The 72,089-nt window shown below is 44.4% G+C and overlaps 1 protein-coding gene across 2 annotated transcripts; it reads right to left on the bottom strand.

Annotated features, from left to right (window-relative positions):
* Positions 1–48,619: 48,619 nt before the first annotated feature.
* Positions 48,620–57,539, bottom strand: LOC125727957 (splicing factor U2AF 65 kDa subunit-like). 2 transcript variants are annotated; one of them, XM_049004957.1, is made up of 10 exons: positions 57,491–57,539; positions 55,351–55,525; positions 54,900–55,003; positions 54,500–54,651; positions 54,033–54,149; positions 53,807–53,945; positions 52,494–52,573; positions 49,424–49,546; positions 49,246–49,332; positions 48,620–49,060 (listed from the first exon to the last, which is right to left on the bottom strand). In XM_049004957.1, the coding sequence occupies exons 1-10, from the start codon at positions 57,537–57,539 to the stop codon at positions 48,683–48,685; spliced, it is 1,404 nt and encodes a 467-aa protein (XP_048860914.1). In that variant the 3' UTR covers positions 48,620–48,682. The 2 variants fall into 2 exon arrangements, with proteins under 2 accessions (XP_048860914.1, XP_048860913.1); XM_049004956.1 differs by having other exon boundaries at positions 48,620–49,059; positions 49,218–49,332.
* Between the last annotated feature and the right edge of the window lie 14,550 nt (positions 57,540–72,089).

The raw sequence follows: 72,089 nt of genomic DNA on the forward strand, positions 1-72,089 counted from the left end.
GACTGCTCAGATAAATAACGTCAAAAATAATTTTCTTTTGTTGCTTAAGATATTTGCACAGTCCTATACATTTTTTTATGTTATTTGTTTTAAAGAGGCTGCAATGTGTAACATTAACATCTCTATAAAGAGAAGGTTAGGCTTTTGGCTGAAGATTACTGACAGCAAGCAAAATGCAACAAATTGTATAATAATAATAATAATAACAACAAAAATAATAATAAATGATTTTTGTTTGTTTAGAAAAACATTTATGGAACAAAGCAGACAATAAGGTATCTTTGCTAATTTTATATTGAGAAACAACTCAACTGTCAAAAATATTTTACAGGGAATAATCTTACTGACATTATAATAAATCAAATATGAAAATAGCTGGAATCTCATTTACCTGTGATTATGACAAAGGTTCCATTCCCAAAGGTGACCTCATGAAGAAACACAGCAGCACAATAATACACTGCAGAATCTGACGGCTCCACGTTAGAAATAGTGAGGTTAAAACTCCCCTCTGCATTCAGTAAGGAGTAACGTTTTATGCTTTTATATTCCTTGTAAAATTCACCAGGTACGTAGAGAAGTGCTTTCGCCATGGGCTGGGGCTTCTGACCAGCAGCTTGCTTAAACCAAGCAACAGATGTTGTTTCTTCTGGATAGAAGCATGTCAGGTTCACACTGTCTCCAAGCTGAACCCTCGTCAGGTGACTGGGCTGAACAACATCTGTAGTCAGTGCAGTGTCTGCAAAAACAGAAAAACAAAAAAATCATAATCAAATAAGACATATAATAGTAATCTAAATAACTATTAACTATGATGAAGATTAAATGGCCAAATTCCAATGATAACATCATACCAGAAATGAAAATATTAAAATCCAAAAATAATTTATATTTTAGGGCCTTACTAATGAAAATGAGAAGACCAAAGAGTCTGAACATCTTCGTGGTTCCACTGTTTAGAATAAACTGCTCTGCTGCTAAGTGAGAGATCATGGTCGTGGTCGGGATGAAAGGGCAGGAAACAGAGAGGAAACACAGACACACATCAGGCTGATCTGATTGGGAACTTAAGTAACAGTGAAAAAGCATTCTAATGTGCACTTGCATGACGTTTATTAATTTACTCCTTAACATCCAGTTAAAATGAGAACAATTAGATAAACAGGAGCAGATACTGAGCATATAAAGTTCTTTGTACAGAGTGCTGAGACACTGTGGGAGAGCATTTGCTAATCATCTCTCTCAGACAAGCGCAGCACAGTATGAGTCTGTTATCAATCTGATATTAGACAGTCTCTCATACAGTAATAATAATTGATACTTTACTGGTCCCTGTGGAGAAATTGTTTTAATTTCTCCCTCAAATTGCTGTCTTTTTTTTTAGAGTAAACAGAGTAAGTTGTCTGCGAAGGGCGCATTTTTGCATTTAGAGCAACATTTTGATAAGTGATGTACATGAGAGTAAATGGTGAATCAGTTTATTTGCCACTCTACACATTACATTACATTACATCCATTATAAGGAACTGTACAGCGACATTGCAGTTCCTCAGTTGCTTTGATGGATTTCTGGAATCACCCTTAACATCTGCAAAACTGTAAGTGCATTTCCCAAAACAATTCATGCAAACAGCACCACACAGATGGACTGTCTACAAAAAAGTCATAGAGGCCACCAGCAGCCCGCATACCACACCGTAAGGCCATATGTTAGGATGCTCTCTATGGCAGAGCAGTAGGAGGCCACCAGCAGCCCGCATACCACACCGTAAGGCCGTATGTTAGGATGCTCTCTATGGCAGAGCAGTAGGAGGCCACCAGCAGCCCGCATACCACACCGTAAGGCCGTATGTTAGGATGCTCTCTATGGCAGAGCGGTAGGAGGCCACCAGCAGCCCGCATACCACACCCTAAGGCCGTATGTTAGGATGCTCTCTATGGCAGAGCGGTAGGAGGCCACCAGCAGCCCGCATACCACACCGTAAGGCCGTATGTTAGGATGCTCTCCATGGCAGAGCGGTAGGAGGCCACCAGCAGCCCGCAAACCAAACCGTAAGGCAGGATGTTAGCAGCCCGCACCCAGAATAATAAGCAAACTGTGCAGAATTTGGTTTTGTTATGGTGTTTGTGATTCAATATTAACGGTGCTTTTATTCTGAAAGATAATTTGTTGACATCAAGACACGTTGCAAAATGCTGCCTGTAAGCGCAGTTACACGGCTGTCTATAGAGGTAAAAATATAACTGTAGGCATGAAATAATGCCGCCTCTAAGCAAAGAGTTTAAGACATCGTGGCCTTGACGGCCTTTCGTAATATAACTCCACGTAAAGCAGCATTTTGCAGTGTGGTAACTAGTAATGGTAGTTTGTAAATCCTTTCATATCTTCCCACAATGCAGATAATTGACTGAGAACTGTGTGTCTGGTCAGACTGCACTGTGATGTGCTTAGTGAAGCTGCAGTTGTATTTTAGTGCATATAACCTGCTTTGGCAATGTAGTATTGCCACTGCTTTGCTATATTATCACTACTTTTTATCTTTTACTTAGTCTCGACCACAACTTGTAATTGACTGACAGCCACCAACATCCTATTAATCTTATTATTCTGAATTAAAAATTGGGTTATTAAATAAGAATAGCCTGCTCAAGCCCCCCTCCCTCCAGGCCAAGAATGTTTTTTTCTTTATGGCCCAATTCAAAATAATGTCATCTGCAGAAATACGGAGCACTTGTAATTTATCTGTATTTTAGATGGTAGATGATGGGCTGGGTGACGTCGTGGCTGGACGACTTGCAGTGTAGCTTGTTATCTGTGCATTCTGGGCAGGCTGCTGACTTCTGATTACTTTTGGCATTTGATTCGATGTTACGTCATTTCTATGTGTGTCGGTGCCCAGTATGAAGCTAATCGCTGCATTATAGGTATGAAAAGAAGACAGAATAGCAAAAATATTGAGGCAGAATTAATTCAACAAAGTATCAAAAATATTATTCAAGAAAATGAATCACCTCTTGAGACTATAGGCGCCTGTATTTGCACAAACGAGCCTCGTCAAAAAGAAATGCATTACTGTCGTGTTTAAATGAAATAGTAGTAAGTGTCACATTTGCGATATTTTACAGGAGGATGTTTATCTTAACTTTGACTGTAAAATATCATAATAAACAAGAAATATGAGTTTTTAGTCTGCTTAAACAAGACAACTGATGTTACAGCGAGCGGACGCTGCTGCCGCGCAGGAGAAGCGAAGCGACATTGCCTTTAAAATGAGAGATTACATTCCGTGGCAGGGGGACAGTTTACAGCACGACACCGGCATTAGGCAGCAGGATGGGTGGGTTAGGTGATCTCCCAGACTGAAAGGGATTCTGGGGACTCAGGGGACAGTGTCGCCCTGAGGGACTGAGGGCCACGTCAGAGGGGGCCTGATGTAGAGGGGCCCAGACAAGGGATGGCTGATGTAGAGGAGCCAGGTGTGGAGGTGCCACATATTGAGGAACCCTGGTGATCACACTACAGGGGGCCAAATGTTGGTGGGCCAAGAGGAAGTGGCTGGGGAGTAGAAAGCATAGATGTCTTGGAGGTGGGTAGACTACAGAGATTTATGCACCCCGGGATTCCCTCAAGTGCCTCTCAGATCTAGGATGGCCAATACTCGGTCCTCCCCAGGAGTGAGAGGAGGTAAACTGGTGCTCCCTCAGTCCTCTTCTCCTGCTCCCTCCAGAGAGCTGCAGCCCTCCTTTTGGTGATGCTGACATCGTCCCTGCACTTCCCGCTCACATGCTCTGCCATGCGGCAGCAGCCATGGCCCACAGAATGTATCTTTTTCTTTGATCTCTTGCTATTTTCCTGGCATATTTTTGTGTTTTGCTAACATGCATCATGGTACAGGAAACGTACCCCAGAGCAGGACTGTAGACTAAACCATTTTCAGGAAGGGTAGGTGTGCTTGGGGTGAAAAATAACTTTAAATTAATTGATGAGATATATTAATTTTATCTGTATTATTTTGAATAAATACAGCCCCCCCGCATATTTATGACTGACCCACAAACTCACACACTGTCCACGGATGAGAACAGCGCAGACCCTGCACAGTGAAGGTTGGCAACTCCTTCCAATTTTATAGCCCAAACCACAAGTAAAAGATACCCAAAATCAGACCCTTCATAAACTTTTCTATCTCCAAAAATACTCCATAATGCTGCTTAAAATTAAGCAATGCACGCACAAGTTAAAGCTCTTTTCTTTGTAATGAATGAGGAAAGAAATAGTTTTGGATAAAGAAATGAATTAGTCTTTTTTTTCATGTGAGCATCCTCCTGCAGCATTTAAATATGGAAAAGTGGCTGATGGATGGACCTGTATTAAATTTGGGTGGGCCTGAGTGAAGCTCATTACCCTACATTTTCTTATATAGGCTTAGATATTTACAACATGGTGACTGCAACAATAATACACCCATGACTGTGGTGTTCTACCTAAAGAGCACCACTAGAGGGAGCTCACACATTCTGTCGTACTTGCCACAGTAACAGCAGTGATGTGCAGGAACAGAGTTAGAAGCCGGTAATACATATAAAAAATGTAATTTCATTAATCTGAATGGGTGGGCCCAGCAGAGCTCACCCAGGCCTATCTATAGCTCTGCCTCTGCATCAGTCCATCTCTTTGCAGTCCAAATTGTACATCTACCAAACTGGACAGAAAATTTACAACCATTCTGTTTGGTGGTCAGATTTAAGGAATGTCACATTAGTAAATTCACGTTCTACATGAACATCTGAAATTGCCAGAGACAAAATCGGCAGTACAGGCAGACCAATGTCTTTGAAACTCCTTTTTCCTTCAGCACCCTCATACTGCAAAACCTCAGTCCAAAATTCTCCATGTTGGTCTTCTCTTTGAAACTGCAACAGGAGAGCTCTCTCCACTGGTTTTATAATTCACGAAGGGAACAGGAAAGGCCCTCTTTTGGTAGGCTGCCTACTGCAGGCTCTCTTACCCGGGGATGAGGCATCTCCAGCTTACTCAAGTGACTCTGGAAATTGCATATGATACTGTGTCTGGAAGCAGTCCATGCTGCGCTTAGGAATGACGTCTGTTTTGGTGTAGAATTGAATGTGGAATTTACTGTAAATACCTAGCAAAAAAAAAAAGCTGCCAGAAAGGTATTGCAAAATTGCTGTTAATCACTGTAAAACCCCCAGCTCCATGGGTGTCCCTACAGGTGGCTGCCCTTTGCTGCCAGGCTTGCTGTCACCTTTGTCTGTGCCCGTGTGTCAAGTAGAGCAAGATGGGGTAGGTGAAAAGAGAATTTCCGCAAGGAGAGTAACAAAGTATCTTCATTTCATTTAGAAAATAATTACAAAATGTCTTTTACAGGTTTTGTCGTATGTAAATTACAGCAACTATCTTTTTAAACAGAAAAATAAAAATTTACTGTAATCTGGTTTAAAAATTTATCTTGCATTTTACTCAAATTACAGAAGTTACCCTTTCAACTGGAATTGGCAATAAGTACTATTAATACTTCACAATACTGTATGTTGTTGTAGAATAGAAGTTAATTTTTATTTTTTACATTAGCAACTATGCAATCTATGCATATTGTTAAGTGGTTTAAATGAGACTATGAATAAAATGACAGCCTGAGACAGAGACCCACACAGAACAAACTCACATTAACAGGAAAGATGACATTAACATGAAAATTGTCACGGGTCGAGGTGAGCGATCGCGGGCAGAGCGGCGATCGTGCGGAAGGAGCAGGCAGGCAAGCGGGATAAGGGGAAAACGGGGTTTTAATCAAGAACGGGGATCTCACGCGAACAAACATCAATGAACATCAATGACGGACGCAGGACTCGGGTAAGACACGGACTGAAATACACAGGACTGATTGAAAATAATCAGACACAGCTGGGTACAATCCGTGAAACACACGTGGGTAGGCAGGGGGCGTGGCACACAGGAGGAGCCGACGGGCAGGGCATGACAAAAATGAGTTGCAACAAAGTCAAGTGTTTTTAAAACTGACCATATTCTAGATTAAAGGCTCAATCTGAAATCAGGACCTGAGACAGAAATCTATTAAGAACAACATGACATTAATGTTAGAATAATGTTATGATATTGTAATGAACGAATCTGGGCGTGGTCATTCGCTGCCATGTTAATGGGGAACACCGGTGATTAGGATTGGGGTGGGGGAGGGAGAGTTATAAAGAGGATGCCTATGTGGGAGGGGGGGGAAGAAAAGGTCTTTCTTTGGTCTTGTAGGGAAACTGGGGGAGTTGGAGTAGCTGTCAGTCTGTGGGAAAAGGAACCGTGGTGTGTCCGTCGCCGGTGGTAGACTGGCCGTGGATGAAGTTATAGTTAGTTATGGGGGGGGGATAATGCTTTTAGAAAGATAGCGGTTTAAAGGGCTGGCAGCGAAGTACAGCGGGGAGACGAACCCCGTGGACTGAGAGACCTCAACTTCTTTTCCCTGGAGAAAGCGGGGGGGGCCAGGTGTGCCTCTTTCCAGGGGAGTAACCGCTTTTAATGGTGTAATTTTGGAATGAATGAGCGTATGTTTGTGTATGAATTTTATCCCCGGATTGCGGTCGTGAGTAGGAGGGCGGGGTTAGAAGGTGCATCGGGAATGATTTGTTTGCTGTGTGTAAGGGTTTGCACGGGCGTTGTGATTTAAGCTTGCTGTGCTGTATATTTGGATTCTGAGTGGCGTGGGGGGAACTGTGGTTGTATCATTCCTAGTGAGATGAAGTTAGCCCTCGGGAAGGGGTTGTAATCCGGGGAATATTTAATAAAGATCTTCCTATATTTTGGTGTCCTTATTTGGTTGGACCTTCCCAGCCTCTTTAAATTAAAAAGGTGGTGGCAGCGAACTTCGACAAGTGCGCCCTGGTAGCCCACTTGTTACACAGGTGGCAGCGGTGGGATCCTGCAAAGGGGGAGGAGAGTGAAAAGAGAGAGAACAAGTTTTTTTTCGTGTCCTTTTCCCCTGTGTATTAAACGACTTGAATTTTTATCATGTCACAAAGTGAGCAGGCAGCGTCGGCATCCGCCAGTTCCACATTAGAGTTCCCTCAACTCGGACAGCGTGAGTTATCGGGAGTAAGTGCTATACGGGGCTGCCTCCGCAGGCTCGTATTACTTATGGGGCTTTAAAGGGGGCCATGCAGGGATGCATGGAACCCAGTGGGAGTACTGATTGGTATCGTGCAGAATTCTCATCTCGCATTCGTTTACCTCAAGAATCAGCTAGAGAATTTGGCACAGCGTTGCGAAGGCTTGTTATGCGAGCTTATCCACTGGTTGATTATGCTACTCAAGATATGTTGGCACGGGACCATTTTGTGGTTACTGTGGGGGCTGGAGATTTGCATATTCAGCTACGTAGTGCCAAACCCTCCACTTTGGAGGACGCCATCAGCCTTGCAACTGAAATTGAGTCTATTAGACGGTTGGAGGGACATGCTGGCCCCTCGGCGGTACGTGGTATAAGTGGATCAGGGTGGAATAAGGATCAGATGGAGACATTGTTGGGGGTGGTGGAGGGTTTGCGACAGGAGGTGCAGGCCCTGCGTGCAGAAGTGGTTACGTTAAAGGCCCGCAATAGTCCCCCTACTGCTGGTGAGAGCATAGTAGCTCCTTTGCAGTCATCCCGGGTAGCGGTGTCTGAGGCACTTCGGCCGGAGCGAATGGTGTGTTGGGAGTGTGGATGTGACAGACATCTAAAAAAGGATTGTCCCTATGTGTCGGGAAACTTTCGAGGGCGGGCACGGTAGGTCGTGTGCCCGCCCTGAAGCAGGAAGGCCCTGAGGTAGAAATTCCTCCAATGGCGAGTCTGTGTGGTCAAGGGCTATATATAGGTGCCCAGGTTGGGGGGGTTGAGGCATATTTATTGGTTGATACAGGGGCTCAGGTTTCAGTAGTGCCAAGGAGTTTTTGGGAGTCTGCCACAGGGGGGAGACCGGGGTTGGTGCCCTATGTTGGCGCTGTGGCTGTAGCGAATGGGGCTGAGCTTAAAATCTTGGGTAAATGGTGCACTGTGTGCCAATTTGAGTCTTTAGCCTTGGGGGTGGAATTTTTAGTGACTGATGGGGATATGCGAGATCTGTTGTTGGGGAATGACTTTTTAACCCAATATGGGGCAGTGATTGATTTAAAGGGGCAGAGTTGTCAGGTGATGGGGAAGATGGTGCCCCTAGTGGCACATGCCTCTAGTAAACAGCCCTGGATAGTGACCCTGAGTACTGATGTTATAGTCCCCCCACGGAGTGAGGTGGTCATTCCGGGAACAGTTAAAGTGGTGTCTGCCCACCCCTTAGTGGGGATGCTGGAACCTGCTCCATTATTAGCCAGCCGACATGATGTTTTGGTGGCACGGGTTGTTTGTCGTGTAACCCAAGGAGCTGTGCCTGTAAGAGTGATTAATGTGACCGAAGATGAGTGTAAACTCAAGCGGGGAATGAAGGTGGGTTCATTGGTCACAGACATCGAAGTGGGGCAGACAGCTGTCCTCACAGATGGTGGGGGGCCCGAGCAGTGCTGGACGGGTGAGGAACTTTTCCAACATCTAGGTCTGGATAAAAAGGGACTCAGTTTAGCAGAATCGTGTGCAGTCCAGGCGATGTTGCACCGACGAGCAGATGTTTTCAGCATGGGGCAGGCTGATTTGGGTAGAACGCAGCTGGCGATGCACACGGTTGACACTGGGGAGGCCCGGCCTATTAAAATGCCGGCTCGGCGAGTCCCTTTACATTTACAGAGAGAAGTGGATGACCAGATAAAGCAGATGTTGGAGGCGGATGTTATTCAGCCATCCCGTAGTCCATGGGCAGCGCCGATTGTACCTGTGCGAAAGAAGGATGGGGGCCTACGGCTCTGTGTTGATTATCGCCAGCTAAATGAGGTCACTCGTAAGGACGCCTATCCACTGCCGCGCATTGATGATGCGCTGGATAGTTTGTCTAATGCATCATGGTTCTCTACATTAGATCTTGCCAGTGAGTACTGGCAGGTAGAGATGCACCCGCGGGATAAACCCAAGACTGCATTTGTTACTAGGCAGGGCTTGTATGAATTTAACGTGCTTAGTTTTGGTTTATGTAATGCCCCCTCGACATTTCAGAGGTTGATGGATTTAGTCCTTGCTGACCTACAGTGGTCCACATGTTTGGTGTACCTTGATGATATTATTGTGTTTGGTCGATCATTCGAGGAACATCTTCAGCGATTGGATGAGGTATTGGGGAAGCTGCAGGGGGCAACTTTAAAAGTGAAACCAGCTAAGTGTGACCTGTTTGCTAAACAGGTACATTACTTAGGGCATGTTATCTCAGATGAGGGAATTACAGCTGACCCTGCAAAAATTAAGGCGGTCCAAGAATGGCCAGTACCTAGAAATCAAACTGAGGTGCGCAGTTTTGTGGGTTTAGCCTCGTATTATAGGAGGTTTATTAAAGGTTTTGCGGAGATTGCACGGCCCCTCCACCAGTTGACGGAGAAAGGGCGGAGATTTAAGTGGACTCCTGATTGTGATAAAGCTTTTTTAACCCTAAAAGCATGTTTAATTACATCCCCGGTGCTGGCTTACCCAGATCCAGGTAAACAGTTTGTGTTGGACACAGATGCCAGTGATGTGGGCATAGGCGCGGTGCTTTCTCAGACAACTGAGGGAGGTGAGAGAGTGGTAGCTTATGCCAGCCGGGCATTAACTAAGGCAGAGCGGAGGTATGCTACAACGAAGAAGGAGCTCCTAAGTATGGTCACCTTTATGAAGCATTTTCGACATTATCTCCTAGGGAGAGAATTTGTGTTGAGGACTGACCATAACTCACTGCGGTGGCTGAATAATTTCCAGGGCCTGGAGGGTCAACTAGCTCGGTGGATGGAACAATTGGCCAGTTTTCATTATACAATTGTACATAGGGTAGGCAGGTTGCATGTGAATGCGGATGTGTTATCGAGGTTACCATCTTTTGGTGAGCAGGTGGGAGACCCGCAAGTCTGTGTCCTCCAAACTGCAGCCCAGAGGCCGGAGGAAGCGAATAATGTTGATGAGCTGCAGGAAGCACAGCAGGGAGACAGTGACATCCAGTTAATGATTAGTCTGAAACAAGGTGGGGTTAGTCGGGCTGAAGCTGCAAAGCATCTATGTTTAGAGTGTTATTTACCTGTATGGGATGAATTAGTGGTCCATGATGGGGTGCTGGTGAGGCAGGTGGGAGATCTGAAAGGGGTTAGTGGGGAACCCCTGGTGCAGTTAGTAGTCCCTGGGAACATGGTGCCGTGTATTCTGTACTGGCTGCATAACACTATGACTGGGGGGCATTTGGGGATACAGAAGGTACAGGCTAAGGTCCGGGAACGTTTTTTTTGGCCAGGGTGGTCGGGGGACGTCCGTCGGTGGTGCAGGGAATGTAGGGAGTGTGCATCACGGAAGGAGACAGGTGTGGCCATACGAGCTCCATTAGTTTCCACAGTGACTGCACGCCCTTATGAAAGGGTGGCTTTGGACATATTGGGTCCTCTTCCAGAGACTGAGAGGGGAAATAAATACATTTTAGTGATTGGTGACTACTTTTCGAAGTGGACCGAAGCTTTTCCCCTAGGGAATCAAGAGGCAGTGACGGTAGCAAAGGTATTGGTGGAGGAATGGGTGTGTCGCTATGGCTGCCCTCGTAGTTTACATTCAGATCAGGGGAGAAATTTTGAGTCACTGGTATTTCAAGAATTGTGCCAACTACTAGAAATAAATAAGACTCGTACATCCCCATATTCACCACAGTCGGATGGCCTGGTTGAAAGGTTTAATCGTACTCTTGTAACAATGTTATCACTGTTTGTTAATCAGAATCAGTCGAATTGGGACACTTTGTTGCCCTTTGTGATGATGGCATATCGAAGCAGTGTACATGCCAGTACAGGATTTACCCCGTATAAAGTTTTGTTTGCCCGGGAAATGATTTTACCGGTGGATGTCATGTTGAATTTGGATCATGGTGAAAGATTAAAACCCATGTCAGAGTATGTGTCTAGTGTGTCTCAGACATTAGCGACTGTGGTGGAGGCTGTGAAAAAGCATCAGGGGGAGGCATCACATAGACAGAAACGGTGTTACGATTTTAGAGCACAGCCACAGTTCTATTCTGTGGGTGAGTTGGTATGGATGCGGGATAAGGCTAGAAGGAGGGGTGTTTGTCCTAAGTTACAGCGGCGGTTTAAGGGACCATTTAAGGTTAAAGAGAGGATCTCTGAGGTGCTGTATAGGGTGTGTCCAGAAAAAGGGGGGGGGGGACACTATCGTTCATGTCAACCGACTAAAACCTTGTGTGCCTTCCTCTTTTGAGGTGTCTCCATCTTCCAGGGGGTCTGGGCCTGTGTGGAAGGAGTGGAGGCGGCGAGGTAAAGGTCGTACAGGACCTCCAGAGGTTCATTCCCCGGCTAGTTGGATTTACCTCCAGTCTGGAACTCCCCAAGGAAGAGTCTCAGAGGAACAATCGGTAAAGGCTCCTGCGGCTGGTTCCCAGTTAGAAGATCCAGGAGCAACAGAGGATATTGCAGCATCAAGCTGTATGATGGAGCTGGAGAGTGAAGCCCGGGAAGAGTTGGCTGTGCAAGTGGGGTCTAGTGGCCCTACTGCTGTGATTGTGCAAGGGGATTTGGTTGACACAGGGGGTGGTCCTCGACCTCAGAGATGGCAACTGAGGCGAGAGAGACGGTTGCCTGTCTGGACCAAGGATTATGACATGCAGTGACTCGAGGACGAGTCCTCTCCGGTTGAAGGGGGGGATAGTGTAATGAACGAATCTGGGCGTGGTCATTCGCTGCCATGTTAATGGGGAACACCGGTGATTAGGATTGGGGTGGGGGAGGGAGAGTTATAAAGAGGATGCCTATGTGGGAGGGGGGGAAGAGAAAAGGTCTTTCTTTGGTCTTGTAGGGAAACTGGGGGAGTTGGAGTAGCTGTCAGTCTGTGGGAAAAGGAACCGTGGTGTGTCCGTCGCCGGTGGTAGACTGGCCGTGGATGAAGTTATAGTTAGTTATGGGGGGGGATAATGCTTTTAGAAAGATAGCGGTTTAAAGGGCTGGCAGCAAAGTACAGCGGGGAGACGAACCCCGTGGACTGAGAGACCTCAACTTCTTTTCCCTGGAGAAAGCGGGGGAGGCCAGGTGTGCCTCTTTCCAGGGGAGTAACCGCTTTTAATGGTGTAATTTTGGAATGAATGAGCGTATGTTTGTGTATGAATTTTATCCCCGGATTGCGGTCGTGAGTAGGAGGGCGGGGTTAGAAGGTGCATCGGGAATGATTTGTTTGCTGTGTGTAAGGGTTTGCACGGGCGTTGTGATTTAAGTTTGCTGTGCTGTATATTTGGATTCTGAGTGGCGTGGGGGGAACTGTGGTTGTATCATTCCTAGTGAGATGAAGTTAGCCCTCGGGAAGGGGTTGTAATCCGGGGAATATTTAATAAAGATCTTCCTATATTTTGGTGTCCTTATTTGGTTGGACCTTCCCAGCCTCTTTAAATTAAAAAGGTGGTGGCAGCGAACTTCGACAAGTGCGCCCTGGTAGCCCACTTGTTACAATATTTTTTGCTGGTCTGTGTTAATGTAATACAACAACTCTGTTCTAATAGCTCCCTGTTACTTTAATGCTGCATGTGTGTGTAATTTATAGCAAGTTAGGCAAGCTACAGATTCAACCATTAAACTGCATTTTCATTCCACATTTTTTGACAGTTCTGTCCAAAAACATATTCCACCAAATCAGCCGTAACAAATTCCAATAACTTCAACCTTCAAATGTATTAAAGTTGATCTTTTTCAGTGTGTTCCTAAATCTTACGGTATAAGCAAAAGGTATAAATAAAAGATTAAGAACAATTTCCATTCGAATAGTGGAGAAGAGTCCTCATCTTTTGTACATGTGTCATGCTCAGAGTCCATCAATCGCCTGAGGAGAGAGGAGATGTGAGGATTGACTGAGTTGTTCTTCTCAGGCATCGTCCCACTTCTTTGGTTTACAGTCTTCATGCTGCTGCTTGGATTGATTCCAATGAAACAGTTGAAACCGCAAAATCACATGAATAAAACTTACGCTGACCCTCACGGAAGCAGCCTGGTATCTGTTTCATACCTCACTTTACAACACACAGGACTTTTTTTTTAACAATTTAAAGGCACAAGTTATTTTACTTCATGGCCAACCCATGTTTGCTAGTTTAATGGCAGAAAAATTGTCAAAGCCAGGCGCCTGGTCCACAAGGGTTGTACTCAGTCACTGGTGTATTTAGGGTGTAAACATGCTATAAACTAATTTTTTCAAACAATTTCTTTAAGAGCTACATGCGCTTGCACCTTGGTGAATTGCTATTATAATGGTGGACTTGCCAGGTAGAAGAAAAGAATAGAGGTCTGCATTCCCGTGGAACCGATGGCAATAAAGTGCTATCAAAAGTTTCATTTTTGAATGTGGGAGCATGGGGGGGGGACAAGTGATATGTTTACAGGAAAAAAGAATTAAAACAAATGTATTTTTTTGTTATCAAACAATTATTTATTTGCATGAGTGAATAGAAAATTACATTAACTCCCTATAACGCCACATGTATCATATTTAAGACCTCTACGTCAGTAATACGATTATCCCTTTCCTCAAAAACCTGGTGTATATAATGATATACCTGTATTCTGCCCTCTGGTGGATGACCTATGTAGTTCAGATGGAAAACGTCTTTTTTTTTCAAGAATCACTGACGGCTGCAAACACGTTGTAGCCGGCAGGATTTTCATGGGATAAGAAGTCCTATTTTGGGAACAGTTACAGTAAGCGCAATGTAGCGAAAATTAATTATATTTCAAAATGAGTCTTTATTAGTGTGAACTAACTAATAATAACTTAATATATCATGAAATATTTTATAGAAAAACGTGCTGAAAATGTGTGTATCAAATATGATACTACGGGTATGAAAATGTATTATATTTGTCAGTGCATCAGGTGTTGTTTTAGTCAATTTCTTGATTAAATTTTATACCATAATACAAACAACAATTAATATATAACCGGTACGAGTAGCGACCATATAGCTGAAAAGGGGACCTTTATTTTGATACCCCGAGGGGATTTTTATGATGATATGGGGCGCGGTATTCCATCAGATTTATACCCGCATAATCTCGCGATTCGAATCGAAGTACTGTTTGGTCTTGGAGGTTTCTTGGGAAGAGGGAGTGCGGCAAGTAGCCTAGTCTTCCTCTGGATAAGGCGGACCACTCTTCGTGAAGTTTTGGGGCATTGATGGTGAGGGACGAACGTATTTGCCCAAAGGCACAAGGGGGTGAAGTCGTGTATCCAGAACAAGATTGTTTGCAAAGACAAGGTATGGGTTTTATCTTTTTCCTAACATAGTTAATTGCTATTGAGTCGGACATAGTTTTAATTATTGACTGACGCGATGGTAATATATAAAAGAGCGACCGGAGGTGAAAACCTGATCGGCTGGTGTGAGTGCGGGTCCTCTGGAGGTAGATAAACGCTTTTGCTGTGTGGGATACATGTTGGTTTTATGTTTATTATGAGGAATGGAGTGTGGGTTTTGTAATTTCTGTTTTGGCATTTGCAGGAAACCGCAACCTTTGGGGAAAGTTGTACCCACTGTTTCTCTTCCCCTCTTTTAGGGCGCAACGTATATACTGCCTTTGTAAAATTATCTGCGAACGATACACATGTATAACTCCGCTGAGACCGTGGACTTTCTCGGGTGACTCTGTCCGTACCCTCTAGCAGGCTGTCCCTGGGCTTATTAGTTGGAGCCTGGGACCAGTGCTCTGACGACCCCAGTGTGCGTATTGGAGTGGATTTGCTGTGCGCTGTCGGTATTGGTTTTTATTTTGTTCTGCAGTGAGGACTATTTTGTTGTTTTGAGTATATGGTATTTTGATTTGTTTAAACCAGGGGTGCTAATCGAGCAATAGGGTCCCAGCCTGCTGTGAGGATATCTCTGGCTGCCCAGTGGCGCGGGCCGGGGTTTTAAACTACCTACTGGGGGATATACTTCACCAGTGGAAACATCAACCAGGTCACCGGGAGTTATTGAACCCTCCCCTTTTTGTTGCGATTGTTAATAAAACCAATAAATACTTTTATGATCCAGCCCTAATCTCTCCTGTGTGCTCGCTTTGGATACCGCTTGATTAGGGGGGTACTCGCTCAAGGTCACAAATATAATACTCAATTTTAAGCTTGATTATTTCTTCCAGTATTCGTTTTGAGAATTTGACGTTTATGCTGTTTTGTCTTGTTTGTCTGTTTTGTCCATGCGGGGCGACGGAACACCAGCGACGTCCATTGTGTCCGTGTGATTCACTTTTACTCTCGCACCATGTTTTGTCTTGTTTATAAAGAATTACGGCAGGATAGCTGTGCAGAATCTTTATTGAATGACACGGAGTTTATGTTGTACTCCGTACAGGCAGGTAGAACTACTCCGACTGAGTCTCAGCGAGTATGCATAAACAGATCACGTGTGCATTAACCAATCAACATAAAGCTTCTATTTAACACGTACACATCATTTAAATAATCAATTCTGTGTCTAACAAATTATGCAATATTTTCTGCACGAATATTACACACTCTATGCAGGATTTTGTATTGTATTAACTGTAAACTGGAATTTCTAATCAGTTTATAGGTTTTTAAACATATCTTAGACCAGAAATTGTGGTCCCAGCTGACTGATAGATCTTCCACCCATGTTGCAATGAGTCATCCATTTTAGAAAGTGTCCTGTATATTTTAGACAGTAATTTGGGGGGTTTCAGATTAAGGAATTCTGCCACACTTTGCGGTATTTGTAATTTGATTTGATTAGACCTTATTTTTTTTTTTTACTATAGATTTAACTTGTTGATATTCTAAAAATCTATTCTTGCTAATCCCATATTGTTTAATATGTCAAAGGGAATAAAGTCTATTCCTTCAAATATATGTTCCAAGTATTTAATACCTTTACAACTCCAATCTGGGAAGTTTATCAATTATTGTTTAGTAGTACATCAGGGTTGTTCCAGATGGGAGTACGCTTGCATGGGATTAATGAAGACTCAGTCATTTTTAGAAACTCCCAGCACGCTGTCAGAAAAGAGCTGATACTGATGCTTTTGAAGCATTCCTGTCGTTTTGATGTTTGAGCTAATGAATGGTAGATCCGAAATCTCTATCTTATTGCATAGTGCCTGTTCTACGTCTGGCCAAGGCTCATCTAAGAGGGTATGTTTTAACCACCCTGAGATGTTTTGGAGCCTGTTGGCAAAGAAATAGTGGTGAAAGTTAGGCCGATCTAGTCCTCCTTTATCCTTAGTCCTTTGCAGTGTTTCTAAGCTAATACGTGGGGGTTCATCTGAATTCCTCTGGAAAGATAGCGGAGTCCAGAGATCTAAACCAGTCAGGTGATGTTTTGCTCGGGATCATTGCAAATAAATAATTAGTTCTTGGCAAAACCATCATTTTTATTGAGGCATCCCTTCCCATAAGTGATATGGGTAGGGACTTCCACCTAACCAGATCATCCGCTACTTTCTTTAAAAGTGGGAAATGGTCTAGTTTAGTTGAATCTGCCAGCCTAGGTGTAACATTAATTCCTAAATATTTAATATATCCAGACTACAGTGGAGAGGAAGAATTATTCTGGAAGGAGCAATTAATTGGAAGAACTGTAGATTTTAACCAGTTTATCGAATAACCTGAGACTCTTGAGAAAGAGTTTATTAATGTAATTACCTCAGAAAGAGTGGTTTGTGAATGCTGGAGAAAAAGTAACACATCATCCGCATAAAGTCTTACCTTATGTTCTACATTCCTGCATTTAATGCCTTTAATCACTGTAGCCTGTCTAATTGCTGCTGCTAGTGGTTCAATAAAAATCGCAAACAATGAGGGGGATAGAGGACATCCGTGGCTGGTGCCCCTCTTGAGACAGAAACTGGAGGATGTTTAGTCATTCGTCCTGACGCATGCTGTTGGTGAACTATATAATATTTTTAACCAGTTTATGAAAGAGTTTCTGAAACCAAATTTGCATAAAGCTGCAAATAAAAAATTCCAGTTACTGTAACTCTATCGAATGCTTTTTCTGCATTTAGAGACAGTATTGTAATTTGAAGGTTTTTATTGCATGAATAGTCTATGTCTAGATTAAGTAATCTACGTGTATTTGTTGATGAGTGCCTCCCTTATGAAACCAGTTTGGTCAGGATGAATTATGAGAGGGGTTAACTTCTCTATTCTTTTTGAGAGAGCTTTGCAGATTATTTTAAGGTCAACGTTTATAAGGGATATTGGACGATAGCTGGTAGATACTGTAGGATCTTTGCCTGGTTTTAGCAAGAGACTAATGTTTGCAGAATTCATATTTGGTGGTAGCCGACCATTTTCCCTGGTTTCTTGCAACATTCTGCAGAATGTTGATGCCAGAATTGTCCAGAATTCTTTATAGAATTCTGCTGGAAATCCATCTGGACCTGGAGCCGTTTTATTGGGCATACCGTTCAGGGCTTCCTGGAGTTCACCTGGTGTCAGCGGAGAATCCAGTGCCATCGCTTGATTGTCTGATAATTTCGGAAGGGTTATACTATCAAGAAACTGATCAATTTCGTCTTTAGATGGGTTTATCTGTGGTGAATATAAAGATTTGTAAAAGTCCCTGAAAGTGCTGTTTTTTCTGTCAGGGTCATATACTGTATCCCCATTTCAGTCTTTAACAGCACATATAGTTGTTTTTTTCCATATTTATTTTTAACTGATCGTATCTAGCCTCGCTTGTCTCCCGTGTCTCCCTTTCCCGAATAAACCCCGATTACCCCGATCCTGCTCGTCAGCCTGGTTTTCTGAACCACCGCCCGCACGATCGCCTGTCCACCCGAACCTTCCCGTGACACATGGTTTCTTCTAAGTCCTGGATACACTTGTTTTCTCTTTTTATGTGATGAGAATGAGATTATTTTACCTCTCATCACAGCTTTGCCTGCTTCCCAGAGAACAGATGCTGATGTTCCAGGCAGGTCATTATAGTCTAAATATAAAGCCCACTCTTTTTTTAAAATAGTTAATAAAATCTCCATCTTTAAGCAATGATGTATTAAATCTCCAGTTTCTACTTGGTGGAATGGCCTTCTTATTTATTAGGGTTAAAGATACAGGAGCATGATCGCTGACAGCTATAGGGTGTATCTCTGTGTCTGAAATGTCACTCAGCAGAGAGCTACTGACTAGGAAATAATCCAGATGAGAGTAAGAGTGATGGACATGTGAGAAGAAAGTATATTCCCTACGGGTGGGGTGAAGAGAACGCCATGCATCGCAAAGTCCATAGTCGCTCATGTGCTGTTTAACTATGTTTGTGGATTCCCAATTGCGCTGAGCAGCTGTACTGAGCCTGTCCATTTCTTTATTTAGTCCAAAGTTGAGGTCGCCCACAAGAACAAGTGCGCAGTCCTGGTGTTCAGAGAGTGCGGTAAAGAAAACGTGGAAGAATGAGGGGTTATCAACATTTGGACCATATATATTAACAATACATAACTTTTTGTTAAGTATAGATAATTTAATGATTATAAATCTACCCTGTGGATCTATAATTGTGTTGAGTACTGTGAAATTGACATTTTTATGTATTAGAATGGGGAGGCATGGTGATGCAGTGGTTAGCACTGTTGCTCCGGACCCCCTGCGGCCCAGTAGGATTAGCAGTTTGGAAAATGGATGGATGGATGGATATTTTTATTAATTTAATTTTGAGTATTATGGTGTTCCATGGGGGCGGCATGGTGGTGCAGTGGTTAGCACTGTTGCCTCACACCTGGGTGACCCAGGTTCGAGTCTCCGCCTGGGTCACGTGTGTGAAGTTTGAATGTTCTCCCCATGTCATCGTGGGGTTTCCTCCGGGTACTCCGGTTTCCCCCCAGTGTCCAAAAACATGCTGAGGCTAATTGGAGTTGCTAAATTGCCCTTAGGTGTGCGTGTGAGAGTGAATAGTGTGTGAGTGTGCCCTGCGATGGGCTGGCCCCCCATCCTGGGTTGTTCTCTGCCACTTGCCCATTGCTTCTGGGACAGGCTACGGACCCCCCACGACCCAGTAGGATAAGCGCTTTGAAAAATGGATGGGTGGATAGATGTATTAGAATTGCTACCCCTCTTTATTATAATAATAATAATAATAATAATAATAATAATAAATAAATAACTTAATTTCCCTACAGGGGATCAATAATCTTTACGCCTCCTCAACTTGCTCTTTGTGGAGTAAGTTGACCACGAAGGGCTGCCACTCATAGTGGCGCCCAGGGAGCTGGGGGTTAAGGGTCTTGCTCAAGGAGCCGCAGACGTGCTGAGGCTGGGTTCGAACCTGCGACCTTCTGATTACAAGGACACAGGCTTAGCCCACTGAGCCACACGCTGCCCCCTAGTGCCCACTTTGCCTAGAGTTATAGCAGGCTGAGAACACATTGGGAAACTCGGGTGTTTTAAGTTCATCCTTTGGCAGGTCTATGAGTCTCTTGTAATAAAACGTCTGCCTGTAGTTTAAGCTGGCTACCAGGGAGTGGTACTGGGGTCGCCGTACAGCTGCCCATCCACGTAGAGCTGGTCTACGGCGATGAGAGCTCGGGAACCCTTCTAAATAAAGTTGCGTCGGATTGGGAACAGAACTTTGCGTCGCTCCAGGATCTCTTTGGGGAACTGGTCGTTTACGACAAAGTCTGTTCCTTTCAGCTCCCAGCCGCGGCTCTTCACCTGCTCCTTCTGCTTAAAATATCCAAATTTAACCACAATAGGATACGGTCTCAGTGCACCAGGCCTCTTGGCTCCCAGCTGATGGACTCTCTCAAAGCAGATGTTTTTCAGTGTCCTCTGAAAGCTTCAGGTGGTTCTTGATAAAGGTTTTGACGGTAATTCTGGGATGCCTGAAAACACCAGGTTATTTCTCATGCTACAGGCCTGTAGATCGACGACAGTCTCTTTTATTTTTTTATTTTCTTCATTTAGATGGGTCACATTTTCAGTTAGAGACTTAACCGAGTCCCATAGTGAGGTGTTTTCAGCAGCGAGTGTTTCCACCTGCTGCTGGTTGAATTCCAAAGATTCCCTCGGGGATTTGAATTCCTGATGTAGAATCTCGACGAGAGCCAACCTCTCGTCGAAGCTGGACAATCGTTTGTCGATTGAATCCAGGATGTCGGCAAAGTCTTTACCAGTCGGCGATGCTGTGCCAGGGGAGTCTGCCGGGCAACTTCTTTTGGAGGATGGTGTCTCGCTTTTGGCTGGAGAAGATGCATCTGCGTTCTTCTTCATGACTATAATGTTGAAGTACCAGTCGATATATTCCACAAGAGATTCCAAATTCCCCTCGCTGTTCATTCAGATTTTCCGCCAAGTCTCCGGCGTCTGACGTCACCTACAGCATTTCCGCCTCTGACGTGCCCTCCAACGTACTCATACTTGTACTTGCAAGATCTCATTTCTGTATTACAGTAGCGTACATTGTCCTGGAGGATATGGGTGTGAGGCAAGGAACAACCCAGCATGGGCCACCAGCATATCGCAGGGCACAGATACCAGTCACACCTACAGGCAATTTGGTAACTCCAATTAGCCTCAGTATGTTTTTGGACTGGGGGGGGGGGGGGGGAAACCAGAGAACCTGGAGGAAACCCCACAACAACACAGGAAGAACATGCAAACTTTACACACATGGTGTTATGGCCGTGACTCAAACCCAGCTCCCAGAAGTGTGAGGCAATAGTGCTAACCATTGCACCACCATGCTGGACCATAAGTGGAAATCCAACAAGTGAAACTGATTTATTAGGGTTAAGCTAACAGACACCCAGAAAAATTAAAATGTAAATCACTGCAGTGCCGTGCAAACCTGTGTGAACAGCCAATCAGATCAGCCTGCTCTGTAGCATGTACCTCCCTGTTTCCGGTCCCTTTGTCAGTTTCTCACTGGCTGATTCAAAACAAGTGGAACCACTATGATGTTCAAACCCTTTGCTCTTCTCATTTTCATTAGTAAGCTCCTGATCACCGTAACCAGTCTGCATTTAAGACATTTTTCCCACACCCCATTCTCACAATAAGCTGATAATAATACTAATAATACTACTGTAATAATAGTATTACAGTAGACTTACTCAGCCAGATGGCAGTGGTCACATACTGATGAATGGTTGGGTAGCCAAGTGCTAGAAAGCTAGAAAGCAAATAAACTGATTCACCATTTACTCTCATGTACATCAATTAAAACTGTTTGCTCCAAGATAAAAGATGAAAAATACAAAAGTCATTTTTTCCGTCTAACCTCTGATTACTGCATGACATTTCTGATAATTGATGAGTAGAAGTCTGTTGTCAAATGTCTGTTGCTTGGTGGTAAGATGTTTCCAAAAGGAGAACCACAAAGAGCACAGTCATTTTCAAGGTTATTTCTCACTGGTCAGTGTGAAAGGCTGCAATCATTACTATAACGCCGGGCTCAGCACAGTGACTGCACCTGCGCTGCACTGTAGACCACAAGCCAGGCTGCAGACCATCAGCCCTGAAAGTTAAAACAGGACTCGTATGTGTGTCATGTGTTGTTTAATAAAAATTTACAGGACAGAACATAGTGGATTCAGTTTCCTTTGCTCTTACACTCCTAGTCCAAAGTGTGGCCACAACTGCTGTCAATGCATCTGTCTCTTTTTTCACTGTGTTATTCACCTTAATATCAAAAGGCTCCAAAGCAGTACAGTAATGCAGAACAAATAATGTAACTAACAAGGAAGTGGGGAGGTAATGGACAGAAGTGTTGGTTTTTGGTAACTCCACTCCTCTGACCTCCACTGTAATTTTAGGTTCCTTGGAACAATATTGTAAACCAGTCATCACACACCTAGGGGTTAAAGTCGACACCAACCTTAAGTTTGACACGCAGATAAGATCAGTTGTCAAGTCAAGCTTTTTACAATTGAGGCAGTTGGCCAAAATAAAGCCAATTCTTTCTAGGCAGCACTTTGAGACAGTAATCCACTCTTTTGTCGGTACTAGTTTGGACCACTGTAACGCCCTCTATGTTGGGATTAGAGGCTCCACTATTGTTCACCTCCAGAAGGTTAAAAATACTGCCGCACATGGAAATATGAGCATGTCTCCCCCATTTTAGACTCACTCCACTGGCTGCCTGTACATTTTAGGATTCATTTTAAAATTCTGTTATTTGCTTTTAAAGCCCTCAAGGGTCTTGCTCCACCTGACCTCTGTGAGCTGCTTCACCCTTACACCCCCACCTGCTCTCTCAGGTCAGCTGATCAGCTGCTCCTGATGGTTCCTAAGACTCAGCGTGAGCTTAGAGGGGATCGAGCTTTTGCATTCGCAGCTCCTAAAATGTGGAATGATTTGCCTTTTCACATTAGAGAGGCCTCTTCTCTTTAAATCTTTAAATCTCTTTTTAAAACTCATCTCTTCTCCTTGGACACCTTGTGAGATATTAACTTTAATAGTAAATTTTATTTCAATCTTAGCCTTTTCTTTATTAATATAAATTTTTATATATTCATAAATAATTATTAATATAATATTTTTATTTTATTAATGGCCATTTACTTACATTTAATGTTTTGGTTTTTATTAAATTTATTTTAATTAGTTTTTAAGTTTGTGAATATTTTTATTTATTCCTTTGTGCAGCACTTTGGTCGATAAGGTTGTTTAAAGTGCTTTTTAAATAAAGCTGGATTGGATTAGATTGGAAGATGGCTCAACAAATCTCTCTCCCAGTATGTAAAATTCGATAGAGGGGCGCAAGGTGACATTCTGTCAGGGGCCCAGAATTTTTAGCTACACCTCTGTGCTACTGTGTTTTTATTTTTACTCTAGCCATCAACAACTCTGGAGCTGCTATATTGCCACCTGGTGGTGAAGAGATCAGACAAAATATGTACACATGTAACCAACAGTGGGGCGGCATGGTGGTGCAGCGGTTAGCACTGTTGCCTCACACTTCTGGGACCCCGGTTTGAGTCTCTGCCTGGGTCACATGTGTGTGGAGTTTGCATGTTCTCTCTTGCTAAATTGGCCGTAGGAGTGCATGTGTGTGTGAATGGTGTGTGAATGTGCCCTCCGATGGGCTGGCCCCCCATCCTGGGTTGTTCCCTGCCTTGTGCCCATTGTTTGCAGGATAGGCTCCGGACCCCCCGCGACCCAGTAGGATAAACGGTTTGGACAATGGATGGATGGATGTATGAGGGTGAGTCACAATGACAACAGCTGCTCTGTTGACTTGGTCCCAGGAGTCGTCAGCGTTGGTCTGCCGGGGCCCCCGTCCTGTCTGTGGAAGCACCCCTCTTGTTGGCTGTTCTCTCTGCCTGGGCCCCCTCTCCTGCTGCCTCACCTTTGGGTTGAAGTGGCTCCCCATTGCCTCTGTAAAGCTCTTTGTGTATCTTAGAAAAGGGCTGTATACATGTAACATTCATTCATTTATTCGAGGTCCCAGCCAGAAGAGTGCAGTCCCACACTGTCCCAACAGCCTGAATCAGCTGGATGTTATAGGATTAAGACACTTCCTGCATTAGGCCATTTACCCTCAGTGTATTTCCACATACCCTGACAGGATGGATGACAATACTGTGGCCCTAATTTTCAATACACAGTTTTCACAGGAGTCTCACCCTCATCCACATTCTCTGCATTCCTTATCTCATGCTTTTTTGCCACCCGCATCTCCTCTGCCTGCTTTGTCTCATTTTCCCACAATTGAAACACCTTCCAATTTGTCTCCGTTTTAGTTCTACCACATTAATACCTGAGCAACCAGTCTGATCCTGTTCCTCTAATTTCAAACGCATCTGGCTTATCTGATTGGGACTGAAGCTGCTGTTTCTAGGAAAACCACATTCGTCCCACTGGGGCAGGTCTGACGCCGCGTCCTTCCCATATTTCTCCCATAATTGTTGTAGAGAATTTCAGCTGGAGATCTTTCCCAGAAGCAAGTCACTTCACTTTAGCACCTGTTATCAGTAAAAGTCAAGTCAAGTAGGTCTTTAATGTTATTTTTAACTTTACACAGTTGAGTATAGTACAGTTACAAAAGAAACTGTTTCCCTCGGACCAAGGTGCTACTTAAATTAACACAAGACTAACACATACCAACCTAGCAACATACTGTATGGTGCATAATGAGCAAAAACTGTGCAAACATTGCAGGACAGTGCAAAAAGAGAGGACAACTGACACCAACGAGCACAAACAGCACAGTAAACCCAATACTGATAAGGTGCAGTTTGGTTGTGCAATGAGGTAGCAATAAAAATAAATAAAAGTAACTGTAAACATGGCTACAATAAGATAAAAAAATAGTAGTTAAATAATAAAGTGTGTTAATGAGTGTATGTGTGTGTGGTATCAGATTAGTCCCTGAGAGTTCAGTAGTCTGACGGCATGGGGGATAAAGCTGTTTGAGTCTGGCTGTAAAGGCCCGAATGCTCCGGGACCTATTTCCAGAAGGCAGGAGGGTGAAACGATAATGTGAGGGGTGGGTGGGGTCATCCACAATGGTGGTGGCTTTGCGGATGCAGTGTGTGGTGTGAATATCCGTGATGGAGGGGAGAGATATGTTAGGGTTATCTTCTTCTGAAGATGCGCTGGAAACAAACCAGTCTCTGAACACAGAACAACACAGACAGCTGTGATGACGTTTTACTTGCTGCAAGGTGTAGGGAATCCACTTGCAGAGTCTCCGCAGTTTCAGCAAAATGATGGTTTATTGAACAGCAAAAATAATACAATGTAATACAGTGTAGAGACACACCGGGTACTGAAAGGCAGCTCAGACACAAATTGAAGACAGTTCTTCACCCCCCTTTATACCCAAAAAGGCCCTCCCCACCAAGGTGTTGTGTGTAGGTGTTGTGAGTGAATTTACATATAAAGAGTGACCCCCTGGAGTGTGAGGATCCTGAGACGGGGACAGGACAGAACAGGGTAGAGACTTTTATGATCATTGTAATTAAATTCTTATCACCTTATCTTATCCTTATCACCCTAGTGGTGCCAACTGGAACCCCCATTCTCTCCCTGGCTTCCCCCATGATCATAAATTCCTAACATTGTCTGCATTCAAATGATCAACCAAGAACCTTGGGGCATTTTTACCACTTTTCCTTACAAAGGGAAGCCCGGTCCTGACCTCGAGGTGTCAGCCTCTCAGTCGAACTCGGCCAACTTCGAAAAAGGAACTCCCCTCGCAGTGTCTTTTATTGAGGTACACAAACAGGATATGCAACTGACATTGAACATTGTTTGTCACCATATATGGGGTGGAAATATTCAAGCGACAGTTCTTGAGACGTGTTATTGCTCAATTAAGATCAAGCTGCGGCAGGGTGTTGTTTCCAAGCGTCTAGCAAAATGATAATAAAAAAAGTACATATTTCTCTAACAAGATACTCCAATGATTTTCTCACCTGTCATCACTATCTGTTGTAGGGACTTGCGATCTGAGGCGACATAGTTCCCAAAGCAGACTGTGATGCAGCTGCTCAGGGTGCTTTCAACAGTTCCCCAATAGAGTGTGAGGATGGGAGATGGGCTTTTCTGAGCTTCCGTGGAGAGTAGAGGTGCTGCTGTGCTTTCCTTACTATGGAGCTGATGTTGAAGGACCTGGTGAGATTCTCCGCCAGATGGACAACAAGGAATCTGGTACTCTCTACGATCTCCACAGATGAGCCATCGATGTGCAGCAGAGAGTGGTCACTCTGTGCTTTGTGTTCTTCTAAAGTCAACAACCATTTCTTTGGTCAACATTCAGAGACAGGTTGTTGGCTCTGCAGCAGTCCGATAGTCATCACACTTCCTCTTTGTATGCTGAGTCACCGTTTTTATTGACGAGACCCACAGTCTTGTCATCAACCTGATGTTGATGATGTGATTCGAAATGTGCATTGCTGCTCAGTTGTGAGTCATCGGAGTTAACAGCAGTGGGCTGAGCATAAAGTCCTGGGTTCCTGCTACAGCGTCCCACTCCTGTCCCTGACCCAGCTCCAGACTTTCCTGCCCTAGTCCCCGAGGAGGTCCCGGACAGTCCGACCACCGTGTGTGCCACGCCCCCTGATTATCCACGTGTGCTTCCCTGATCGTACCCAGCTGTGTCCGATTATTTTCAATCAGTCCTGTCTATTTGAGTCCATGTCTTACTAGAGTTCAGTGTCCGTCATTGAAGTCCGTCTGCGTGAGATGTTTCCTGCACCCCGTGTTCCTAATAAATCCCCGTATTTCCCCGTATCCTGCCTGCCTTGCCTGTTTCCTGCCCGTCCGCCGCTCCCGTTAAACGGCGATCGTGACACAAGGCACACGCACATCAACAAGTACCAATGCAGCAAACACAGATGAACAATTTAGGAGGAATACTAGTCAAAGGAAGGAAGAAAAGCAGCCCACCCTATCTCATGGTCACGGACACAAACATCAGGGAGTGTTATGAAGAAGACACCACACTTAGCACCATTGGTTTTACGCAGTGAATTACACCAGAGAGAGTTTTTACATTCTAGCTGTGTTACATAACATTCCTCAGCCTTCAGGTTTTTTCCACACAATGCAGGACACGCAGGGGTGCCAAACAAAACAGCGGAACTGCAGTGTAGCCAATTATTTGTTTCAGTAGTTTTAAGAAAACTAGAACATAAAATGTTTGTTTTACTTAGGTAAAAGTCCAGTTGAAACAGACTTTATTTTTAAAAAGTTAGATTGGCTTTAAGTGATGAAACATGTTACTTGTGTTAATATTGCTTAATGAAGTGTAGGTGACATAGAAGCATGCAGTTTGATGTTTGGGGGCTGTAGTTTTTAATGGGACTATTTGAATATGGAGTACTAGTGTTGTACTTTTTAAGGGTACAGCACACGAAAAAAATACAGAGTATTAAAAGTGCCTCTCTTTAAAGGAACTGAGTTATCTTAGTGTATTTTACATCACATACACTCTCGGTCCGCTGGGGGAGTCCATCCCGCTGTAGTTGGAGAATGCTGCCATCAGTCGCTCGGTGTAGCACTCGCAGGATTTACCAGGCTCCTGTTTAAACTGATGCATCATGCCCCAGTCCATGCGCAGGAGGACCAGTCTCTGAAGGGCTGTCGCATGGTGAGGTCTGTTCTGCCTGGGATCCAGCAGGTCACTGGCAATGTCCTTCAACTCCTTCATCTACAGTGTCAGATGAGCAAACCTCATCTCCCCCTTGAGGATTTGGACAAACCAACATAGGGGCAAGAATTTCTGCTACCTCGTCCTGCTGCCTGAGTGTTTCGCCACGGCACTTCTTCACCGAGAAGGAGGTAGAGTCGGGTGCTGAATGGTTATGATCCTCGTCTGCAGGGGGGAGAGGGGAAGGGGCAGGGGAACCACTTGCTACTCCTCCCTCGGCGGCATAAGGAGGAAGCTGCTGTTTGGGCAGCAATGCTTGGGCAGGAGCCACACAGTTTATTTCTGGGTATCTAATTAGCGGACACCATTAGGTCCCTTCAGGGGCTCCACAGACAAACTCATTGACATAATAGAATTGTCACAGAAAAATTCTTTGTCACATTCTCAGTCGACATGGACTGTGTGCTGTTTACATATTTTTGGCACAAACGAAATCTCATATGCATATTGACATATCTTTGGCACAAGTGGACCTCCATCACTTTAAAGAGGGTAAACTCTGATCAGGAAATTTACGACGTCAGAATAAACTGATTTTTAACAGAACAACAACAACAACAAATTTATTTTTATATAGCGCATTATCACAACATTACATTGTCTCAAAGCGCTTTACAGTATCCTCACCCAAAGCCCCCAGTGAGTAAGCCATAGGCGACAGTGGCAAGGAAAAACTCCCTAGAAGGAAGAAACCTTGAGAGGGACCAGACTCAAAGGGGAAGCCCATCCTCCAGGGGCCGGCAGGGATAGTCAAATAGAGAGAGGAGAGCAAGGAAGATAAGCCAATGCCGAAGCCGAGTCTTCTTCCAATTGCCAGGCAACCAGAGGTAAGGCAGCGGGTCATACATGGAAGATCAGAACGGCGAGCTGGATGCAGGGACGTCACTGGTGGTGGTCGGGTGTGCTGGATATCTTGATAGATTGAGGTCTCCAGGCATCACCCCCAGGAGGAGTAGGGGAAATAAAATGTACAATTAGGCATAGTAGAGGAGGCTATTGGCACAGTGCTAAAAGCTAGGTGAGTACAATATGAAGTGCAATCTGCAAGCTCCGGCAGATATGGCTATGGCAGCATCAGTAGGAGGGAGAGGCAAGTGGGAATGCCGGCATGGGGAGTCCCTGAAATGTCAGCACTCCAGTTCCACAAGAGATTGCAAAGCTAGAGTGACAGCACTGACAATCCAGTTCATCCAAAGCCAATGGCACCGATCCCCACCCAGCTCTACACCTCACACTACAGGTCTGCCTGGGAGTGAAGAGTTAGCTAGGGCTAGAACTAGTGTCCCTATACGCTAAACTAAACAGGTGTGTTTTTAGTCTGGACTTGAATATTGAGAGTGAACCTGAAACCCGCACATCCGGTGGAAGACCATTCCACAGCAGAGGAGCTTTGTAGGAGAAAGCTCTGCAGCCTGCCGTAGCTCTTTCTACCCTAGGCACTAACAGATATCCCATGGCTTGAGAGCGAAGCAAGCGTGGAGGGTTGTATGTGGTCAGCAGTTCACTAAGGTATTCTGGTGCAAGGCCATTTAGTGCTTTATAAGTTAATAGCAGTATTTTATAGTCAATTCGAGACTATAGAAGTTATCAGAAGTAACTGACATGCCCTAATAAGGAAATGCATACAATCAGAATACAATATCTGTGGTTTTTAACAGTGGTAACAATCTGATAATGAAAGGAATCAGATCAACATTTCTATAGCATGTAACAGAGCTTGCTCCCCTCCAGAACTCATTGTTCCAGTAGTTATCTGAAATCATCTGCAGGAGCTATTCTTTTATTTGTATATTAAGCGTAATTATTCATGAATATTATTGATGATGTTTATTTGTTCAATGTTTTTATTTATTCGTATTTATTGTTTATAATATAATGTTATATATATATATATATATATATATATATATATATATATATATATATATATATATATATATAGTATTGTAATAGGGGTGGCATGGTGGTGCAGTGGTTAGCACTGTTGCCTCACACCTCTGGGACCTGGGTTCGAGTCTCCGCCTGGGTCACATGTGTGTGGAGTTTGCATGTTCTCCCCGTGTCGTCGTGGGGTTTCCTCCGGGTACTCCGGTTTCCCCCCACAGTCCAAAAACATGCTGAGGCTAATTGGAATCACTGAATTGCCCATAGGTGTGCATGTGTGAGTGAATGGTGTGTGAGTGTGCCCTGCGATGGGCTGGCCCCCCATCCTGGGTTGTTCCCTGCCTCGTGCCCATTGCTTCCGGGATAGGCTCCGGACCCCCCGCGACCCAGTAGGATAAGCGGTTTGGAAAATGGATGGATGGATGGATGGATGGATGGATGGATAGTATTGTAATACTTGAAACGAGAGGTACTGCCTGCCTTAGTGATCTTTACTATTGTGTAAGTGTATTCCCACCTGTAGGGGGCAGCAATGGTTGTTATTAGAGGTGCTGAGATTACGCGGCTCAGGGCTGAAGGTGCAAAGTGAAACAGTCATTGACCGTATTTGCCGTGTGTGATGGTGTCTGCATATCGACCCTTTCGAGCCAAACAAACCAGTTCAAAGTACTGTGCGTTAATATATCATATGAATAAATCCACTCAAGAACTAAACTCAATATCGTATCCTCATCATTCAACGCGTCCGACTTTTCCACCTCTTACCACAAGGCAGTGGATTACATGGGGAAATTACAAACAAGGAGAATTTAATCTGTTTTTCCTCTACATTGTCGTTATTCAGAATATTACAGACTATGAACAAAAACGGACAATGTAAGAAAATAAAAAAATGTGTATGAAAGCTAGAGTATTTTTGCAGTGGTGAACACTAGCTGGTTTATGTACTAGCTCACACTCAAGAAACAGCATAAATGCTACTCATACACAGTTGGGGGGCAGGGGTCAGTCCTTGTGCCTGTAATGAGAAGGTCACCAGTTGAAACTAACCCAGCCACAGCACGTCTGTGGGTCCTTGAGCAAGGCCCTTAACCCCCAGCTCCCTGGGCGCCCCAACAGGCAGCTGCACTTCGCGGACAATTTACTCCACAAAGAGTAAGTTGAGGGAGACATAAAAAACAATTTCCCCACAGGGATTAATAAAGTCCATCCATCTATGGAATATTATTTAGCACTATCTAACGTAGAATATAAGAATTATGATTTTATAAAAAGTATGCCAAATATCCATGATATAATCATTACAATGTAAACATTGTAATGTAATCAACACAATGGAACCAACTGAGTATGTATTTGCACCTTTTGTTAGTCTAAGTTTCTGTTAGCTACTTTATGTTAGTCATGAATCTATGAATATTCACTTTTATTAGCGTATATTTCATCATTATGTAAAAGGACAAATATATTATCAACCTTTTAGTGAGACAATGTGTAAACGGCTGAAAATACCAAGGTTTACTACTGAAGGAAGGGATTCACCTGAGTTCACCAGAAGTTCATGGCTGAGTATTTTTAAAAAACCAAGTGGAGCTGCTCGCGCCACTATTATGTTCAACCGGGAGACCAAACGGTAAAAGAAATGACTATCAAACTTATCACCTAGAGGTGAACATAAATCTATACAAATATCACCTGCATGCACATTACTTCTTTTACAATAACCAACTCCTGATCCATACTGTTAGTCGTGAAAAAAATAACTATTGTGTACATAGAGGCCCTGTGTAAAAAGATAACTGCCAAGGAAAAGATCAAAAACATTTATTTCAAGGATTCAAAGTTTTTATGGTCATGTACAGTGTACAGTGCAGTTCTTATTTGATTAACTTGAATGTCTTCACAGACAAGACGATTAAACAAATAAAGCAGCGCAACATTATAGTAACTAACAACAAACAAACAAAGTTCACGAGTACTATTACAGTATTCATATCATTTATTTAAATTTAATTTTACCAAGTAAATTAATTGAAAAGCAGTTACCACCGCTTTACCTGCTTCTCGGGAGAAATAGCAGATATACAAACGTCATGTATGTAACTAAAATCTTAAGCCAATAAGGGCAAAGTTGTGTCGTAATGCCCACGCTCGCCTCTCCTGCTCCTGTTTCTCTCCCTCTTTTCTCCACTTTCCCCGTTGTAACACCCTCGCTTTCACTAGCTCGCGTCCTGCCTCGTCTTTCAGACCGCTATGCTCCTTTACCTTACGCCATAAAAGTGCTCCTAATGATTGCCTATCCTCCGGTTTGTATCCTGCACATTTCACTGCAATCCCCATACGCTTCCACGCATCTGCCGTCTCTCTCTCTCGGCCCTTTTCCTGAGCTGTTTTTCCCACTGCTATTTTTAACAGCTGTATCTGTTCACACAGAGGCTTCCACCGCCCGCGCACTGGTGGACCCCAGCCCCCGTCATCCAATTCTCTATCAAATTCGTGATCCATGTTTTAGCTTATCTGACCTACACTTCTCCTGATCCAACAACCCCTGTGCCTCAGGGGATGGATTTATCCACCCACACTTAGTACACCTCTTAGTTGTCTCTGAGTGCCCCACTAACAAACACCACCAAAACCTAAACCCACACTCACACACAATCACCGAACCACGCAAAACAGTAAATAGTAAATGGTAAACCCACTCACACTGGAATAGTGAATAGTAAACACGCACTTACACACGCGAAATAGTAAATAGCGCTGTGTACACTTTTTGGTACCTTGGGACCCCACGTCTCGGGACTTTTTAGCCCGATGCTTTGAGTACTCTAATCTCGGGACTTTAACCCAATACTTTGAGGACTTTCACCTCGGGACTTCAACCCGTTTTAAGGAGGATGAACCTTACTCCTCCGACCAATTTAGCTGTTCGGGGGTCCTGAATTTCCCGGGACGCTCAATCCCAGCTGTCCTACTGCTCGTCAGCAGTAGGTGGGTTGCCAAACCAAGGACACGACAGTGGACTTAAATCCTCCGCCAATAGGTTCTACTACGGGGTCCCGTACCCTCTGTTCACAGGCCGTCAGAGCTACGCACAACAGGCCCTCGCCACAATATTGGTCGACAGATCCTGAGACACTTCCAGCCACTTTATTTAGCAATCGCCAATATGCAGAATTCGATAAAACAGGCTCTGCTCACCTAATTGCTGGGCGCCCGTGGCTCTCTGCGTCCCCAAGACCTCGTCTCTGGTTCCAATCCAAACAACCTTCTCCTCATCCCGGACGAGCCCCCAAATTGTTGGAGTTAGACTCCACCGAGTCCGTTGATGAGGAAAAGATGCATTTGTGAGGCAAAGGATGGTTGTAAGTCAGCTCTCTTTATTTGTTGTACAGATCGATCCGGGAGCCACTCTCAGATGCACAAAAGTACACACCAAGGGAAGCTCAGCTCCCTGTTGTCTGTGTCTAACTTTTATACCCCGTTTAGGGCGTCTACTGTTCTTGTTGGTATCTTTCCAGTTGACATAACATATAACTATTGTTTGGACATTGCTGGCGTTAGTCCCCACACCCGTTCCCTTTGATCTTATCTTGTTATGTTGCAATTTAGCAGCGTCAGCGACCCCCTCCCTTGTTATGTCCCCGCAGGTCAAGCGTAAGCTTAATGTCACCACGAGCCTGTCAATGTACCTTCTGCTTTCCGGAATTTACTTACACAACGAGGAGGGCTGGAGCCCCCCTTCTCTTCCTGCCTGTGTTCCAGTTTGTTCCCCTTTCTCAGTGTGACAAAGTTTAGCACGCAACCTAGCCCCCCTTCATTCGCCATTTATATTTTCCGCCGGGCACCCGAAATGCTGCCACACAAAAGATTTAAAAGTGTCTGGGGTATCTACTATAGTAATTTAGTCAGATGCCAACATATTCACAGCAGCTAATTTGCAGCGCATTCGTGAAACCGCTTTTCGCTCCAACGAGAAACTCATGTTGTAATATCGCGAGATCTCGTGACACGCGTTTCACTCCCACTTCTTAGTAACAGTCATGATTTGATAAAGTGACAACCTGCGTAATAATTGGTAATACATAGAGTTTGCTATTGTTCAGGCTAGCAGACTGTTATGGCTTGAGGTTAATGGTGCCTGTTACTTGTGAATTTTCACATTTGCAGGGATCTTCTGCCTCGTGAACGTGAAACGGATAATTATGCTAAAAGAAGAAAAAAGCAGAACTGCAATGTGTGTAAGGCTGGTGCTGATTTTTCAGTCTGAACACAGTAAAATTTATACAAATTACCTGTATTCAAACTTGTATTCTTTATATAGTTTGGTTAATTACTATTTAAAAGTTTTATCTGCGCTCCATTGTATAACTTGTACTGGAGATTTGTATGTACTTTTTGATTGGAAATGGTTAGTTGTATATACATTGAATATTTTTATGATTAATTTCTTTGTTTATTTAATTTGGCAACAGATTTGCACTTTTAGAAGTATTGCTGTTCATTTTTGTGAAAGTTGTTACTAAAAAAAACAAAAGAAGCAGACTTGTGTAAATCCTATATTGGCCGTGTATTCTTCCTGTAGCGTAGTGACAGCTTTTTGTACGGAAGCCGTGAACGGCTGTGCTTGCAAATATATTTTCTTCTGAATAATTAGAAGGATAAGCATATTTTGTCGCCGCCGCGAGATAGTCATGCCATACACAGCTCTGCTCGTTTTTGTACTGTTACTGTGTTACTTAATTTGCGCATCCATGAATTTAACGTTGACATTAAGTCAACATTGACATTGACAACGTTGACATTAAGTGTTGCACCTATCTAGTGTTTTACTGTGAAGGGCATGTTATATCTCGTCTCTAAGTCGCACTATGGTCCAGGGGAATGCTATGTCATATCAGAACATGTGTCGATTATGTGGCAATATAAATATTTTATATTACTGTCAGTTTTAGTTTCAGAAATCCATCATTTGAGAAAAAAGGCCAGTCACGACAAATATATATGGAATATAACAACAGAGTTTAGGCAGCTGTATTTGTTTAAGTGTAAAGATGCACATAGAAACATGCATGAGCTCATCTGAGAATAAACTGAATGCAATGAAGATTTGTGACTCCTGCTGGAAAATGCGAATAGTGGCAGGGTCTTCAAGTAGTACATTTGTCTGAGAGTCAATTAATATTAGGAAAGGCACAGTTTTTTTTCAATGGCGCTAATTATCAAGAAGGAAATGGAGTACCCCAGCACCTGGTTTACGGGCACTGGAAGCTCCAGTATCAGTCAGACTTTCATGTAAGTATATGTGTGTTTAATGACTTAGCAGTTGGTTAAAAAGTAGACTTGTGCATGTTTCATCTTTACCAGGGGCAGAGGGGAAACTCAATAAATAGCCTTCTCTCACACTTCCAGACCTGCAGAACTGAGCATGTCCCCTGGTTTTGTGCATATGTCTGTAGGCTTTGAGTTTTTCCTATGGGGGCTTCAATTTCCTCCCAGAGTACAAATACGTGCAGATCAGTTGCATTGGGGAGTCCATACTGTGATGCTGAGTGGGTGTAGGAGGAGATTGAGAGATGAAACTCCGGATGATTTACTCCCTCGGCTAACTAACCAGAACAGGATCGTACCAATACCAAAATGATAAGTTTATAAATGTTTTTCACTACCCTGATTCATTCAGTTATTTATGTTTGTTAATTCCACCTCCCAAGCAAATACATAAATAAACAAACAAACAAATATTCAGGGGGAATGTGTCATAGGTGATAGAATCAGTGGATGAATCTAAAGAAAAAAAGTTATGATTTCTTTCTCTCCAAAACACAATGCAAAAAACTCTTAAGTTAGGTAAGACATTGAAATTTTATGACAGTAGCATGATGCAGAGGAACAACAGAAGGAAAAATCTAACTAAACCTGAGTCAACTAGGACTAATTACACTAAATTAAGTGGAACACACAAAATACCTAAAACCACTTAATAAACAAGCAAGAAATATTACATTTGATTAACTATACTGATGCCTGAGGGAAGTTCTTGTGCTTAATGCAGCAAGTATGTACAGCTGCAGAGACACTACACATAGTGCAAATAAATTAAAAAGTATACAGTACACACACTGATTCCTGAAAAATCAAAATACCATGGAATACTAATGAAATACTTATCAGGATGATGATGACGATGATGATGATAATAATAGAAATAATAATGAATTAGTTTAGGGTATTATGCAATTGACATGTACAATTAAAAAAGAAATTGCACCAGACATTTCCTGTGGCAAAGAAGGGTTGCTTTGTGCCACGTTACTCAAGTCAATTCACTTTATTTTGTATAGTGCATTTTCACAGCCTTACATAGTCTCAAAGCACTTTACTTTGTCCCTGCCCAATTGTCCCAGTGAGCAATATCAAGCCTGAAAAATTATAAAGCCACATTGGCAAGGATAAACTCAGTCATAGTAAGAAACCTTTGGAGGAACCAGAGTGAAAGGGGGAGCCCATCCTCCACAGGGCAGAAGTCAGGTTAACAAAGTCCTGATCTATATGGTTCAATTAGTTAAGTCCGGATGTAAATACAGAATAACTGGCAGCAGGGCACACAGGAAAGACGTCACAGGCAGGAGGGCAGGCAGGAGGGTGGCACAGGCAGGACGTAATGGGCAGGAGGGCGGGCAGGCAGGGCAGCACAGGCAGAAGGGCTGGCGGGTAGCCAGAACTGTTTTGCCACTGCAGTCTGTTTTACAGTTTCATCTGCATTTGTTCCCACAAGGAATAACAACAGCTAATTTATGAACATGCTGCTTTTCAGAAAAGAAGTTTAATTTCTAGGAACATGACCAGTGCAAACATTTAGTGTTGACGGTTCTTTGTAAAATGGATGTTCTGTACTTTTATTGATCTGTCCGTCCATCCATCCATCCATCCATCCATCCATTTTCTAACTACTTCTGATGAAGTTCCGGGTTATGAGGTATCCTGAAGCCCAGGCAATATGGGACACACACACACACATAGGGTATACCTATCTTTATGGGGCCCGCTCATTCACTTCTATGGGATAAATGCTAACGCTAACTATGACAAGCTTAACCCCCACCCTGCCCTAACCATAACCATAAGTAACCCAGCAAAATACAAGAGGTTTTGCATTTTTAGTTTTTCCATAGCAGTCACAGATTTTTATAAAATAGAGTTTTCCTGGTTTTCGGTTTCGTGGTCCCCATAAGGGAAAAAAAACAGGTATTTATCACGTTATGGGGTAGGATAGGTATACCCGCTCGCACACACACACACACACACACACACATGCACACAAATGGATAGATCAACACAGTTACTATGGATGTCGATCCTGCAATAATGAGACAGAACTATCATACTTAATAGGATCATATCCCTAGTTCTACATATGCATAATTATATTTTAAAAAGATCCCACGCACCCAGCACATGAGATGTTTGAACTTCTGCTCTCTGGTAAACGTTACCGCAGTATGCATTGCAGAACAACCAGATTTAATAAGACCTTCTACCCCCAAAGCCATCAGAATACTAAATGCTAATGAACATAAGTTTATGTGAAACCCTACTCTCTCTTCCTCTCTGTGCACTTTATTACCACAACTGGTATTAAGTTTACTTTTTATTTATACAGTATAGTGCAATAATATAATCACGAATGGTGTGTGAGTGTGCCCTGTGATGGGCTGGCCCCCCATCCTGGGTTGTTCCCTGCCTCGTGCCCATTCCACATTCCGGGATAGGCTCCGGACCACCCGCGACCCAGTAGGATAAGCAGTTTGGAAAATGGATGGATGGATATAACTAACATAAGACAGACATTACACCTAACAAACAATAAACACGAAATAAAGGAGTGGACACAAAAAAAATGTAATGCAATGACCAGATTTAACACCTGGATTATGTCCCCCCTTAGTCTCCTTTGCTCGAGGCTAAACAGATTCAGCTCAGCTAACCTCTCCTCATTAGACATTCCTCTAAGACCAGGAATCATTCTCCCAGCTAAGCAAGCCTGAGTCCGGCTTCCACTCCCCCGATTCCCAGCAATGTTAACTTGGAAGGGCGTGTTCTGTATGCACAACTGAGACAACCCAGGTGGAGCTCAGCTTATCGGCTGGCAAAATTGCCTTCAGGTATCACCCACCCTAGTGAGAGTCCAAGCTAGGGCCGTTCTCAGAACTCACCCTAAACGAGGTCCTGCTCAAAAGTTGTAATGACCGCCTGAGGTACCTGTGAGCCTTGCCCGTAATGAGTCAGTGGGTGTAGCCGAGCTGACACGCTTTTGGGCGTCCAATTGCTGAGAACTCCCCTTCGGTTTTGACAAACTGTACGATCGCAAGCAGTGACAGCAGAGCCACAGACAAGCTCAACCAGCAGAGAGCGAATGGTAAGCACCCAACACCCGAAGGGCTCAACTGATCACATCCAAACGACTTCCTGATGGGATTGTGTACGTAACTGGTTTACTGTTGTTAATAGTGGTTGAACTTCTATGCAAGTCCCCTTGTTGGGGGAGAGGGAATGAATGAAAGCATAAGGTGAAATAAAACCTAAAATAAATCAAAAAGGTTAAACAGAAATCAAACCAAATGAATTGTGTTTCTTCTTCAATTGTAAACATAAATTAGTTATGCAACAATAACCTAATTGGATGTTAATGTATTGTGATCAAATTGATTTAGTCCATGAAGTTAATTCCTGCTTTCAGGCAAGAACCTGTGTGTCCAATTATGCGTGTTGTATCACCGCAGTTGACCACCAGAGACCCAACTCAGATGTTGTTAACCTACTATGGCGGACCACTAGAGGTGCAATTTCAATGGAGTGGCACTGCTATGGCTTGCCACTAGAAGCGCAATTTCAAAATGGAGTGGTAGTTCTATGCCTGACCATCAGGGGAGCAATATCGAAATGGGGTCGTAGTTCTATGCCTGACCACTGGAGGCGCGATTTCGAAATGGAGTGGTAGTTCTATGCCTGACCACTAGAGGCGCAATTTCGAACTGGAGTGGTAGTTCTATGCCTGACCACTAGGGGCGCAATATCGAAATGGAGTGGTAGTTCTATGCCTGACCACCGGGGGCGCAATATCGAAATGGAGTGGTAGTTCTATGCCTGACCACTAGAGGCGCGATTTCGAAATGGAGTGTTAGTTCTATGCCTGACCACTAGAGGCGCAATTTCGAAATGGAGTGGTAGTTCTATGCCTGACCACCGGGGGCGCAATATCGAAATGGAGTGGTAGTTCTATGCCTGACCACCGGGGGCGCAATATCGAAATGGAGTGGTAGTTCTATGCCTGACCACCGGGGGCGCAATATCGAAATGGAGTGGTAGTTTTATGCCTGACCACCGGGGGCGCAATATCGAAATGGAGTGGTAGTTCTATGCCTGGCCACTGGAGGCGCAATTTCGAAATGGAGTGGAAGTTCTATGCCTGACCACTAGAGGTAACCAAACGGTTGCCGACGCAAGATGAGTGACACACACATTTAATGCATGCGCATGCCGCTTGCGGCCTTCTTCTGTGCCTTGCACAGTATAAACCCCCTTAAAACAATTACTGAAGCGAGACGGCGCTCGCGTTACGGCGACGGATTTAAATTGTGAGTGCACTATAATTTGTCGCAAATGGTGCTTAACCACGGTGGGTCTCAAGCACAGGAGACTCCCAATTTCTAAATGACACACTCACAGCGCAAAGTTGTGTTAAACTTGCTTTGTCTACAGCAGGCACACACATACGAGTATGATCCTGATAGGTAACTAAGCTATCGGTCTTATGTCCAAGCGCAACATAATTTAGGTTAGAACCTCGTAACAAGTATTCCCGTTTGCTAATAGAGAGATCTCTCCCAGGATATATAGAAACGGAGAAACTCCGAATCGAACCTGGAAACAAAGCGCTACATCTGAGAATTTCGTCAGACATATGGTTAAGGTTCACTGCAGTTTAATACGAAAGAACTACAATGAAATAACCGAAAATAAAACAAAATAATATAACTACTAATAATAGAAATAAAAATAACTATAATAAGCCCTTATGATCCCGCTTAAATGCCTTCAGATTGCCATGAGTGCGACTTTGGCAACCAGTTCACAGTAGCGCTTCTTCACTGCACGTTCGGTCATAAAAAATTTAAATTGTGTGCTCAGAATAAGTTTAAACCTTCTGCCTTGTGATTATTAACCAATTGTTATGCCGAATGGTCGGCTCCTCCAAACTCAATTGCGAAACACTGTGAGTCTGTTAATGTGTGACTTAAATGGAACTCATTAATAACCAGTATCGCGTAATAACCTGGGTTAGAATAGAAGGCTCATACAACAAGCTGCGTCACCAGGTAATGTAAACGATCGGTAGCGAAGCTCCCCTCACGGCCAACGAGAGAGAGTCTCGCGATATTTCAGGCGAATTTGAGGTTTCAGAGCGTAGATCGCACAGGCAGGGATTCTTGTGAGCACTCAATGAACAGAGGCTGAAGTTGTGTAAAAGACATGCATTTATTCCTATAACTAACATAAGACAGACATTACACCTAACAAACAATAAACACGAAATAACGGAGTGGACACAAACAATGTAATCATGAAAATGCAATGACCAGATTTAAAATGAGTAACCTTAAAAGGGAAAATACTGTTCTGCAATGCAAGCAATTTTGCAAAAAATCTTATCTAGCTCTGATTTAAAAGAACCCAGGGTTTTAGCTTGTGTTACAATAACAGGAAGACTATTCCATACTCTAACTACACGCTGTGTACAGAAATGCTTCATCAAATTCGTTTTAAAATGTTCTCCAGCTAATTTCCACTTATGGCCACGAGTTCTGGTATTTAAACTAACATTGAAATAGTCATTTGGCTGAAAAGCATCCAGACCTGTTAGAATCTTAAACACCTGGATTATGTCCCCCCTTAGTCTCCTTTGCTCGAGGCTAAACAGATTCAGCTCAGCTAACCTCTCCTCATTAGACATTCCTCTAAGACCAGGAATCATTCTCGTTGCCCTACGTTGCACCTTTTCCAAGGCAGCAATGTCCTTCTTAAGGTATGGTAACCAAACCCGCACACAATATTCTAGGTGGGGTCTTACCAAGGAATTATGTTATCGTAGCATCACTTGCCTTGTCTTAAACTCCACACACCTAGAGATGCAATGTGCCTTCTCGCGTGGTGTTCCTGCAGAGGGAGTCTGTGAGTGCTGGAGATTGGGGGAGGGGGCAGTGTGGCTATGTCTGCTCTGTGTTCCTCCAGACGAGCAAAGAAGCTGTTTAGCTCCTTTGCTAAAAGGGCGTTGCTGTTAACAGTGACGGTGTTGTTGCCTTTGAAGTTTGTAATGTGTTGTATTCCCTGCCACACCCACTGTGGGTTGTTGTATGTGAAGTAGACCTCTATTTTCTGTTTCTCTGCCTGCCTGGCAACCTTGATGCCCCTATTCAGGTTAGCTCTGGCTGCACTCTGTGTTCTTGACTGCGCTGTCTTGTCCTGTAGTATTGTATTGTTGCTCTTGTGTTTATCTTGCACTTTCTCCCTCTGTTTGTGCTCCTTTCACTCTGTATAGTTCTATCTTGCCCGCACTTGTGTCATCTTGTGTTGTTTCTGTTTTTCTTCTTTGTCTTGCACCGTGGTCCAGGAGGAACAATGTTTCCTTTCACTGTGTACTGTGTATATTGCTGAAATAACAATAAACCCACTTGACCACCTGCCTCGATTCATCCTGAAGAGTTTTCCAATGTTGTTCAAAGGTCTGTTTGTTTCGGGTGAAGGACACGCCCCTGGACGTGCTGGATAAGGGGACCACAGATCAGTGTCCTCAGTCCTGCTTCTCCCTTCAAAGCTGAGAGGAAGATGACCCGCCTGCTGGTTCTGGTTTTGGCTTATGGAGCTCTGCTTATCTCCACAGAGGCCCAGCAAGATTACCACAGTCTCCCTGCACTCTACAAGACGGCCATTAAACTCGCAGTCGAAAATGCTCATCAAGGAACCCGTCAGCACATGAATTTCTATAACATCCAGGGCCGTCCGAAGGTAACTGCTGAGAAAGTGTTTACAAAAGTGTGAAACTTTCATCATCTGCAAGCTGAACTAATGAGAATCACATTGATTTTGATGTTTTAATTTCAATGCATATGATGCTTAATGTCTCTTCACAATGAAAGTGATGGTTGTATATCTCAGCCCTGGTCAATTTTACCTTCTCACAGTTTCTCTCTGAATCTGCTGCAGTCAAGTCTGTGACAGTTTGCCATTTTTTGGGTGATTATTGTTTGTTATATTGCCTTTAAAACAGTTGTAGGCAATTTTGTATATAACGTGTTTATGTGATTTAGATCAGCAGTGAATACATTGACATTGAGATTCTCTTGAGAGCAACAAAATGTCCAAAGTCAACTGCAACAGACCATCGGGCTGACTGTATTTTCATGGACAAGAGGGTAAGTAAAGAGTCACTGTGACTGTGAGCATTGGACATATCAGTTAGCAAATTAATTTAGGTTCATGTTAACTTTTTTGATGCCCTGCGGAGGAAAGTTAGCCAACAATAAAGTAACAAATAGATAGGTGGCCTCAAACAGCCAGTTCCATCACCTTATTCTCAAATTTTAGTAGGTTTACAGGCTTAAAGGCTGGATTACCAGGCAGTTGAAATCAGCCTTAAATGGCAGTGTGGTGTTTTGTGGTGAAAGGGCAATTAAATCTGGTCAGAGCAGGGTAGATGCGCAGTGTGAATTACCCTTTAAATTTACCTCTTTAAATAGTGAACTACAGGACCACTTAGCTTGATCGGAGGACAGTATTTTAATACAGAGCAGTGTTCAGTTAAACGGGATTTGTTGTTCATACTTTTAGATGAACTTGCTTTGTATAATATAGCCTTAAGGTGACCCTGCTTTGGAAGCTCTTTCCTCTAAAATTGTTCTGTGTCATTAAACCCTGCAGTCCAGCAGCTCTGCCTTAAATCTTTAGATATATCTTTACTACACCTTCTCTCACTGTATTTATTGCCCACCACTCTTTAAATACTGTTTTTGTGTGTCTGTGTGTTTTTGCAGCCATTCATTAACTGTAGAGTTTGCAGCAGACGGTCTGGTAATAATCTTACACATCCATCAATTGACTGTGTACCAAACAAGAAAGTGGATGAAGTAAGTGTAGAGAGTCTTAGCATTATGGAAATGTAACAGGTGTGTGAATTGTGTCTAAACATGTGGTTAAACTTTGATTGTGTTTGTACATGCAAAAATTTGATCAGAGTACTGTTTATTAATGACAAGGTTACTTTTAATCTGAACAACAGTGGCAGCACCAGGGAAAAGCTTGGGGGGGGGGCTCTAGCTCCTCCTCCAATGACCATAGTACCCCCACAGCACCCCCAAAATATTGGTTTCATTTTTTCTTTAACTATCTGTAAAATCTGTATATTGTGTAAGACATTTTTGCGGTTTTTATAGCATACTTGTAGTGTATTTTTTCTTCAAAGTACACATAGAGGCTCTGTGAGCTAGACGTTAGAATTTCATATTTTATCATATTTTATCCATGCTGTAGCTTATCGTGCTGTGTGCTTCTATACAGCATCTACATAAGCTGAAAAGCTAAAGCACCCGCTCTAAATAATCTCACTCCCCTATAGCACCTGTAGCATTAAGTCACTGGCGCTGCCACTGCTGAATAAACGACTCCAATCTGACTAAACCGCTTAACTTTTCCTCCCCATGTTACATTTCAGGACAAACGACGTAATATGTGTCCTTCTGATAAACCTCCTCTCAGATCTAAAACTGCCTTGGCTTCCAAGGACACTAAAGAAGCTGAAGGAGACTGTCTGGGCTGTTTCTGATGGCTGATGGTCCTGCAATGTGGACCAGAGGAGGAAACTGGAAGGGAAAATGCTTTGCTTTATATCATGCCCACCCAAAGCCCCCAGTGAGTAAGCCATAGGCGCCGATAGCATGGAAAAACTCCCAAGAAGGAAGAAACCTTGGGAGGGACCAAACTCAAAGGGGGAGCCCATCCTCCTGGGGCCGGCAAAGTGTAGGTGCAGGATCACAAAAAACTTAACGAGAGAATTCGACTGTCCCTCACAAAAACTGTAAAGTTTTAGTGGCTAAATTGCTTTTTCTATGCCTTTTCAAACAGGAGGAGATTTGTTTGGCTATATGTAGAAATTTTCTATACAATTTAGACAGCACAGAATCATTAACCTACTTTAATGAATTTATTTATACAACCACATATTTCACACATTTTGACATCAGTCATGCAGTGAAGATACAGTCTCTTTATTTCTTGACGCCAACCCTCCCCATTAATCCGGGCTTGGGACTGACACCTAGTTGAGCTGGCTTGCTCCCTTAAGTGGCTGGGTTAGGCTAAACTATGTACATATTTATAAAGACTACAATAAATTTATAAAGACCTCCCTAAATATGTAGTCTAACAAAACGCAGTTTAAAGAAGGTAGCCTACCTGGTAAACAAAGAAATTAAAAGGCCCACAGCATATAATCGGGCTATATTCCAAGCAGTTTTTAAGAACGTAACCTACATGGCGAAATTGAATTACTTTCTGGACCAACAAACGCAACCAGGCATGAACATTATGCACCTTCCTAGTCTTGATGTAAGTCGTCCTACAGATGAGGACGTTAGGCAGCCTTTAGATCCGACCCATCATGCACTGCAGTTTTTTGCAAATTCCTCAGACGGAAAACCATTAAATACCTCTTCTATTACCTTATATTACCTTATATTCATGTAATAAATATACAAATATCAATTAGTTGGAAATCAGCCAGACAGACGTAATTACTACAAATGGTTTCCACTGTATTTGTGACTCTGAGTGCCGCAGGCTTGGATGCAGTGCCGCACCATTTTGTAAGGCATGCACTGGCCAATCATGTAACACTTCTCTCAGAAATATTAATGAGACATCACCTACCACCCTGCAAAAAAGAAATTTGCCGCTCGTCCCCCTGCACATGAGCCAACTTGGCTGCGTCAACCAGCGGAGCTCCGGAGCCTCTGGAGAAACACGCGGCAAAAAAGGCTCGCATGCGGTCTTCCAAAGTTTGGGAATACTTCAGTCATGACACCTTTTCTGCGCCTCTACTGTAGCTGGCGTTAATGATGCTGTTTCAGCCATTTTATATTTTCTGTTTACTTATTCTGTCATGTAAGACTGAGACAAATTATCGTTTACGACAATTCTTACACACTGTAGCCTGACTTGCTGACTTAAGTAAGTTTAACTATAAGCTACCTTTGCTAGTGTTTGTGAATAACATGTTTCTCTAGTTATGAAATTATTCCATGTTTTAGCATCTGTTTCAACATTAAAGTCAAATTGGTATACTGAAATATATAAAAACTATTGAACTATTAACTTAAGTCTAACATAGAAAATCCTACTGAATCTCTTAAGATTTTCCTTTTTTGTTAATGCACTAATGTTTAAGAAGTGTCTTAATAAATTGAATTTCAGATTTGTGTGTGGGTGGGAGTGGGTGAATTGTATTAAATTCATACATTCATTCTTTTGGCTCAGACATTACTGACCTAAAACAAATTGAGGCATTGGGTAAGTGCTTAAATTAGCTACTAAATGGCAAAAAATATTCTAAATATCACATTTTCCATTCTTCGGTATAATTTTAACGAATCACCTATGCTGCCAAACATTAACGCATAGATTGTCACAACACTCTATGTTTTAGTTCTTCTTTATGTGTATAGGACGGTGTGATGGTTCTGGTGGTGGGTGTGGCCGACGCTGCTCGCGATGTTTGGCTATGCTGCAGTCCCAGGGACCAAGTTGGAACACATTTCCACCTTCAAGCTTAGGTGGAAAAACGGCACCGAGACCCAGCAGCAGGACAACTTCACTTGTCCAGACAACCAGCCCTGCTTCATCATTGAAGTAAGCCCTGTGAACAGGAGCGAGATGTACTTCTGCAGTGGATGTTATAGCGGAAAGAACATCCCCATCCTCACGTCTGCCGGAGTGCCCCCTCAAGTGGGTGTGTGACTTAACTCGATGGATGAATTGGACAGAATGTACTGTTACTAGAGGTCGACCGATATGGGTTTTTCAATAGCCGATGCCGATATTTAGGAGTCAGGGTCAGGCGATGGCCGATATATGCTGCTGATTTTTTTTGGCCGATAATTGGACGTTTTCCCCTCTATTTGCATGGTAAAATATCACACTAATAATAACAAACGATACACAAAATTTCTCAATTTAGCATTTATTGAATACTCAACTTGGAAACAATAACACATTTATAAACAATAAAAATAGCAGCATCAGAATCTGTTAGTGCACAATATAGCAGCAAACTCCTCATGTTTGACGGAAGGAAATTTGTAAACAATACAAAAAGGAATAAGCATGTTATCTTCAGTTGTAATCCCACTTCCAGTCCCTGAATCTTACTCACCACACTCATACTTCACAGCAATCAGACAGCAGTTAATTAACCAGAAGAGAAAAATGCAAAAACACAACAGAACTTGTAAATAATAACAAACTAATAGACAATAAAAATAGCAGCATCAGAATCTCTATTAGTGCCAAATATAGCAGCAAACTCCTCATGTCTGACGGAAGGAAAATTTGTAAATACACAAAGGAATGAGCACATCTTCAGTTTTAATCCCATTTCCAGTCCCTGAGTCTTCCTCATCCCACAAGCAGGCAAGGCATGTCACCCCGGTTGTGTGACACTTATTTTATATAATAAAATAAGTGCCCCCTGCGGCCCCAGAGCCCGAGCAGCCGTCTCCGCTGCCTGCAGCTACCGCGCCCACGTCCGAGGCGCTTTCCCTGCCTGCAGCTCCCGGGCAGGCACCCCCTCTGCAGCCTGCAGCTCCAGTCCCTGGCCCCACTCCAGTCCCTTCTCCCCCTGTGACTCTGGTACCCTCACCCCGACGAGCCCGACCCCGGCCACGGGTCCTTATGTCTGTGTCCCATAAGGGGAGAGGACACAGACGCACGGCTGGGGTCCCACCCGCCCAGCCCCCTGGCTCGCCCTCCCTCGCCGGCGCTAGGGCTTGGTCGGCGCCTGCGGGTCCTGGCCCTCCGGGTCGGCTGTCGTCTGCGGGTCCCCCTCCGCGGCCTCGTCGCCCTGCCTCGGTCCCTCCTCCGGCGTCTTATCGGTTGCCTGCGGGCCCCCCGACGGCGGCTCCTCATTCGCCTGCTGGTCCTCCCGCTCTGGCGTGTCGGAGGACGTCGCCGTCTGCTGCGGCTCCCCCTCTCTCCTTGCCCTCGCCAGGGTCCCTTCCAGCTCCTTCGTCCCCTTCCCTGGTCTCCCCTCCGACTCCCTCCTTCGTCCCTGCGTCTGTCCCTCACCCCGTCTCCTCGGCCCCTCCGGCTCCGGCCTCCCGGCCGCCTGCAGCCCTTCCGGCTGCCTCCCGTCGCCCGCTGGGTCTCCCTCGGGCTCCTCTTGGTTCCCCCTCCTTCTCTCCCTGGCCTCCCGTCTTTGTCCCTCCTGCCTCTGCTCCCCCTCGCTTTGTTCCTCCTGTCTCTGTCCCTCCTCTCTTTGTCCCTCGTCCCTCTGGCTTCTGCTCCTCTTTCCCCGATGTTCCCTTCGTTCACTCCCGGTCCTTTTGTCCTGCCTGTTCCCTCCGTGTCCCCCTTTCTGATCTGTTTCTCTGCCTTTCCTGTCTTATGTCAAGTCTTGTCCTGGCTCCTTCCCCTGTGCCAGTTCTGTCTGTCCGTTCTGTTCCCTGTCCCTCATTAATGAGGTTTTATATAGATATACATATATGCCCGGCTTGTCCGCTCCTCGTGTGTGCCACGCCCCCTGATTACCCACGTGTGCTTCCCTGATCGTCTCCTGCTTTGCCCGATTACTTTGATTAGTCATGACCTATTTTAAGTCCTGGTCTTACCTGTTTGCCCTGTCCGTCATTGTAGTTTGTCAATGCCTGCGTTCCGTCCTGCTCTACCCGCTCCGTTTCCCCGATTAAAGACCCGTTTTCACAAACACAAAAAAAACTATATGTATACATATACATACACTGAACAAAAATATAAACGCAACACTTTTGTTTTTGCTCCCATTTTTCATGAGATGGACTTAAAGATCTACAATTCATTCCAGATACACAATATTACCATTTCTCTCAAACATTTCTCACAAATCAGTCTAAATGTGTGATAGTGAGCACTTCTGCTTTGCTGAGATAATCCATCCCACCTCACAGGTGTGCCACATCAAGATGCTGATCTGACATCATGGGTAGTGCACAGGTGTACCTTATACTGCCCACAATAAAAGGCCACCCTGGAATGTGCCATGAAAAATGGGAGCAGAAACAAGAGTGTTGCGTTTATATTTTTGTTCAGTATATATATTTATGGGTGTATCGAGACTAGATGGTCAGTATGGATAACTAAGGTGCACTAAAACTGGGTGAGCAGGCAAGGCATGTCACCCAGGTTGTCCGTCGTCTATCTGAACCAATCAGATTGTCCGTCGTCTATCTGAACCAATCAGATTGTCCGTCGTCTATCTGAACCAATCAGATTGTCCGTCGTCTATCTGAACCAATCAGATTGTCCGTCGTCTATCTGAACCAATCAGATTGTCCGTCGTCTATCTGAACCAATCAGATTGTCCGTCGTCTATCTGAACCAATCAGATTGTCCGTCGTCTATCTGAACCAATCAGATTGTCCGTCGTCTATCTGAACCAATCAGATTGTCCGTCGTCTATCTGAACCAATCAGATTGTCCGTCGTCTATCTGAACCAATCAGATTGTCCGTCGTCTATCTGAACCAATCAGATTGTCCGTCGTCTATCTGAACCAATCAGATTGTCCGTCGTCTATCTGAACCAATCAGATTGTCCGTCGTCTATCTGAACCAATCAGATTGTCCGTCGTCTATCTGAACCAATCAGATTGTCCGTCGTCTATCTGAACCAATCAGATTGTCCGTCGTCTATCTGAACCAATCAGATTGTCCGTCGTCTATCTGAACCAATCAGATTGTCCGTCGTCTATCTGAACCAATCAGATTGTCCGTCGTCTATCTGAACCAATCAGATTGTCCGTCGTCTATCTGAACCAATCAGATTGTCCGTCGTCTATCTGAACCAATCAGATTGTCCGTCGTCTATCTGAACCAATCAGATTGTCCGTCGTCTATCTGAACCAATCAGATTGTCCGTCGTCTATCTGAACCAATCAGATTGTCCGTCGTCTATCTGAACCAACCAGATTGTCCGTCGTCTATCTGAACCAACCAGATTGTCCGTCGTCTATCTGAACCAACCAGATTGTCCGTCGTCTATCTGAACCAACCAGATTGTCCGTCGTCTATCTGAACCAACCAGATTGTCCGTCGTCTATCTGAACCAACCAGATTGTCCGTCGTCTATCTGAACCAATCAGATTGTCCGTCGTCTATCTGAACCAATCAGATTGTCCGTCGTCTATCTGAACCAATCAGATTGTCTGTCTATCTGAACCAATCAGATTGTCTGTCTATCTGAACCAATCAGATTGTTTTTCTTACACAAAAAATTATTCCGTTTTCAAAACACTTTTGTGCAAGAAATGCTCCCATGAGCCTGTGTTTAGTGCCTACAGAGGTCTTCTTTTTGCCACTGGTACAGGAGAGTACGGGTCCCACCTTGCCACAGCCAGGCACCTCCACGCCATCGACGGGCCGCGGAATCTCGATGGAGCGCACGTTGCCGTACTTGCAACACTCCTCCCGGATGTCCTCCAGGATCTCCTCGTAGTCCTCGTCGTCCACCAGCTCCTCGGGCATGACCATGTTGAGGAGGCACAGCACCTCCGTGGGCATGCCGGAGCTCTGCAGCCGCTGCAGCCCTGGAACCTGCAGCGTCACCGGCGTCTCGATGATGGCCGTCTGTCCCGGGGGGCGACAAGAGTGTCAGATACCCCCTGATCGTCCAATCGTCTCGAGTAACAGCGAGAAATTTACATGGACCCAAATAAACCAAGAAATAGGGGCATTAAGCTTCCTGGGAGGCACCCAGGAACCAAGTTGGGTTTAGGACATCAGAAAGGCGGCAGCCGAGGGCAAATACTCACAGTGTTGGCATTCTTAGCCCCCACGCTTGCCCGCTGGACGATGAGCTTCTTGTCTCCGAGCTGCATGCCATTGAGTCCAGCCACGGCCTGCGGGATGCATCCCACACAAGCGTCAGCAATTCCATCCGGAAGCCCCGAGTCACCCCAGACCTTCCAGCTGCTGCCCCACCTCACGCACCTGGTCAGTGGCACTGATGTCCACGTATTCACAGAAAGCATAACCCTTAGACAGTGACGTGGCACTGTCCTTCACAAGGTTGAAGGCCTTAAGAGGTCCGAACGACGTCAAGAGTTCCTTCACCTGGGCAAGAGGAGGAGACGCGGGGGGGCGATTAGCCCGACAGTCCAGGCACGGCGCCTCGCTAGAAATGCTAATCTTAACTGTGGGAGAAGCAGCATGTTAAACTTTGCAAAACGACATGAGGAAACAGTGAAGACATCAGGAAAATGGCTTTATGACAAGTGGCTCGACATTACGGTGCAACACTAGAGCTCAAAGCCCCCTGTGCCCTTTCTGCATGACTTACTTACTGGGAGCATACAAAAGTAACTATTTTGATTCTTGTCAATGAATGATAACACAGATTCCCCCCCCCCATCCTACAGCATATACAACACAACTGAATTCCTAATCAAGTTCTCTGATAATTCCAACTACGAATTTTGAAATATGGACCGAGTTGCATCTGATTTTAAGGGCCACAATAATTAAGCTAGATGGTATATAAAAAAAAAAAACTAAATAAAAACAGCTAATTATATGTTAAGTGTTCCATGTATACAATGTGGAGGGGGGGGGGGCGACTCGGCAGAACACAAACCCAGCCGAATCACTGACTTCCTGTTCTTAAAACCAAGAACCACATTGGTGCAGTTAATTAGAGGGACAAAGCCTACAGGAGATAAACTCACAGGTAAAGCTAAGAGCCGCCACAGGGTCCTGCTAAAGGGGCCACGGCTTGAAGCCAAACAGGACGAAATAGCTCTGCTAACATCATTCCTCACTTATTCTACAGGAATCTACTGTAAAGCCGCATTAACCACTGACTTCAGAAAGGAGTCACCTGGGACACTGGCAGCCACAAGAGGGCGCTACCTCCTACCTTCTCTTAGGGGCAAAAAAAAAAAAAATCTAATTTATACCCTGTGATCAGCATAATAAGTCTCTCCCCAGCCTTCAACCCCCAAAAAAAGGACCCCATATGCTTAAGAGCACTCCAGGACAGAGCCCCCCCACAGGGGCAGGCCGTCGACAGGGAGGATATCCGTGCGAGGGACGGAATGTCTTACTTGCCTTGTGTTACATGTTGGCATGGCAGCAGTAGGTCAGTACTACTGAACAAATTATGAGCGAAGACTTAACGATCTTACAGGCCCCTAGCTGGGGACAAAGTGGGAAACAAAAATGAAAGAGCTGTAAGTATCAAAGCGGTAGCAGGGACTGCAAAAAAAATGTAAACACCAGGATACAAGCAGCGGTTTCCATTTCACCTGTCTATGGCACATTTACTGGCTTTGACGTGAAATACATTAACAGTTCTGCTGGATTCAAACTCTCTCCCCCCAGTGCTGCTTTGGTACAGCCTTCCTCTTGACTTGGATTACATGTGACTCACACTGGATAAGAAAGATTACGATGACAATCCGAAAAGAAGGGAAAAAATCAAAGAAAAACAAACTGACTGCACTTCTCACTTACCTTTCACTGAAACCGCGATCACTATCTTGTGGGCTGAGTCTTGCCATTTTTAACAGTTTAGGCTAAAGTGAGTGGGACACCGGAGCTCAAAATGTTACAATGCAGGGGTGGACGCAAAACGTTTTGCGATTAACTTTTGCAAAATAAATAGGTAAACTATTAAATGCCTGTATGGATTATGTCTATAATGGGCCGATTTCAGTGGGGTGGCGATATAGGAAGAAAAAAAAAAAATCATAAAAGATGCTAATGAGAAGTAGAAAATGTCTAAAATGTGACCCTTTCAACACTTTCAGAGTAAGACGACCTCATCTGTGCATGTTGTTATGGTAATATTATCCATCACTGACGTCATAACAGAATAGGGCATGGGGCACGATGTGAAAACTCCAGTGAAGCTGATAATCGTTCACCGGGAAAAAGGTCCGAAGTATTTTCTGCCTTTCGAGCGACACAGCAATGTAGGGAACGATTCTTCCGCAGCTCCCCATCGCTGTTAACGGGATGTGAAGTCATCGTTCTCAGTGTGCGGACATGGACGTGAGACACGGCACGTCTGCGAATACTGAAGCGTTTGGGGACTTGGTCGATCTCCCCCACATTTCAAGCACAGTCTATGGTAGTGTTTCCCAGCCCAGTCCTCGGGGGTACCCCCCCGGTCAGTCCACGTTTTTGCTTCCTCTCAGCACACCTGTACCAGGTATTCGGTGTTCCTGATTGGCTGGGAGCTAGGAGGGAGCGAAAATGTGGACAGTCGGCGGTTCCCCGAGGACTGGGATTGGGCAAACACAGGTGTACGGCAATGTGGAGGTATTCGTCAGTTAGGTGACGCGCAGATGACTCGATTTTAAATTTTCATGCAGCAAAACGACGCGGCTGATTCATCCGACTAACACTCAGCAATTAACCCGATATACAAATATTCCAGGGTACCCAGCAACAGGCAGCACAGGGACTGGCTACGTGACTGGTTTGGCAAGCCGCCAGCTGTAAGGCACGTTTCCCAAAGCCTTTGTTGCTAATAAGGTTATTTGCTAACAACATTAGATAACAACTGAATGGTTCCAACTATGCAAGTCGATAACATGAGGTTTTGGGAAACGTACCTTTTACATTAGCGGGGTCTCAATATCTTCATAATTTACAGCTGGATAAACAATGAGCGTAATGTAACTGTCAACTCATTACCTACATGTCTAATAAATGTTTAATAAATCCCATGAATATCTTTAAAAAAAATAAAAAAAAACCTCAAATGTGCGGCTATTTTCAGCAGCTAGCTTTAAACATGATGCTGACATTTGACCCCCCAGTATCTTGTAATGAATTTTAAGCGGTGAGGTAACTTTGACAGGCTTTCTTTTCCTACTAATCAGTTACACAGAGACGAGTGTTTATTTTATGTATGTATGTGCGTGCGCGTGCGTGCGTGCGTGCGTGCGTGTGCGTGTGTGTGCATGCCTGCTTGAGTTCCACGTGCAGCAGTGGGACAGAAACACAGGAGGGTTGTGGGTCGGCTCCCCGGCGACAGAGACTGAGGGCGGGGTACCTGATCGTCACTGAGATAGTTGGGCAGGCCTCCGACAAAGAGCTTGTGTGGCGAGTCTGGAACCACGGTGGAGACGACCCCTGCAGACAGAGCGGCACGGCGCCCAAAGCCGGCCGATCACAGCAAACCGTCAACATGCCGGATAATGACCACGAGCAAACGGCGCGAGTGAAATAAGCCAACTTCAAATCAGTATGACGTCGTTATCTCCTATATAATATCAGATAAATGTAACTCCAGCAAAAAAATACCTAAATACTGGGGCAGTTTGACGACTGTTTTTTGTCTCTCCCATCTTGCTCTCCATGGGAGATGCTGACACATGCAGCACCAGTCAAAAGTATGGACACACCTGCTCTTAATGCATTTGTCTCTATTTTAGCTGTTATTCACCTTATAGTAAAAGGCCTTTGGGCATGGAAGTTATGCATATGAAGTACTGCAAAGACAAAATTTTTGTCTCTTCAAAATAGGAGCCATTGGCTTCGATGACAGCATTGCGGACTCAACCAGCTAACATATGTACCCACCTGGACCGTTTCTCCAACAGTCCTCGAGTTTCCACAAGTTCTGCGCGCAAGCTGGCTACCTTACTCTTACTCTCATCCAACTGATCCCAAACCAGCTCTATAGAGTTTAGGTTGGGGGGCTGTGGGGACCATCTCTTTCCTAGTTCACAAGGTAATAAGCTACTTGCATAACCTTCAAGGTGGGCTTTGGGTCATTATCTTGCTGAAAAACAAGTCATTTTCAGTAGGTGTGTCCAGAATTTTTAACTAGAATAGGAGCCAGCAACCCTAGAACAATTTGGGGGTTAGGGTCCTTGCTCAAGGGCCCAGTGGTGAAATCACTCTGCCAACCCTGGTATTTGAACCAGCAACCTTCTTTTCATGGGCAAACATCACAGAGCCACACAACACCCCTATGTTAACAGTAAGAAGTGAGTGACTGAGCTGTGTGTGTGTGTGTGTGGCTCAGCTGGTTAGGATGCCAGCGTTATCATCAGAAGATCACTGGTTCACATCACTGGTGATCACACCACTGGGCCGGCGAGTTTGCTCTAGGGACAGGCTGACCCTGATTTCTCAAAAAAAAAAAAAAAAAAAAAACATTCTTCACTTTGGATAAAACTGTCTGCTAAATATTTACAACATTAAGTAAATAAAAGTGAAAGTCTCCCTCTTTATATGACAAGACATCCGCAGCTTGCGAAGGACAGTCAGTCCGTAACGAGTACAAAAAACTGGCCTTGCCGATCGGCTCTTCAAAGGTAAATAAAGATTAAGGTTATGACGGCGACAAGCAAAACGGACCTGGTACGTGGAAGGCGGGCTGCTCTGAGATGCCAGGCAGGGGGCGATAGTCGTGGGGCCGCCTGATTTTTAACGACTGACCCTGGAAAATGATGCCGTCGAAGGCCATTGCCTGCGTGGTCTCATCCACGGACCGAAACTAGGGCAGAACGAAGAACGTCGTTAATCAGGGAAGGCTGCGGTCTCCGCCTGGACACAGCAGCCATTAGGCAGGAAAGACTCTTACTTCAAGGAAGGCAAAGTTCTTGTCCTGGTTTATCTGAACAGCGAGGACGGGATTGGTGGGACCTTGACATAAGCCAGCCAATCGCATCTGGGTATTGAAGAAATCCGCCATGGCCTCCTAAAAAGACAGGCAGACACACTGAATGAAGACAGGCAGACGTCTGAAGACATCAAAACAGGCAAACGAGAAAAAAAATGACTGACAAGTCTAGTACATTTATCTATTTATTTTGCGGACACTTTCATCCAAAGCAACATACATTTCATTGAAGAAGCAGGACCAGACAGTTCCTAGAGCAAATAGTGCTTAAGGGCTGCGCTCGGGGGCCCAATGGTGAAATCACTCTGCTGCCCAAGGGATTTGAACCAACAACCTTCTTGTGACCGGCTCAGTGTCCTAACTCACTGAGCTACACATGACACCAGTATGCATGACAGAAGGCAACGCGGGACTTTGCCTGGACTCACCTCCGTCAGGCCGAAGGGGATGTTGCCGACATAAAGCCGCCTGGCCTGCCGGGTCATCTGGCTGCCGACCATCGGCACCTGGGTGGGCATCACTGCCACGCCGCTGGTGGTGGATGTTGCCAGTAAAGCTATCGTGGGGATCTGCCCTGCAGCTGTGGGGAGGAGAAAGGGCTTCAAGACCCCAACCAGGGACGGCCAGAACATCCGGATCGTCGCCTTCATTTGCTTCTAACCCCTAGGTTTAAGCTCTCTTCACACTGTCTGAAATCATCCCAAGTGTTATTCCCTCTTTGACCAGCAGGGGGGAGGAGGGCACTCCAGAATAAATGCTTTCATTGCAACCAATATACCATAACCTTGCAATACTGAACTAGCACACATGGAAGCGTCGCATCCAAACCTTGCATTGCCTTGTACTGCATGGGGGTGATGTGCTCGAATCCCGGAGGGGGAACATCCCAGTACTTGTATGTCCTTTTCTTACGGCTTCTCCGAGGAGAGTAGCTGCCCAAACACAAAACAGAAGGTTGTTTTCCCCAAACAATACAGTGTAAACACTCAGAATCTGGCAAAAACAAACAGATGGCAGAATGTTTACATTTAACTTTGGATCGCAGGCAGTTTAAGGTCATGAGGGTGTGACCATGCGCCACTTTTTAGGCTGGCTTTGAGGTCCCATCGCTATGGCGGGGGCTACTTATAAACGCCAGTTAAAATTTAATATGGGTACAGTCCCCCTTCCCACCACGAAGAAACCAATTGGTTGATTGTGAAAGAAACTTGTTAAGAGGCCTCAAACCATGCTAGATATCAGCTTCAGTGCCTGTAACCGGGACCGTGAGGGGGGGTACCTGTGCTTCTTGTGCTCGCGTGAGCTGCTCCGTCGGTCACGACCCTTGCGGTCGCGGCTGCTGCTGCGCTTCTCGTGACTCCGCCCCCTGGAGTCCTTGCTCCAGCGGCGGTGCTTCTCGCCACGGCTCAGAGACCGGCTGCGGCTACGCTTCTTGTGTCGCTCCTTCTCCCGCTCTGGGGGACGACACCGTGGTACCAGTGAGACGGTGGGCGGAGCGACATGACTGCCCCCCTACCATCCATTTCGATAAATCCAAGATGTGTAACTCAGAGGGATTATGAATGTGTGTCCGGATGGTTGTGGGTTTGAAGCCCATGAGTCACAGAGTAATCATATTACCAACTTCCCTGGGGTGCTGGATGCTGACTGACCCAGCGCTATGCCTTAAAAGTCACTTACGGAGACCAAGATGTGGTACGGGGTCTAACTCCCCAGTTTCCTCACCAGAATGAAGCACCTCCATTCAATTCACATATTCAATCACACCCTCCTGAAACAAACACACCCATCTCTCAATGGCTAATAATTTCAAGGGCACAAGGACATCCCCTTGAATGTCAGTCTGTTGTGAAACAATAAAAACATAACCAGACTAATTAATGATATAGGAGCACAGTGGTGAGTACAGTTGCCTCACGCCTCCGAGTCTGGAGGCCTGAATTTTGCCTCTGCTCTCTGTATGGGGAATTTGCCTGGAATAGGCTCCAGGGGAGCCTGACTAAGATAACTGGTTGGACGATGGATGGGTAATTAATATCGTTTCAATCTGACAGACAGCACTTTATTAAACTAGCAATAAAATATCACCTTTCTATCCCAGCAGGTCCTTCATATAGAAGCTTAAATAAATCCCTGAAGGTGCAGTTTTCAGTGAAGCATTTAAACGCAGGTGCTGCTCGAGGAATCAGCTTCATGCATCAGTTATAACAGCGTTACGGTAATGCACCGCTGCAAAAGTACAGACACGGAGCGGCCAATGCATCTTACGTAAATCGGTAATAACCAATTACCGCAATCGCAGGCATAGTCAGAGCGCAGATATGAATGACTGGAACTGCTAGTTTATCAAACACGGCGGCACTTAGTGCTCGTCTAGCCGAATCAGGTCGTTTCGAATGACATTTTAGTGATTTAGTGATAAGGAGCTGATATGACAAGATTGCCATTTGATAGGTACATAAATCAATCCTACTTTCGACTCCGTTGTAACGCATGTTGTATATTTCAGTTGCGTTAGTATGGCTTAAGTTTATTCAGTTTACTGGATTCTCTGAACTTTAATGAAGTTATATGTGTATTGTTATATAACTGTACATCATTGTTAGTTACTGCTATCCGCTGTAAAGGTAGATACAGGTGCAAGACTTTGCAATAACGACCTAAAAGCAGTTGTTATGATTCCAGGGAACGCGGCTGATTTTTAGAGTCTATACATCATGAAGAAACGGCGATCGTGTGAGAAAGACTTATTCTGTACGGATGACAGGGCCAGCATTTCGGACCCAAGGGAAAGGCTATTGTGCATCGGAAAGAGACAAAATCATATCATTATATAGAAAACTCGTCGTAGTATTTAAAAACCAAGTAACTAACACTGTTATTAAGTGCGGACTTTAAATCAAGTGGTCGTGGTCGTTTTTATTTGCATAAAACTTTAAACGTGATCTTGAAAATATAACGCTTGCAACAAACATCCATGCATAGTGTGTTACTGCGAATGAAAATACGCGGGTCGCAATTTATGATCCAAGTGTATAATGGTAAATAATTAAATAAATAAAACCGCAGGCTTTCACATCGAGTGCACCCCAATAACGTTTCATTGAAATGTCCATGTTATGTACGCCGGGCACTGATGGATGCAGGCCTAGCGATCTCTATAACAATGCCAAGCAAAGAATGTCACTGATTTACCAAAGCGGTCAGTTTTCGGGGATCCTGCGGCAGCTGGGAGAAGAAGAATCGGGCAGGTTTCAGAATCGGCGAGCGCTCGGATAAAAGGCACCGATTTCCCAGCCGCGCTTTTCTTTTCGGAACCAGCAGAAGTGCCCTCCGCACCATCCTCGGCGCTAGGACACGCCGGCCACTTTATTACCCTAAAACAGGGAGCATACACCGATCTTCAAAGCCAAACTTACCTTGCCGATTTTCGCTTAACTGCTTCTCAAACTCATCGAAATCGGACATTTTTCAGTCCGTACTAAAGACGTATTGCAAAATAAGCAGAGGTCCAACAGTAGGCCTTTGAATGGGCTACAGGCTGCATTGGGTTCTGCTGCTTTTTCTTCCGAGTCGCCTGCCCCTCCTCCCCCGAAGTCATCGGCTCTTCCTCGGTTGTATCACACACAGGTTCGGAAACATTCGATGCGCATTACCGTCCCCTCCTGCACTGGAGGGTTAAGGACAACGTGATTATATCGAACCAAAATTGAAATGTGCAAGTTGACTTTCCTAGTTATACGTCTTCATTTTTATTCTGGGTTTAACAACCATGAGTTTATGACGTATTTTACATGATTAGTTGGCGACTGGACCTTATTGTTTATATCTCTTATTAAGGATCCATCCATCCATACATCAATTATCAAAACCACACACTTACAATCCGAGTCTAGTTTCATATGCTGCGCTGCTGAGCGACCCGCAGAATATTATGCATGAGTACAAGTCACAAGCCCCGTTTCCACTAACACGGGGCCGGTTCTAGCTTGGTGCCTTTTGAGACCGAGGCAAAAAGATGCAGACTCTCCCCGTCGGGGAATCGAACCCCGGTCTCCCGCGCGGGCGGCGAGAATAGTTTAGCTTAACTTCCCTTAACTTTTCCCATTCATTTTCAATGGTAGTGCTTAACAGTACGGATGTAATATTCTTTCGGCCGCTGGTTGATGTTTTGTCGCTGTTTCGACGCCTCCAATGACGTTTTACCCTTATCACTACCGACAGTCGACACAACTGGATTTTGGAAAAGAGCAGCAGAGAGTGAGTAGTATTTCAGTAAATTTGGTGATTCACCTAAAAGAAAAACCGCCCGGTCGAACGGAAAGGACGACTTTCCAAGGTAAACTGAACAGCAATCTTATATTTTCTTAAATATTCCGATGTATTTCACATTCCAAAATCGAACTGGATGCTGTACGTTTTACGGAGCCCCTCGCGAAGCTCTCTGTGTAATGCTGAAGTAGTTATTCACTCGCTCCATAGGTAGCATTGCTTTTGAAATATTTAATAATTAATATTCAATTTTTAATGCACAATTTAAATAAAAACATGTTTGACTTTGGAAATTAAGGCGGGTACCGTTTATAAGAATTCCACTCATCGTGAGGAATCCAAAAGTATCTTTTATTAGTGGCCCGGTAAAGCAGTACATTTATTAAGCTAGACAGTGTCCATTTATGGAAAACGAGTAATTTGCAGTAAAACGAGCATACACTGGTCAAGTAGAATGAGTCTAGGCAGATGAGACAGAATAAACTGGATTACCGTTTATAAACTAACCTTATATATATAGTGTATTATACATATACTAATTCTGCACGTTCCTATATGCAAGGTACTGTGACGGTAACTTTCCTGTAAGTCATTGATATTTAACTACAACTTTTTTATGCATATTGTTTGCTGGCATTGCCGTTAACTTAGATATTAAAGAATTCCTCACATAATCGTTAAGTATTAAACCTACTAAAGTTGTTCAAACAAACCTTGTTTTAGGTTAAAGCAAGTCAGTTAGAAGCTATTACACTTACTTTGCTACCAAATGGCAAAGGTGTCAGATCACAGAATTCTTGTTTATAATTCCATGCCCTTCTGTGTTTCTTTACGCCTGTCAACTACCACCTGTCAAAAGTGAGGATGAGAATTTGGTTGGGTTTGGAGTCCGTGCTGGCAAGACCTGGAAGGATATTTGGGACAGTAGGGATGATGGGTATGAGGCTGTTATCCTCAAACAACAATGCGTACCAGGCAGCAAAATGTACCGACTACAGCAGTACCTGAGGCTGAAGCACAGCAATCTTCAGATGACACTGGAGGCTTCTGCTCCCTCAAGACCAGCACTTCCAGACACTTCTACTAATCCTCCAGGTTGGCTGACAGTTTCATATATGTGGTTCTCTGCATTGATTATGTCTTTTATTCATATCTATTTTGTTTTATAGAAATAGAGGAAGATGAGGAATTGGAGAGGATGATGCTTTGTTGGTCCCCTTCCAAAACCGAAGGCCCGATGAGTGAGAATCTCATATGCATGCACACACACAAACAGTCACTCTTCAGGATTCAGTATAAATTAAGGAATCAATATTATTTGTGGTTCATTTGTGGTTTTTTCACTTTGCTTTCAGGTTTGCAAGTTGTTGGAGTCCATGATGCTAAAGGTTCTTTCCCTTCAATTATGGAGGATAATTCTGGATGTCATGATCAGAATTTTTCATCCAAGTTCTTTATTATTCATCTTGTTTTGGCCACGTTCAGGCCCGTTTTGATGCCTGTGTTCTGTTTGTTCCATTGTTCAAGACTATGCAGCCAGAGATGACCTGGAGGGAGTTTCAAAAATCTCCTTTTTATGAGGCTGAAAAGCAGCGTTGGTCAGCGGAGAGAAAAAAGTAACACACTACCTGCTACTTCAAGAGCAGCGTTATTTGTAAAAATTGTAAATGTTTTCCATATACACTCTGTCCACTTTATTAAGAACAGCTATTTTGTGTCTGGGCTCATTTTTCACTGACAAATAATGCATGGCAACAGGTGGGTTACAATCAGATTGTAAAAATTGCCGCTGTTAGGTAGGTTTTCTTAAAGAAGTGGCAAGCATAGTTTTTTTTTAAAACAAAAAAAGTAAAGATTGTTTTATATTCTTTATAGTTCAGTATTGTTTGAATATACACTTGCAGCATTTTAACATATGGTTAATATGTTCCTTGTTTGTTCCTGATTCTCTAAGGTCATAAATTATCCCTGAGCATCTCTCAAAGTGTGGGGCAGTTACCCCAATGGCTAAATTCCCCATCGTGACCCTTTCAGATCTGTCCTATTAATCATTCCCTATCCACTGGCTAAATCTCTCTTGTCTCATCACCACCTCAACCAGTGTGGTGAGTCTAAGAAAGTGTTACGGCGTCAGTCAGGAGTTTTGGGCACACCTACCTATAGAATTGTTTCTTTGTACTATTCTTTACATTTTATAATATTTATAAAGACATCATAACTATAAAGTAATACACATGGAATTATGCACTACTCAGAAAAGTTATTTAAAAAAAATAATTTGTTGGGGGGGACAATTCTGTTGGAACTCAGAAGGTTGCCGGTTCAAATCCCAGGGCTGGCCGAGTGATCCCACCATTGGGCCCTTGAGCAAGGCCCTTAACCCCAGCTGCTCCAGGGACTGACTGATCCTGCTTTCTACTTTATACTAGTTTAATGAGGTGGCCTCCTGGAATGCTTTTCCAGCTCTCCTGAAGGAGCCGTCTCATATATGCTGAGCACTCAGCCGATTTTCTTTAACTCTCTGGTCAGACTCCTTGAAAAACATTTCTACTGGGTTTAGCTCAAGTATCCAGGTAATATGACCCAGTCCCTTTGTAGGCAGAGTGGTGTGTCCAAATTACTGACTGGTACTGTATGTCTAACTATCTGACAGTTGTTAAAATGCTGCAGCATCACTGTTAGTATTGTCATAACAATGCTTTTTTTAATTATGCTTTTTGTTTTGATTCAGGATTCAATGAGTCATTTGTTAACATGCTACAAAATGCATGCATTAACACTGCTGTTTAAGAAAATTAATCATTTCATCTATTTAATATTTGACATACACTACCGTTCAATTATATACCCTGTGACAAGACTTGATTGGGGTCAGTTTTATCCTACAAAAGGATAATGACCCAAACCAAACCTCCAAAATGTGTTAGCAATATTTAAAGAATAAGCAGTCAGACATACCAGGAGATTGATGCAGAGGACTGCCAGTTGCTGATAATAGGCCTCTATATGTAGATGTGGATAAAATTTTGTGAATTGCATGAAAATGTGTTTTTCTTTGGAAAACAAAGAAATTTGCATGTGATCCCAAACTTTTGAGCGGTAATGTATATCTTGGGGGTGGCATGGTGGTGCAGTGGTTAGCACTGTTGCCTCACACCTCTGGGACCCAGGTTTGAGTCGCCGCCTGTGTCACATGTGTGTGGAGTTTGCATGTTCTCCCCATGTCGTCGTGGGGGGTACTCCGGTTTCCCCCCACAGTCCAAAAACATGCTGAGGCTAATTGGAGTTGCTAAATTGCCCATAGGTGTGCATGTGAGAGTGAATGGTGTGTGAGTGTGCCCTGCGATGGGCTGGCCCCCCATCCTGGGTTGTTCCCTGCCTCGTGCCCATTGCTTCCGGGATAGGCTCCGGACCCCCGTGACCCAGTAGAATAAGCGGTTTGGAAAATGGATGGATGGATGGATGTATATCTTATCATACCCCTGAGTATGAGAACCTGAGTACTTGTCTCTTTCTGTGTAAATAGACTCAATAAACAATACATTTTATTCATAACTGTCTATGTCTGTTTAATTACCACAGCGACATAAATAAATAAATAAATAAATAAAATTGTAACCATAGTTTTAAGCTGTTTATTAAATACATCAATATCAAGAAAACGAAGAATAATGGATGAATGTGATTACAAGAAATGGAGAAATTTGTTCATGCTTTTTTGAAAACATGCCTCAAAATGATTAGCATTTCAATCTAACTTGAAATGTATCAGAAAAAAAATCATTAACGGAGATTTTGCAGCGCCGGGGAGGGTCTCTTCGCTTCGCAAAAAAAATCCTTCAATTTCATTGGCTGCCACTGTGTTATGGCTATACGCGACCGGCCCCCGCGTGACAGGCGGGGATACTCACCACTATACTAACGAGGAGATGTACGCGCACTACTTTTACATCTTCAAGATAAACAGCGGATGACTACTAACATTTGCGAGTAATCAATGACTGAGCTTCATGTCATGACCATGGTGCTCAAGAGAAGAAAAAATACATAATGTACGTCCACTGATACCAGAACAACCATATAGCTTTATACTAAGACGATGATTAAACGGAAAATTCCTTTACAAAACACTGCCACAAAATCATAGTTTCGCAATATTACATCGTGCAACGGGACACAGTGTAAGTACGTGAAGTCGGTAATTAAATCAAGAAAAAAAAGTGAGAGGAAAAGAATACTTTTCTATTATCATATTTTTCTAACTGGCCAAACTGAGTCATATTTTGATTATACACACTAACAGAAAAACAGTGCAAATCTCCGGTAGTCCGTTTCACTTGCGCTCCGCTATGGGGCAGTAACAAGCAGAGCTTAAGTGTGGAAGGAAAAAAAAAACACAGGACAGCATCAATCCCAACTTCACAAACGCCGGAGATCGAGATGCTGTAAGCATGACAATTAACATCTTTATCCAAGGGAACAGCTGCAAGACACAGATGCCGCGCCTAACAAAGGTAGGATCGATTCCGAAGTTCAGGCATTTACAGACGCGGACTCTTCTGGAGTTGATTTTTTTCGGGAGATACGCATCAACTTCAAAAGTATGAACCGCATTATATCTATATCTGTTATGACGTTGTAGCTATTGATACTGATGCATCACAAAAATAATTTAAATGTTTTTTCATTCTGACATATGTTCGTTCGGACGAGGATTTTATTATATGAGATAAGTTTTAAATGAAAACTTTTTTTAATCTATATGATTAATTCTCGAATCTAAGCCAGACTTCACATAAATCATTCATTCATAAATATAATGGAACATACAACATCCAGGTATCCATGAAATTTATGATCAGGCTATACGTTTGTGATAACAACAAAACAACACAACATGTATATTTACAATATATGGGCCTATTGTTTAATATTGCCTCCAAATTATAGCCAGACAATAACGCAATAGGCCGACATCAAACTATTTTCATGTAAAACAAAAGTGCTGGCAGTTTGCTTGTGCTTACAGACCCCGCCTTGAGCCCATCCAGAAAGATCCCAAAAATAACCGACAAGCAAAGGTTGTAACAATCTGAGCATGTTTAGTTTAATGTAATCAGGAGCCGAATTAATAACGCGAATAAATGATCAAACCGAAAGTCTGTAGTCGGGAATATCCGATAACGTCTTTGACGTGCAGTTAAGATAGTCAGAGGAAAAACCTTGTAGTTTACTTATATATATGCCTAAATATATGAGTGTGTCTCTCCGGTGATTTAATGATGAATATAACGATTACATATCAAATCACACATTAAGCAATTATTATATTACTAGGTTGAACGTTTTCACTATGTCTGTCGTCACCTTGATTTCACGATTTTGACTATTCTTCTTATCCCAGATTGAACAAGTCATTGTGGCGATGCAAGATCCCGACATGGGGATAAAGATGAAGAATCAAAGACTGTTAATCACAGTGATTCCACATGCGATGACAGGTGCACGATACATATTTTACTTTTTAAAAATAATTTTTCGTGCCGCCCGGGTTGTCTTACACCCGGCCGTGCAGTGTCCCGGGGGCCGGGTCCTAATGGTCATTTAAGCCCTTCACAGGAAAGCCCATACATCGGCGGTCTTCGGGAATCCTGTGCATTAAGACTGTCATCGATCTCCTTGTGCTCATATTTATTTATGTAATTTATTTATCGAGTTCAGCGTTTTTGATTTATGACGGCTTAATGCATTTCTCGACTCTAACTAGATGCCTTCCTCGCTATGCCTTCCCAGGAAATGATATCGTGGAGTGGCTAATTCAGAAGTACTCCATCATGGAAGAAGGTAGGGCCGAGAAGTCTGTAGGGTAGCGTTACCTGGTGCTCTTATGTGAGGTTAATTGATTGTTTTTTTCCCTTCGTGACGACGATGGCGCCCCAGCTGGCGAAAGACGTCATCAGGTTTTTTTTTTTTTGTAATAAAATAACAGAAATAAACGAGTCTTTTGAATAATAAATACAAATGAAGTAATAGAATTTGTCATCCATACAACAGATTAGCCTAGCTGCATTTATGTGTAAGCATATGCAATTCACGTGTCTGACAGAAGCATGTTCTGTTCCATTGATATTGCTGAGCCTGTGAATTAATAAATGTCAGAATTGAGCTTGTCCATAACATAGACACCCCATTCGCCTGAAGCTTTTGGGATTTTCTTCCCCTGGCGTCAATTTATCTGCTGAATTATTTATCTTTCTGCTGAGAGGCTATTAGTACAAATAATCTGTAGGCCAGTCCCGAGTCGCGCCGCTACGCATGCTGAGCTGTACGGTTTGATAGTCCCGATGCAAACTTCGCTGATAGCCAGAGGCAGTCAGTCATGCCTGGAGAAATATCGCTATCCGTCTCCCTCATTATGCACTTCTGCAAGACGCTGTTGTCCTGAATTCCCGGGCGATGCAGATGAGGTTTTAAATAGCAAGGGAGCAGATTTCCCTGATTTACAGCCCAGATTGGAAAAGAAGTCGGAATGGAAAGGAGGGGACTTTTAGGCAGTAGATGGCAGATGCATTAACAGACTTGAATGGGCAAAAAACCTGTTGCCCCGGTAAGCAGTTACCCCTCCCTGTAAACACTAGGCTTCCCCCTAGCAGCGCTGTTGCTGCGCCGGTCTGAAACCCCCGGGAGCGCCTGACTGCCAATGGCCGCGGAGGCAGCCGGAAAGTGGAAAGTCCCAATTACTCGTAATTAATTATAGTTCCGATGAGGAATGCACCATCCCCGCGGCTTATTCTGTGCACCATGTCAACGTTTTTTCCAGTTACTTGCTATACCGTAAAATAAAATATAATATGCCTACTCAGTTTCTAGTTATCGTGTGTTCTACTGTATTCCACTGACAAAAATTTAGAGAATTACTATGCCTAAATCTGGGCTACGAGTAGTGGATTTGTTTGAGCTTTGAGTAGTTTACGTGGAAATGAGTGACCACTTTGTGTGTTTTCAGAGGCACTTCATGTGGGGAATCTGATCGTGAAGCACGGCTACATTTACCCCCTAAAGGACCCCAGGACGCTCGTCCTGCGGCCCGACGAGACGCCGTATCGCTTCCAGGTAACCTAAAACCACGGTTTCTTCAGATGGAGGGCAGCGCGAGAGGGTGGTGGCCATGTGGGGGGGCACGCATATCGAAACTATTCGTTGGAGAGACTGCGGAATTACCGTGTAGGACAGTATTTCTCAATCTGGTCCGGGCTCCAGAGCTGAGAGGGTGCAAAAACGTAGACTGTCTGGTAGGGAGCTGGGAGGGAGCAAAAACGTGGATCATCTGTGTGTCGCCGAGGACCGGATTGGGAAACACTGATGTATGAGAACCAATGCCAGTTAAAGTAGCAAAATGCCTTCCACCCGCCTTGTCCCTGACATGTTAAATCACAAAGCACCTTTGTCACGCTGCTTCTGAATAGTTTCAAATGACAGCATCTCCTTTTTGCTAGACTCCGTACTTCTGGAGCTCTCAGCAGTGGCCAGCCTCCGAGCTAGATTACGGTGATTACCAATTATTAATCATGTGCTCGCCTATTACATCATTACTTCCCTTTACTAGAATAATAGAAAAACACAGTTTCTTGCCATGTCTTTCTTTTGCTCTTCTAAAGCGATTTATTTGACTAAGAAGAATATCAGAAAGCAAGGGCAGCTGATAGACTATGAAAAGGTAAGAGAAAATTTTTATTTATGTACATTTCAATGCTATTCTTATTCGCTGGTCTGAAGCATTGCTTGATGAGATCATGTGATAGCTGAATGCTCATGGGAGTTTTACTTACACAAAATATTATGAGGGTAGAAGGAAAAATTATTGGTTCAGAGAGATAACCAATTAGATTGTACATGAGGTGGATCCGAGCAACTAGAGGAGGCAGGAGCAACCAATCAGATGTCTTGGTCCTGCCTCCTCTGCAATCTGATTGGTTATCTATCCGAACCAATCATTTTCCTTCTGCCCTCAGAACATTTTTGTGTAAGAAAACCTCCCACCAATTATGCACATAGTAGGATCGCACATAGACATCCACCAACTTGCCGCCATGTTGCGTCAGGGTCAACGCATTTTAGGTTCTCATCAGTAAGAGGGTTTGTGAATCCGACACTGCCAGCTGATATCCTGGGAGGGGTTCGGCCTGTGAGTCATAACGTGAACCCATGCAGCAACGCAGCCAGCCGTGCGACCTGGCAATGTCGCATTTAAACATCGTCTCCGCAGGACAGCTACAACATGTTGCACAAACGGATCAACCACACCTGGGACTTCGTGGTGATGCAGGCGAAGGAGCAGCTCAGGTAAACCCCACCCCAGCCCGGGAATACTGTCGCATCGAGCTATGAAATCAATTTCATAAATGCACACAAGGGGACAGATGAGAATGGATGAATAAATCTCGTATTAAGAGGATGATGATGTTACCTAAATTAAAAAGTAACATGGTGTGTGGTCATAATTTCCCTCCTATCTGTTAAATCAGACCTCAGCCTAAACACTAGAGTCGGAAATCCATTTCTAAGTGAAAAAGGAAACAGAAAAATGAAAACCCTACCTTGCAGTTCAGTGATTACCGCTATATGCTAATTACCCAGTATGCTTTCTGACTCTCCATCGACTGCTCTGCTCCTACCAGGGCAGCCAAACAGAGGCGCAAGGCGGACCGCATCGTGCTGGAATGTCAGGAACAGGCCTACTGGCTCGTCAACAGACCGCCAGTAAGCACCTCCCCCGAAACCCCTGACTCCCTACATCTGCCCCGGCGAAAACCCAGTATGCTGTGATTAGAGTAAAGCACACACTGGGTAAACCTGAACTCAATGCACCTTGGCAGCTCGAATATCGCCTCAGGCTGGGGGCGATTCTAGGATTTTTTTGAGGTTGTGGGGCAGAGTGGTGGCTCTGGGCCTAGGGATCTGTGCAAGCAAGTGGAAGGTTGTTGGTTCAAATCCTGTGAATGCCCAGAGTGATTCTACTCCGTTGGGCCTTTCAGCAAGGGCCTTAACCTGCAATTGCTTTGTCCTGGGTATGACATTAATCTACATGCAGGCCTGTTAGGAGATCCTTCAACTTACAGGGGAAACTTGGCAGGATTGGCAGGAAGGCATAGGCAGGGTCCCATTCCCCCACAGAGAGCTGGGGGGTTGTGCAGTTCTCTCCCACGACAACGGGTTTGTTCAATGAAGGAAGGCAAAGGAAACATCTGTAAGGACATATGGAACATTTCCGGTATAATTTTCGATCTCCGTCATCTCCAGAGCATTGAGCTCAGCAAAATTCACGGGGGGGAGTTTTATCTTCGTTAAGTAAGACACACAGAGTGTCTCCATGCATACTTTGTGGGGGAGGAATATATCACTTCAGGCCTGATAACCCACTACTGCTTCAGTGTGATCATGAAATATTTACTTAGCTGGGAAGAAGCCTATGTTCTGTGGGACGAGAGCTTTCAGAAGACAGACAGGACAGCAGGCTGCGGGAATGAGCAACTGCACCCTCGCTGAGTGTAATTTGGAGTTCATGAATAACACAGGAGAGTGGAGAATGAAAGTGTGGGACAGGAGCAGAGTGTGGTGTGTATCTGGCTTAATCCCGGCCGTCACTAGGGCCCCTTTCTGCTGGGTGCGCAGCATCTCTCAGGGCTAATAAGCATCAGCGTTTATGTGGGCCATTATCCCCATCCGGGGCGGCATCAGGAGGTGGGAATGGCAGCCACGCAGCTGCGGATCACATCCTAAATTCAGCTTATTTTGCAGATGTACCTTTTATTGAGACTAGAGCAGTTGGGGGTTTAGGGACTTCTCTCAGGGGTCCAGTGGTGATGTCACTCTGCTGACTGTGGGATTTAAACCGGCAACCTTCCAGTCATAGGCGGCGACTGCCAACCCGCTCAGCCACACACCACCCTCATTGATGAAACCCACCGTTTTGACGCCAATTAGACGGAAACACAGTTGAGCCAAAAACCACGCAGCGTAGGGCCCCCCAGTCAGGTGCTGCTCGTGTTTAAAAGGCAGGGACGCTCTGCACTCTGGTACGGCCAGGTGGACGGGGGAAGCTGGGGGGGGGGGGGGGGATTAAAACCAGCAAATGACAAAATGGCCGCTTCCTGCCTCCTTTCTCTTTGCCCGAGAAACACGAGACGCATCGCTAAGACTGGTGATGCTTGGATCTGGGAGAGAGGAGTGCGAAGGGACTGGGAGACGGCCTGAAGCTAAAATGCAGACATGCTGTGTTTGCGTCTCCCCCCCCACCACCCCCCCACTTGTTGGGCCTTTTAAACGAGCTGGAAGAGGATCCCACCTCCGGAATACCGGATCCATTATCTGACCTCTATTCCTGCGGCTCAGGCTTAATGCTGCATGTTAGCGGAGAGATAATGGATGTAATTGCAAATAGCAGCGTAATAATTTGCCAAATAGTCTCTCTGCTGTTAAGTCCTGAGCTGATCTGAAGCACTTTAATTGGGATTTAAGGAAACCATGTTAAATCAGATTGCATTCAGTATCGACATTTGGTTAGTTTATTCTGTAAAGCAGGGTACCCCAGTCCTGATCATGGATACTGTGTCACCGACTGGCCCTCCAGGACCGAATGGTCCTTTTGGAAAGCTGTCACACTGTCCCCTACTGGGCAGTGTCGCCATGGGCTGTACCCAGTGGCATCATGGGAAATGTGACCAGTAGTGCTAAGGGGTATTAATGCAGCGTTAGACCGGCGTCAGTCTGCTTGAGAGAAACGAGCTCACTCTTCATCTGAAGTTCAGCTAAGGATTTCTCACCCTCTGATTTTCTGCAGCCGGGAACATTCAGCGTTCAAGAACAAGGCCCTGAGCGAAGGAACCGGCACAACTCCCGAGTCCAGCTGGTCTGAGCTTTTTATTAAGCATATACATTTTTTCCGTAATGCCAGTACCTGCTGTTTATCGCCTCTGTCAGTCACAGGACCGGATCCGGGCAAACAAGAGAGCCGCTCGGGGCCTAGATAAGATCAAAGTCATGAAGAAAAAATATGTATATTAATATCTATATATATATGGCAGCTATAGGCAGAATAGGCTGTTGCCTTGGGCCCCCAAATTACCCAAGGAAGTGAAGTGATAATCAGTGTTTTTGGTGGGAGGGCATCCGAGGGAAGCTCGTGTGTGAGTGTGACAGCACTTCGTTGTGCTCATCTTTCTGTCTCACTTCTTCCTCACTTCCTGCTCTCGTTTTCCATGCTAACGTAAGTACGTCAGCAGTCCCACAATACATACTCGTAATAGTGCTATATTATTCATGGTTTCTAGACTGGATGTCTGCTTAGTAAAGCCAGGAGCTGAGTGTGAGCAGAATTCCTACTGTCTGATTCCTTGCATGTGATTCGCTCGTGGGAGTTTTACCCTCACAAAAATGTTCTGAGGGCAGAAGGAAAAATGATTGGTTCAGAGAGATAACCAATTAGATTGTAGAGGAGGTGGGTCTAAGGAACTAGAGGAGGCAGGAACAAGACATCTGATTGGTTGACCCCCCCCCCCTCCTCTAGTTGCCTGTATCCACCACTTCTACAGTCTGATTGGTTATCTCTCTGAACCAATGAACCTTGTGCCCTCAGAACATTTTTGCGCAAGTAAAACTCCCATAAACATGTGGCTTATATCATGTTTAGAGACGGTTTTGTTTCTTCCTTCTTTACAGAACAGAACGCGGACTACTACAAAAGAGAGGTAAGCCTGAAAGAATTTAGAGTGAACCTATTTCAGCTGATGGGATGGTTGCCAAGAACAACCAAAGAGGGTGATTAAGTGGGCTCTTAAGAATGCTGTCATAAGAAAATTGCTTCGGAAGGATCTACATCTGTGTTGTCGTTTTCTTTTGTTGGCTCTCAGATATTGACAAATTCTGTTTAAAGGTACAACAGCATGGCTCTTATCAGGGCTTGGATGTGTACCATGCTGTGCCTTTTTTCTGACTCTTATATTCCCCGTGTGATTTTTCATGGCTCCCGACACCAGATTGAACACATCAGGAAATCCCTGGGCCGCTCGAGGGTCAAGTCCTCCATCTGCCTGGAAAGGTTGGATAACAGCCTCCCCCACCTACCCCCCCCCCAACACCTGTGATTCAGCCTCAGTCCCAGCATAGCTGGGGGACCACTGGTTCGACACCAGTCCACATTAGTCCCTAACTGGGGGATATCTCTGGGTATTCTGTATACTGTGCCTCTGATTGGTGGGGGGGGGATCTATTTCATGTTAATTCTGACAAAAATGCTGGGGACTGCTCTTTGTGAAAATCTAACCTCGTTATTTCGTTCTTTCGTCCATCTGCCCATCCATCTTTCACCATAAATCTCAGAGTCACACATATCCTGGATTAATGATGCCTAACTAATATTGAAACCGGTTGACTATTAAACTGAATTGAACTGTATTTAACTGCAAATAATTACTTAATATTGATCAGAAGGTCGCCGGTTCAAGCCTGGCTTCAGCACACTTGTGGGTCCTTGAACAAGGCCCTTAACCCCCAGGTTCCTGGGAGCCTCTACGGGCAGCTGCCCTTTGCTACCAAGCTTTCTCTCACCTATGGAGAGCAAGATGGAGGAGATGAAAAGAGAATTTCCTTATAGGGTTCAATGACGTATAATCATTTCGTCACCATTTCGAGCTCCAGTTTGCTGGAATATGCCAGCATTGAACCTGAATATTTGATGACTTGCAAGGATTATAGAAAGTAGGACTAAAACTGGGAATGGCTGGTCTTCTGTGTTCAGCTTCCTTAAGTTCAGCGAGCAGTACCTGAACCATGACCCCATGATGCAAGGCTGCCCCCCCAGCAACCCCTGGATAACAGATGACACGGCACTCTGGACGCTGAATGCCGACATGTGAGTGTGCGTTACCGCGCCCCATCCTGCCTCTTCAGGGCCACACCCCCAGAGGTGACTGTCGTCTCTTCACTTCCACGCCTCCTGGTGCAGGGTGGAGACACCCACCAAGCTGCGGGTGGAACGATGGGGGTTCGGCTTCACGGAGCTCCTTAGGGACCCTCTGGGACGGTGCAAGTTCAGGGAGTACCTGGAGAAGGAGTTCAGTGGTGAGCAGCATGTAGACCCCCCCGCCCAAGTAGATCAGCTTCATGGAGGCATCGTCAGCAAGTAAGAATCATATTCATTATTTGATCACTGCGGGCCTATTTGGGCAGTGTGTGACTCAGCAGATTGGGATTCATTGCAGGAGGTCATCAGCTCAAATCCCAGAGTCAGCTGAGTGACCTCACTATTGGGCCGTCGATCAGTTACTCCAGGGACTGACTGACCCTGCCCTCTCAAAAAAAAAAAAAAATAGGATCTAGCATCTGCTAAATTAATAATCATGATCCCTCTATGAAAGGCAATTCTCCTCCATATTGGCATCGTGATGAGCGCCTCCTGCAGGTAGCTGATGCATGCGCTGTTTCATTCACAGTGGAGAACCTCTGTTTCTGGGAGGCCTGTGAGGACATCCGGCACGGCGAGAGCGCTACGATCCCGCAGAAGGTGGAAGAGGTCTACAAGTGAGTGCGACCTTGTGGCCCAGTGGGACAGTTTGCATCCCAGTTGAATTTAGAGCAGGCCCTGATGTGGCACTTGCTTACTCCCAGTGGGACTGCAAAGCTCAGGCTCATCACTTCCTTCCCCCCAGGCAGTTCCTGGCCCCGGGAGCCAGCAAGTGGGTAAACGTG

Source organism: Brienomyrus brachyistius, unplaced genomic scaffold, assembly GCF_023856365.1.
Source record: "Brienomyrus brachyistius isolate T26 unplaced genomic scaffold, BBRACH_0.4 scaffold138, whole genome shotgun sequence".
NCBI classification, from domain to species: domain Eukaryota; kingdom Metazoa; phylum Chordata; class Actinopteri; order Osteoglossiformes; family Mormyridae; genus Brienomyrus; species Brienomyrus brachyistius.

Coding starts and splice junctions, on each gene's coding strand:
- LOC125727957 (XM_049004956.1), bottom strand. CDS start 57,539: ATGTCCGATTTCGATGAGTTTGAGAAGCAGTTAAGCGAAAATCGGCAA. Junction 55,004..55,350: donor CGCGAGCACAAGAAGCACAG/GTACCCCCCCTC, acceptor GTGTTTGGGCAG/CTACTCTCCTCGGAGAAGCC. Junction 54,652..54,899: donor GCAGTACAAGGCAATGCAAG/GTTTGGATGCGA, acceptor TCCTCCCCACAG/CTGCAGGGCAGATCCCCACG.